At 37.5% G+C, this 60826-nt stretch overlaps 1 protein-coding gene across 1 annotated transcript; it reads right to left on the reverse strand.

Moving 5' to 3' along the window:
* Positions 1-14720: 14720 nt before the first annotated feature.
* On the reverse strand, positions 14721-22057 carry LOC101981101 (probable G-protein coupled receptor 83). Its single transcript, XM_005358643.2, has 5 exons — positions 21861-22057; positions 18283-18729; positions 17961-18086; positions 17520-17653; positions 14721-17114 (listed from the first exon to the last, which is right to left on the reverse strand). The coding sequence occupies exons 2-5, from the start codon at positions 18649-18651 to the stop codon at positions 16388-16390; spliced, it is 1356 nt and encodes a 451-aa protein (XP_005358700.1). The 5' UTR covers positions 18652-18729; positions 21861-22057; the 3' UTR covers positions 14721-16387.
* Between the last annotated feature and the right edge of the window lie 38769 nt (positions 22058-60826).

Consider the following 60826-nt stretch of genomic DNA (forward strand, 5'->3'; position numbering starts at 1 on the left):
ACACACACAATGAGACATGTTATTTAGGCTAAATCTATTCCCCATTTAAGTCTTTCAGTTTCTCTCCTACCTGTCCCCAACATTTCCCCCTCTATTTTTGTTTTTTTAAACCCACTGAATGTATTTAGTTCTGCCTTACCATGTATTGATGTAGGGTCATCTACAGAAGCATTGTAACCTCTCAAGAATTTTATCTCTAAAGAAAACAAATCCCTTTCCCCCCAGAAACCAATCAATTGCCAGTAGTCCCTCACCTAGAGATGAAACTTCATGAGCCCATCCTCCATCCATGCTGGGATTTTATTTTTTAAATTAAAATGTAATTATATTATTTTCCTTTTATCTCTCCTCTCTCTGAAAATATGCATGGACATCTCATTTTCCTTGATTTCTTTCTCAAATTCCAATTACTAATCCCTGGAATCAAATACCCTCACAAATAAACCTGGAGGAGTATTTTACTACTTTCTTTGGCATATCTTAAACCATTCAAATCAACAATCAAGATTAATGACTAAAGTCAGTACTGGGGCATTAATCATGGAAGCTTATTTGAGGATAAATTACATGGAGATAAAACAAATTAACTAAAATAAACTGAGAAAGAATTTACCAAGAAATAGAAAAATAGTAAGGAGCAAGTTATTTCTTGTGAGTTCAGGAAAATTAAAAGTAAAAGAATATGCTTAGCAATTAAATTTGTGAAAGGTCAAATTAGATGGAAAACTTTTCAAAACTCATTTGATTTAGCAATTACAAGAACAACATTGATAACCTTTAACAAGACGAAAATGGATAAAGATAAGGATATTGCAGTGGATTGAAGAAGGAATTTAAAATGTTAAGGATATAATGTGAATTTATACACGCTTAGGTTTTGAAAGAAGAGAAAGTGTGGGGGGGATTAAATACCACATTGGTTTTGCTATTAATTCATATGATGAGTATCAAAAATTAAGGTGTCAGTATTCTTAAATTTGTATTGGAAAATGGCTTATAGAACATGAAAAATTAAAACAAAGAAATGTAAAAATTGATAAGAATAGCACCTATATAATTAAATAGTATTCAGAAAACACAGAGGTGATGATCTTCTTTGCACCTGAGTAGTTACCATGTCATGTAACGGTTGAGGGAGGGAGATAAAATTGAAGGAACTGGTTTTCATCACTGCTCAACTGCTGGTCTCTGGATTCCTCAGCTCGGAAGACATTACTGTTTAATACAAGATTTTCTATGGTGATAGAGCTGTAGTCATCTTTATAATGAGGGGTCATTACACAAGAATGCTATTTACACTAATCACCTGAAAAGAGACCTAATTCTGTTATAATCTTCCTGCCTTTCTTAGATAATTAAACTGTTGCTTCATTTTGGATTTTAGGTATAATGAGGCAAAGGATTACATTAAAGTTCTCTAAAGTCTGTCGTGAAAGGAAATTGCATAATGTTTTGAATTTATTGAGAGCATCTCTGTGATATACAATTTCAGCTGGATTGAAATTATTTTCTTATTTTCTTCTGTCCTATTTGCCTGTGGGTGGGTATCCATGGTTTCAAGGCTGAGTACAAAGGTTATTTTCAATGTCAAATATAATTTAAAAGTTATGATTCATTTGTTGGGAATCTGCTATGCTTCTGTTTAGAATCAGATGTTAAGGCCTGTGTGGCATTACTGAAATCTTATATTTTTGTTTTTACAAGTAAAATCAAAAGACTCTCTCACATCTAAAAGCCAGTAAATATATGTGTGTGTGTGTCTAAAAGTTGTTTTATTTTCTTTTGTAATGTGACTAACGTGTCATTTGTACAAATAATATAACTGAGCACTTCAGTATGGATTAAAGGTTCTGAAAAAGTGTGTTATTCTGAGATTTGCTTTAATAGCCTCCTTCCAAAACAATCACAATAAGCACTGGACAGACATAGGTGGAACAAAATCTGAATAGTATTGGTAATTATTGAACCTGTTTAAATTGGATTATGGAACTTGATATCTATTACATTATTAAAGCATTATATATAATGATTCTGAAATATTTAAAATTATGAAAGGTAAAATAATCACAAACTATATGTAGATTTTACCTTCATTATATTTTGCTTTGCTTTGTGTAGATTTACACCAACAACCTTGAGCTGACTGAGCCTACTGACTGACAAGAAATGTTTTTCATTAAAAATATTCGTAACACTACCTCTGTGCTATGTGTTGGATCTTGTATGTTCCTCAAATTTCCATGTGTCCAAGACTTGTTCTTCACTTTGGAGAGTTGGTAAACTCCTTAAGAAGTGAGTCTTGGAGTTAGGTTTTCAAGTAAGTAGGAGGTATTCTATGGAAGTTGATTTTAAGACCCTGGTCTTTTCTGTTTTCTTTCAATTCCCTGTCACGACATAAACAGCTTTTTTAGCCCAACTGTTTCCCATCATAATGGGCTCCTTGCACATAGATTCAAAAGCAGCAGGGCTGTATTAGCTTCTTTTCTTGCTGCTGTGAGAAAACACTTAGTAAAACAGATTTAAGGGAAGATTTATTTTGACTCACAGTTTGAGACAAGATTTAATCTAGAATGGTGTGGACCGCATGGCAGCAGGAGTGTGATGTGCCTGGTCATATTCCATCCAGAGGTAGGAAGCAGAGGAAAATGAGTGCTGGTGCTCATCTCGCTTTCTCTAGGACTGAAAGGCCATGGAATTGTGCCACTCACATTCAGGGGAGGTTTGGCCTCTTCATTTACACCTCTTTAAAAACAGTCTTATATAACACGCATAAAGGTGTGTTTCCATGGTGATTCTTAATAATAACGTGTACAAGTGTAACCACCCTAAGATCCAACTGACTATAGATTGAAACATCTAAAACTGGTAACCCACTCTAATTTAACAAGCCATCATCACTGGATTACAGGTAATGGTGCCATTCTATCTCAAATTTTCTTTTAAAAAAAGAATGTATTTTACAAACCATTTTTAAAAGTCTGTTTTAGAAATTGGTATTCAAAGTATTGTTTCATTAAGGCATTTCAGATAGAATTTGTTTTTGTTGACTCTTTCCTCCATAATCCCTCATCCCTCTGCCCGCATTGTGCCTTTCTACCACCAGCACACCCATTTTTCCTTTTTATGTCAAATGTGTTCTACAACACTTCCCCCTTTCTCAACACTTTTATTTCCTTCTGCATGGTCTCCTTTTAGTTTCATGATACATGCTCAAACTCCATGCCCACATACATATACTATACAAATATGTTTCATATGTTTTAATGTGTATTAAAATCTAGACTCTTGCTGACAGAGCATATGTAGTATTTGTCTTCCTAAAATGAAGTTACTGTGATTAACACAGAAATATCCCGATATATCCATGAATATTTTTCCTGAAATTTTTATGATTATCATTTTTATTCATGACACAAGAACATGTCATTATGTATCACGTATTTTTATCTATCCATCTTTTGACAGACATCTAGTTTAATCATTGCTATTGTGAATAGAGAAGTAGCAAGCATCTATGTGGTTATCTCTGTAGTAAGATGTAGAGTTTGGGGGGGGGGTTGTGACAAGGAATGATACAACTGGGTCATACTGAAGCTCTAGCATTTATTGTTTTCAGATAATTCCACATCAGGTTTTCATAATGACTACAAATGTTTACAATACCACCAGCAGTGAATAAGGGTAAAAGTCACATTCTTTTTGTTGTTGTTTATTTTTTTCGTTTATTTTTTTTTTAGTTGTTGAAAAAAATTTCCGCCTCCTTTCCGTTTCCCATTTCCCTCCTCCTCCTCCCACACATCGCCCCCTCCCCCCTTCCCCTTCCCCTCTCCCCACTCCCCTCCCCGAACCCCCATTCCATTCCCCCTCCCTCTTGAGACTGAAGAGCAGTCCAGATTCCCTGCCCTGCAGGAAGTCCAAGGTCCTCCCACTTCTATCCAGGTCCAGGAAGGTGAGCATCCAAACAGGCTAGGCTCCCACAAAGCCAGTTAATGTATTAGGATTGAAACCTAGTGCCATTGTCCTTGGCTTCTCATCAGCCTTCATTGTGCACCATGTTCAGAGAGTCCGGTCTCATCCCATGCTTTTCAGTCACAGTCCAGCTGGCCTTGGTGAGCTCCCAATAGATCAGTTCCACTGTGCAGGTGTCCAGGGAGATGTCCCCAGATAGTACCTTGGGCAACTGAGGAGAGGGAAGCTGAAATGACCCTATCCTATAGCCAGACTGATGAATATCTTGCATATCACCATAGAACCTTCATCTGGCAATGGATCGATATAGAGACAGAGACCCAAATTGAAGCACCGGACTAAGCTCCTAAGGTCCAAATGAGGAGGCAGAAGAAGGGAGAACATGAGCAAGAAAGTCAGGACCACGAGGGGTGCACCCACCCACTGTGACAGTGGAACTAAACTTCACATTCTTAAAAGCATCTGTTACCATTCATTTACTTTCTAATAACCATTCTGTCTGTGAGGGAGATGAAATTGCAAAATACTTTTACTGTGTATTTTACTCATTGGCTAAAGATGTTGAATACCCTTAAAAATTATTTTTAACCATTGTGTTTTTTTTTCCTTTGAGAAAGGTCTGTTCTTTTCATTTGCCATTTATTAGCTGGCACTTTGGATTTGATATTTAATTTTAGCAGTTCTTTATATATTTTAAACATTAATCCCTTGACCAAAGTATTATTGATAAAGATTGTTCTCCTGTTCTATAATATGCTTATTTATTCTGCTTAACAGTTCCTTTTATTGTACAGAGCTTTTTAGATTTCACAAAATTCCATTTTTTAATCTTTAGAGAGCTTTACAGTTATTGGAATCCTTTTCCTGACCATGCATAAACCTTGAAATATTTTCTCTATGTTATCTTTGCCACTTTCTGCTTTTTAAGTTTTATTCCACTTTTAATTGATCTTTGTGAAGTACAAGAGATAATCTATCTTACAGTATTGTATGAGTTTATTTCAAAGTTCTCTAATATTTTCCATTAACCCATCTGTTTTTTTATTATTATTGATATTATTGAGCTCTACATATTTCTCTGTTCTGCTCCCTTTCTCTCCCCTCCCCTTCAACCTTCCCCCATGGCCCTCATGCTCCCAAGTTACTCTGGAGATCTCATCTTTTTCTATTTTCTATGTAGTTAGACCCATGTATGTCTCCTCTAGGGTCCTCATTGTTGTCTAGGTTCTCTGGGACTATGAATTGTAGGCTGGTTTTCTTTGCTTTATGTCTAAAAGCCACTTATGAGTGAGTAAATATGATATTTATCTTTCTGGGTCCTGGTTACTTTCTGGGTCCTGGTTACTTCACTCAATACGATGTTTTCTAGATCCATCCATTTGCCTGCAAATTTCAAAATGTCATTGTTTTTTTTTTCCTTCTGTGTAGTACTACTCCATTCTGTAAATGTACCACATTTTCCTTATTCATTCTTCAGTAGGCATTTAGGTTGTTTCCAGGTTATGGCTATGACAAAGAATGCTGCTATGAACATAGTTGAGCACATGTCCTTGTAGTATGATTGAGCATCCTTTGGGTATATATCCAAAAGTGGTATTGTTGGGTTTTGACGTAGGTTGTTTCTTAATTTTCTGAGAAATCTCCATACTGATATGCAAAGGGGCTGTACCAGTTTGCATTCCCACCAGCAATGCAGGAGTGTTCCCTTTACCCCACAAACTTTCCAGCATAAGTTATCAGTATTTTTGATCTTGCCCATTCTTACAAGTGTAAGATAGAATCTCAGAGTTGTTTTGATTTGCATTTCTCTGATATCTTAGGGTGTTGAACATTTCCTTAAGTGTCTTTCAGCCATTTTAGATTCATCTATTGAGAGTTCTCTGTTTAGGTCTGTGCCCCTTTTTTTTATTGGATTATTTGTTCTTTTGTTGACAAGATTCTTGAATTCTTTATTTATTTTGGAGATCAGTCCTCTGTCTGATGTGGGATTGGTTAAGATCTTTTCACATTCTGTAGGCTGCCGTTTCGTCCTGTTGAACATGTCCTTTGCGTTACAGAAGTTTTTCAGTTTCAGGAGGTCCCATTTATTAATTGATTCTCTCTGTGTCTGAGCTACTTGGGGTTTTATTTAGGATATGGTCTCATGTTCCAATGCATTCAAGTATACTTCGCACTTTCCTTTCTATGAGATTCAGTGTAGTTCACTTCATGTTGAGGTCTTTGATCCATTTGGACTTGAGTTTTGTGCATGTTGATAGATACAGATCTATTTTCATTCTTCTGCATGTTGATATCCAGTTATGCCAGCACAATTTGTTAAATATTTCTTTCCATTTTACATTTTTTGCTTCTTTGTCAAAAGTCGGGTGTTCATAGGTGTGTGAAACAGTATCTGGGTGTTGATTCGGTTCTATTGGTCCTCCTCTTTGTTTTTATGTCAATACCAGGCTGCTTTCAGTACTATAGCTCTGTAGTAGAGTTTGATGTCAGGGATTGTGATGCCTCCAGAAGTTCATTTTTTGTACTGGATTGTTTTGGTTATCCTGGGTTTTTTTTTTTGTTGTTGTTGCTGTTGTTGCCATATGAAGTTGAGTACTATTCTTTTGAGGTCTGTGAAGAATTTTGCTGGGATTTTGGTAGACATTGCATTGAATCTGTAGATTGCTTTTGGTAAGATTGTCATTTTTACTATGTTAATTCTACCTACCCAAGAGCATGGCAGATCTTTCCATTTTCTGGTGTCTTATTCCATTTCTTTCTACTAAGATTTAAAGTTCACCATGACTATGTAACATAATTTGGGGTCAGATTTTATGATAACTTCAACAGTGTTCTTTCTTGTTACAAGTGTAAGATGAAATCAACTCCAGAGGAGGTCTCTGCTAGAGCTTGCTCCCACAAAGGTCACTGGCTTTGGCCTCCTCCCATAGAGGTCATTGGCTCTCATGTCCACTCTCTCTTTTGTTACATATGGTGGTATACATATATATGGCAATTGATAATGGGATCTTCTATGGGTAGTATGATATGTACCTCAAGATCTGGAGATAGACTAAAAATGAGGGAAATCTTCTGGTGGCCATTTATATTCTATGCAGACCTCCTTTATGACCGAGGTCTGCCACATGAGTATGAGGATACCCTGAAAACAATTGAAGGTGTAGAGCACACATTGCAATCCTTAAGAATAGGAAAGTTGTGACAAAATTTTTGAACAATATCCTTTGTGATAGTTGCACAGTAGTGCCATGGGTAATATGACAAGCACTGAGACCAAGATGTCTGTCAAGCAGAAACTTTCTTGTGTATGGGTAAGATTACAATGAAAAAGAAGCATGATACTAATTTCTCCACATTAACTTCTGATTCTTCTGATACCTGACGAAAGAGAGGAAGGGATAAAGTTTAACTTGTCATTTCTTGCATCTGGTGGTCCAAAATAATAGTATATAAATTACATCTGTGCTAAAGAGAAACTACTGGAATCCAAAATTGTGAAACCCATGGAAAGAGTTAAAAATAGCAAAGGGCCTAAACAATGAAGAAATGTTAGCAGATTCCCCTCAGGTCCAACTACTAATACAGAGCAAAGGAAAACTCCTTGATTCAGTATACAGATGGTGATTTTAATAATGACATGGTGTAGAAAACCATTATACTCAGGGACTATTCTGTCTTGGAAGTTCTTGAATTGAGAAGCAAGAGGTGAAAGAAACTTTCATAGCCTGATCTGTGAGTCTATGAGACATGGATGCAGATGGAATGAGTCTGAGTACCGTAAAGCAGAGAAAGAGAATAGTGTAGCCATTGCTTCGTCCAGAGATGAAAGTTCCATAGCCTGAAGCAGTTTGAGGTAAATCTGTCCCTGATGTACTGATTCAGGGGCATGTGATAATCACAGTGTGGGGGTCTCAACCTATTTCAGGAACTAGAAGACAACAGATAAGCTACAGGAGCTACTGAGGTAATTTGGTACTCAGTTCACTGGACCCAATAAGACTGTGTTTGCCAGTCCATTAAAAAATCAAGTATTTCATTTGGGACATTGGGACTGGAATGAGACTATATTTGCCGAGACTCATATTGGCCATGGTCTTTATGCAGTGATGGAGATTTTATTTGGTCTAAATGACTTAGAATGACATGTAAATCAGGTCTGCTATGTGAATAAAAATTGCAAAGTGCTAAAGAAATCTAGAGATGAGAGACAGGCAAAACAGACAAATGGATCTGATCTGTCTGAGTCACTGAAAGGAATATGTAGCATGATTTATGTTGAGTTAGAATTCTTAAGGGAAAAAAAGTGATAGAAAGCCAAATGGGCTAGTGAGCTTTTGGAAAGTTTTAAAGCCAAAAGAGTTGATAGAAGGCAAAAAGGATAACGTGGTGAAATGAAAAAGACCACCCTTGTCCTAGGGTCAAGCAGTTAGCCACAGAATAAACTGGGTGCACTTCTCCCCTACAAAAAATATATGTTGGGGTTGATATTATTTGCCATACCTAGGGCCCTCTGAGCCCTGTGGTTTGTGGTGAAATAACAACAGAAACTACATCCATATTGTCACTGTAGAGCCTATCAGACCCACAGGTCCATGTTGAATATAAGTCACAATAGGTCTGAGCATGGCCTTACTCTTTCCTGGCCATGGCGTTATTAGAGCTGATTGAGCTCATTTGACCATAGAGAAATTAATGGAAGATCCATTGCAAATACCCAAGAATGAAGAGAAGTAGCACATGGCTAGTGATCATAGACTCAGCTATATAAATAAGGTAGTGTCTCCCATCCATGCCATGTCAGTCCTTCTGAGAAAAAAAAATGATATAAACAATGGAGTCATTTCATTCTGCATTAGACTTTGCTAACATTTTTCCTTTAGTACATTCTTAACTACTTATTCCTAAGATGAAATGATACTTTGAATAGTTGGTGACCAATTTTCAGAGATCTTGTTGATCTTCTGCAAATAAGTTTTACACAGACCATATAAGGCTAACCTCTGAAATTCTTAGAGATCGTCCAGGCTTATTTATGAATGACTTGAAACAAATTAGAGTTATCTGAGTAGACAGAACTACAGTTGAGAAAATTCCTTCATAAAATTGGCCTATAGGCAAGACTTTGGGGGCATTTTATTAATTAGTGATTTATTTGTGAGGCTCTAACTCATTGCTGGTGGTGGCACCCCAGGGTAGGTAGTCATGAGGTATGGAGAGCCAACCAGTAAACAGTACTTCCTCCATGACCTCTGCATAAATTGCTGCCTCTAGGATGCTTCCTTGATTTTCTGCCCTGATTTCTTTAGATGATGGACTGTGATTTGGAACTGTAAACTGAAATAACCCTTTCCTCATTGAGATGTTTGCAGTCATTTTTTTTTTTAAATCACAGGAGTGGAAAACCTAACATAGCTCTAGAAAACCTTCTGGAAAAAACAATAAAACAGTAGCTTTAAAATGTGGATGAAGGTGTCCGGTATGGGTGCCTTTTTAGCACTCACAGAAATTATCATGTTAAATGAAGAACATAATGTCAGGAATGGACAACCTTCTTATGGGTTGTTGGTCAGACAATCCACAGACACCCTCAGAATGGTAAAGGTTATTGCCATTGCTGCTTGTTGTATGCCAAAACTAGATAGTAAGACAATATTCCTGAAAATGCCACACCCTTCGGTTTCAGGACATAGAGAAATCAAGCTAGGAACAAGCTCTAAGCTGTCTAGCTACTGGCTGGCTATAATTTTAACAGAAGGGACATGGAGGTTGCTAGAAGAGGACTGTTGCCAACAATCCTACTCAGCTCTACATTCTGCATGCCATGCAACTGAAATGCATTATGCTCCATTGCAATGTGTGCTAGCTGGGGTAACAGTATCATGAAATGTTATGAGAACACCCAACAACTTTCTGTTTGAAAGTGAGGTCCATTCCAGAAGACAGAATGCATATTTAATACTATAAGCCAGGATAGAAACTCATAGCTGAGAAAGCCCCAGTAGGGAAGCAACTTCTATTTGTTGTTTTTATTTAATGGATTTTATATGCCTGACAAATTGCCTTTTAAGCACCCGTATTTATGCTGCAGTCTGCCTTGGTAGAGAACTTCTTATAGTGAGTGGTATTTGCTACTAGAAGGAATAATAACTAGTTAAATATTGAGAATAAGTAATTGTTGAGGGGCCATGGCTTCCCAATGCTCAAAAAAGGATCATGGACATGCCACACATTCTAAGGACCAGGGAACACAGTGGAAGAGGGGGTTAAAGGAACGTAAGAGCTTAAGGAAAGGGATGCATCATTAAAGTGTGGCCATATCCTTTCAGATATAATATGATCCCATCTTTGATAGACAATATTTTGGCCAGGTATTCATGGCAAGCAATTGAGAAAACAATAGTGATAGATAGGTTATGGTAACAGTAGTGGAGTTATTGACAATATTGAGTAGATGAAGATAGGGCATAGGATCCTCATGAAGGTCCAGCCCATGCTTCTGCTCTCTATTATTCCCTTAACTACTAGTAGCCTTAGGAGATGTTATGGTATATAGAAAGTTGCAAAGGATAACTGTAAGAGACTCTTCATGACTCAGTTCCTCTAACATTGAAATCAGTGGTGGACTGGGATGTTGGAGGAAGGGCTGTTAGTTAGTTCCCAGCCTCTTGGCCACAAAATAATCACACAGAAACCATATTATTTAAATCACTGCTTGGCCCATTAGCTCTAGCTTCTTCTTTTTCTTTCTTTATTAAAAATTTCTACCTCCTCCCCTCCTCCAATTTCCCTTCCCCTCCCCCTCCTCCTCCCTCTCCAGTCCTAAGAGAAGTCAGGGTATACTGCCCTGTGGGAATTCCAAGGCCCTTCCCCCTCCATCCAGGTCTAGGAAGGTGAGCATCCAAACAGACTAGGCTCCCAAAAAGCCAGTACATACAGTAGAATCAAATCCCAGTGCCATTATCATTGGCTTCTCAGTCAGCCCTCATAGTCAGCAACATTCAGAGAGTCCGGTTTGATCACATGCTTGTTCAGTCCCAGTCCAGCTAGCCTTGGTGAGCTCCCATTAGATCAGTCCCACCATCTCTGTGGGTGGACGCACCTCTCGCTGTCCTGACTTCCTTGCTCATCTTCTCCCTTCTTCTGCACTTCATCTGGACCTTGGGAGCTCAGCCCAGTGCTCCCATGTGGGTCTCTGTCTCTTATCTCCATCCATTGCTGGATGAATGTTCTATGGTGATATGCAAGATATCATATCACCATATGTGTGGCTATGGGACAAGGCCAGTTTAGGTACCCTCTCCTCTGCTGTCCAAGGACCTAGCTGGGGACATCCTCTTGGACACCTGGAAACCCCTCTAGAGCCAAGTCTCTTGCCAACCCTAAAATGGCTCCCTTAATTAAGATATCTTCTTCTTTTATATTAATTTAACCCATTACTATTAATCTATGTATCACCACATGGCAGTGCCTTACCGGCAAAGTTTCAGCATTTCTGACTGTGGCAGTGACTCCATGGCATCTCTATGATTCTGCCCTTCTTTCTCCCAGCATTCAGCCTAGCTTTCTCTGCCTACATAAGTTCTGCCTTGCTATAGGTCCAAGACAGTTTCTTTATTCATTAATGGTAATCACAGCACACAGAGGGGACTCCCACATCACTGGGACTCTGTGGTGATGTAGTTGCTTGGGGTCATACACACTCACGTAAGTACTGTAACCCCTTGGCTGTGTTCTCTAAACTAAGTTTATACATTGCATTGACAAACCCAAACTGGACTTTGATGGAACCATTATTTGGTACCTCACCTATGCTCTCTCTGTCCATGTTTTATGTACTTACATTTGCTTGATTGCAATATTCATGTATATTCTCCATGTTTGCTCTCAACAGCCTGATTACCCATTCCTCTGAGGTTCTTTCACTGGCAGAAACAATACTGATCAGTGGGGTGTCTGCAAATAGTGGCATCTGGGACAGTAGTGGTGGTCACCAGGGGTCTATTCATGGGAAAAGCTAATTGACAGTGCCTGTCCTTTGGGTAGTTCACTGGCCTAATCTACAGGGCAGCTATGGGTGATACAGTTCCAGCAGCTGCAGCACTGCAGCAGTGAGTACCCAAGGCTGTGTGTGGGAGTTCACTCTTGTGCAGAGCAAATATGGTCAGAGATCCAGGAGCTGGCCGCAGCAGCTTGGCTCATTGATGCTACAGCCCCAGTCCTCCTCCTTTCCCTAACTGCATTCAGTCACTTAGACACAGCTTCTATCCTGCCAATTTATCCAGACTTCTATTATCCCACCCCATTTTATAATAATGACCAATCAATTTACCTCACATTTCCCTTCCATGCGGCCACTTCTCAACAAGGACTAGCAGTGTCACATTTAGAAAGGTACATAAGTATAATCATTGTCTATAACTGCTGTGTGTGTCACTTGCCCCTGACCATTGCCTTTATGATATCTTTCATTCTCCTCCCCCACCTTTTGGGAGCTTACCCTTTACTGAATCCGATACTTGGAGAAACTAAAGCCCCTAGAGCACTTTTAATTCCACACATTTGTTTCTGCAGCAACGGTGTGACCATGCCAGGAAGAGGTTCTGTTTAATCAAGTTTAATTCCCAGGCTGTTGCGCCTAAAGTCAATATGCCCTTTTTAGGTGACTGGCTACTGAGTTGCTCTTTTAAAGCTTAAAATAGTACAGGGGCCTGCACTAAGGAAGAAACAGCTTTCATTAGCTTTTGCTTTATTTATTTATTTTTAATTGAGCACATACATAGTCACAAAGGATTTGTAAAGGTTTGTAGTTTCAAACACTTGAAAAATTATTCCCATCAAAATATACTTAAGTACAAAAACCAGCTGACACCCGATAATCAGAGTCAGCCAACTCTGAACCCTTAATTTGACAGCTCTCCTTTTGAACAGATCATCTGAGTAGAGCTTGGAGCTCCAAAACTTCATAATTCACTCCTGCTGGTTGTCAAACAGTACAGTTTTGAAAGCAGGTGCTGTATCGAGGCGAAGGGTTTCCCTCAGCTGTAACCTGTTTCAGATACATTCCAGGGTAGCACACTGTTCCAAAGTCCAACATCAATATTCAGTCTTGGGGAAGTTTCAGTGTTCCATATAAACGAGCACACATGAGTAAAATTCAGGATTTTTTCTTTTTTTTTTTCTTTTTTCTTCTTTTGCAGTTTGCGAACTATCTTGGCAGAGAAATGGTTAAATATAACACCATAAAACACTTTAAGCACACTTTAGAAGAGCACCGTAATGAGTACTATTACATGTAATATATTACTATGATATCTAAAACACGAACAAATATAAATATGTAATACAATTATTTAGAATTACATTGAATCATAAATAACGGGGGTTCTTAGAAAAGGGATGACAATTTAGAATAGAAACCCTGTGTCACTTCCGTACTTTGTAAACACTTTACCTCTTTCAAGTTTTATCCTTTGATTTCTTATCTGCTGCTCTCTTCAGAGCAGAAGTGCTAAAATTCTGAGAAACCTACTTGAGAGACTAAGTCAACAGTATTCATTCACCTATCTCTTGGCTTGTGCTTCTTTTGTTCAGTTATCTAGAATTGAGCTGGTGTCTCAGCTTTACTCTGGAAAACTCTTTCCTCTCAACAGTATTCTGTCCAACCAAGTTTCAAGTAATCTACACTGGCAGTAGACGCTTCTCTTTTGTCCCATGAGATCCATCAAGTAGTCTTTTCTTAAACATCTGCATAACCATCTTAGTTGTGTACAGGTCAGCACTTCAAAGGGAGCACAGCAAGAGCAATTTAACAATCACAGTAGTAACATTTACAATTATGGTAATAGTAACAGCAATAATCACAAGGTAGGTAACAAGAAAATGAACCTAGTAACAACAATAATACCTGTTATCACAGATAACTCTTACAATAGCCCTGTAAGGAAGTAGGTATTATTATCCACCTTTTATAGATGAGGAAACTGGGGAACACTAAGGCCACATGACTTTCCTAAGGTCACACAAATAGTTGATGCAAGGAAAAAAACATTGTTGTCCCATTATTCTGAGTCCCAGGCTTGTTTCCATTGTAGATACTTCTTGCCTTACATCAAAATCAAAGCACCAAGTGCTTTTACTTGTACAGATGCTGTATCGATCACACATATTGAATATGTGCTAGATTTCTTTCACGAACGGGTTTCTTGAAGCCATTCATTCTTTGCTAAAGTAAATCAATTAGATCACCAAAGTCTCATATCTAAGGTAAAGTTTGTGGCCATGAATAAACTTGTCTTCTACATAAAGTTAGTTAAATCAGTTCACAACAATATAGTTCTTAAATTTATAAGCAGATACTAATGCCTACATTAATAATCAGATACTAAATTTTAATTATTCACAAAGAAAATCTAAGCAAACAATTTAGAGGAATGCTGAGATCTCAAGGAAACTGTTAGACTTTTCTCAATATCCTTGCGCATGGTGCCCTCTGATGGATTTTCTAAACCAACTTAATACACAAAAGCAAGAATCTTCACTCATGTTCACTCTCTTTTTAGGTAGGAAGGGAAACTCTATGACAAAAAGCAAGAAACTGAACGAGGGAGATTTGTGTACAGGGAAAACCAGAAAAGGAATAATGAATTAGTATTAGACTTAGATCAACACCAAGGAGAGGAGGGAGGGAAGGAAGGAAGGGGAGAAGAAGGGGAAAGGAGAGGAAGAGAGAAAGAGAGAGACAGAAGGAAAGGAGAGAGAAAGAGAGGGAAGGTGGGAGAGAGGAAAAGCAAAGCAGGGGAAGCAAACAGAAAGAAGGACTAGAGTCTACAATGGAACAAAGCACCGGAAATGAGGAGGCTTCAGTTAGTGAAGAGATGATGAGCCTCAGCACAGGAAGTTCTGAACCTCTGGTTAAGGCAGCAACCAAAATCCAAGATTAAATATCCTAGGACAAACAAATCTGGAAAAGTGAGCACCTGGGTGGAATGTTGAAAGGAGAGAGAAGCAGTGTTGTAGACTATGAGGGTACTTCCGGAAGGGAGTGTATAACACCGTATGGGTGAGACTGAAATAATCAACAAAAGAGAATGTAGACTATCAACTAAAGTGAACTGGGTTGAAATGGGTATATGAGAAAGGGAAATAAAATGAACTTGATTCAGTTAGAGAAAAGCATAGAAAAAGCAAAGGAATGGAATTAGCACATGAGAACACAAATTTGATTTTGAATCTGTACAATTTTCACAGGGAGATAGACAACATCAAAAAAATCAAATCAAATCAAACAAAGTGAAGCACCAACTGTAAGGAAATGCTGTTAACAGAGGCAAAAAGTTGCCACAATCTCAGAGCCTCCAAGACTTCACTTTAAGGCATGAAATCTTGTCTAGGCTCAGTGAGCATGAAAATTACAGGTAGAAATAAGTGAGAGCACCAGGCAGGTGGATAGCATGAGAGGTAACAAGGAGCAATATATACATGCTTATACCTGTGTGAACATAAAAGTGTATGCATGTGTGTGCATGTATGCACTTGATTATGTCATGTTAAGGTATGACAAATTATAGTTGATAGGGAATAGTTTGGGGGTGGGGGTGCTGATCTGCTTGTTGTGAAAGTATTAGGAGAAAGGTATGACCACCAGTCAGTTAATAGTCAATTCAGATGGCCAGTTTTGATAGGAAAGTTCAACAAATTCATCAGAGACCACATATGCCTGTATACACTAGTTCAGTTAGCTCAAAGTCCAAGTAATTCCTCCAGATAAAGTCCATAGTAATCTACAAGATGAGATATCTGAAGCTGGGGAAATCAGTCTAACATCAAAGATCTGTAGACTGGGTATACAGAGTCACATTTACAAAGATGGGGTAATGAAAGTCCAGAGTCGCTCAGCAGTATTTCTTGTTCCTTGCCATGAGTATTTGCCTCAGACTAAGTTGATGCAGAAAGTCATTATATGACAGCACCAAGTCGGTGCACAAGTGCAGTGGAGAAAAGGGTGTTCCCAACGGTAGAGAGGGGCTGGCAAGTGGTCTTCCTAGTAATGCTTTACACAGACCTCTCTCAATCACAGTTCCTCCATCTCACTATCACTACTAGCAATAATCACAGGTCAAAGCTGGAGGCAAAGAAAGACTCTTATTCAGGATATCTAGTTCTTGTAAGTTCATCTTCAAAGGTACTTAAGGTAAGTAACAACGAATTCCTTCAGGGTCTGGCCAGTCAGTTCTCCACATTATGGCACAGTGGACTTATCAAGTAGAGTTCTGACGCCAGAACTAAGACTGTGAGGGTGCACATGATAGTAAAACACTGTACTCAACATCTAAGTTAAAGGTTATGCCATCGCTGACTGAATTGTCTGTGCGAAGGTACTCATTAAGCAAGGTTCTGATGGATCAGATGGGTGCCCAACTTAGTGACTGGTAGTCTGCACGTGAATGCAAAAGTAAGCATCCTGGGTGGAGGGCCCCGCCGCCACCTCTTCATCTAGGGAGGGATCTGGATCTGACGAATCCCCCTGAACAGAACCCTGGGAATTATCCCCTGTAGCCAAACTGGGATCCTCAACTACCGGGGCCTCTGGAACAGCCAGGGGAACTCGTAGCAGTGAAGATGCCTTGAGTTCCTGAAGCTCATGACTCTCAGGTGCATTTATTTTCTGAACCTGGGAGCTCTTGCATAAAAACAGTGCTTGCACTCTTAAAGATGTTACCGATCTTAGTTTGGCACGGAAGCTCCTGTTGAGCCAGCAGTAGATGAAAGGATTGTAGCAGGTGCTGCTCATTGCCAACCAGTGAAAGGCATAAAAAAGCACGCTATCATTCTCTACGCCTGCATTGGATATAAGAACCACATAGAAATTAAGTGGAAACCAACAAACTGCAAAGACCAACACAATAAGTATCAGCATCCGGATGCTCTTCTTCCGCTTCTGGTAGTGTGCCATCAGTTGACGGGCAGATGCATCGCCAATAGCATTCTGGAGCCACAGCCTCTTTCCTAGGTGAGAATAGGTTACAACAATCACCATAAGTGGCAGAACGTACAGCAAGATAAATGTACCAAGGTCCACATATTTCGAAACCAGCTGGCTGGGTCCAGGAAAGGAAGGGAGGCAGTAGCTCATGGCAACACCATCCCTGGAGGAAAACAGAAAAAAAAGTTAAGATAACTGAAAAGATCCCAGAAAGCTTCTAGGAGCTACTTTACACTGTATGTCCATAAGAAATCTCAGTCCCTTGATAGTTTCTGTCTTAATTTCTTCAATTTTGAAATTAAGGGGTTGCACTAAAGTGTTATCTCTGGTGGGCCTAGTGTGGGTATAGAACAATCTGAACACAGCTAGATTCTTCATTACTAGTGACCTTAACTTGATGGCCCATCCTCTTGGTTCCACTAACACATTGGAATTAGAAAATAACACCATATGTTTTATTCAGGAAAATGGGGGATGGATGAAAACAAAGTTAAGAACATTGCAAATGTCCACTTTCTGGGAGTCTCTAGAAAGAAAAAGGTGAAATTACACATTATGTCTGACTTACTCGTTCAAGAAGATGAATAGATTCTGGTAAATTGCATGTGGAAGAGCAAGGAATATAGCAATACTCCAGATCACGGCAACAACCATTAAGCTTTGGGAGTATGTTAGCCTTGGTTTCATTGGGTGCAGAATTACCTACAAAAGACCAAAAACACCCTTCGTGAATCAGCCAAGATCAGTGTGGTTTGCATAATCAGACACAGGTTAATGAGTTTCTGCTTGGATTAAAGAGAGATACAGAAAACGCAAGTACAGGGCTGAAACTCTGAAATTCACAATGGTATCTACCTATGACAGTGGGGAGAAGTATCAGAAGCAGTCCACAAACATATTCTAGTTTCAAATACAGCTCCGCCCTGTAGATTTCTGCAAGATGTTTAGTGTTCCTGACTCTTTCCCACCCCCTGCTCTTTTATTCAAAAGTGCCCTCAAGTGGTCTTACCCGGTGCCGGTCCATGGCAACAGCCATAAGTGTAAGAGTTGAAACATGGAGGGAGCAGTACTGAGCGAAACGACTGACATGACACAGGGACCTACCAAACACCCACTGGCCAGCCAGGAAACGAGTCTAAGGGACAAAAGCAAGGAAAAGGTGTAGGTTATTTATTCAAATGTTATCCTCAAGCACTGCGGAGAAGCTAGAGTCTAGATGGAGGCCCCAAATATGTATATTCCCTTTTGCTTTTGTAGTCCCATCACCCACCCTTCAAATGGAACAGCATCTTTTTTTATGTACTGAAACCAACTCTCTATACATCACTTACCATAGCAAATGGACAGTTGAGGAGGATTATCGTAATGTCAGATACTGCCAGATTGAAGATGAGAAGGCCCGTTGATTTTTTGATTTCATTGTGCTTGAGAAAAACCTGGCATACCAGGCAGTTGCCAAAGAGAGATACAATTGTGGTGATAACATATGCAATACTCAGCACAACCTTAGCAATGATGTGGGCATTGTTCCCTAACCATTTTCTCATTGATTCTGTTGGATATTCCCATTCTGCAGTTGAGTTGGTTCTATTCACACTTGTGTGACTGTAATTTTGATCCTCGATCAGTGGAACCCAACTGATATTTGGTCGGAACCAATCAATTATAGTTTCCATTTGTGACAGCAAAGAAATGTTCATTTTTGTTTAGGGAGAAGAAAGGATATAGATGATGAAGTCCTTTTCCAAATCTTCACAAACAGAAACTCCTGGTTCCACCTAAAATGGAAATGATCAAAGACTTTAGCATTTTATAGAATAGTGAGCCCAAAGAAGCCAGGATCTAAGGTGTTAACCTTTTTATAATAAGAGGAGAGAAGCCAGCACGCTTGCTAATCAACTCACTTTCATTAAAATGATGGAATCCTATCAAGCCAATTAGATCACCCATATAGAATGCTACATATACTACCTTGTTTTATTACCATGATAGTGTATAAATCTTGCCTAAAACAGTCACTGCCTTCTAATATATTCGATTAATCAATTGCTTAGTAATAAATGCATAATCAGAGTTGTGTTATTGAGGTCTAGCAAAATAGGTAACTCTAGATTATTGCCATAATTTGTAGGGTTATGGGAGTCTGAACTTTCTACCTTGCCTTGTGAAAGCAAAGATAGGTCTTTGACTGCTCTGACTTGTACTGAGAATTTTATATAAATAAAACGATCAAGCCAGAAAAAAATGGGCTTCCAAAGACGTGACTAGTCTCCAACTGCAGGAGCTTGAAACTATTTAAGAATGTGCACTTTTACATACATGTAAAAGGCTAGGATGTCAGAGACTGTAAACTTAAAGGTAAGATTTTTGTTTACATTTCTATACTACCCACTCCTGTCACTAACTTGCAGTATGACTGTGCAAATAACTATGCTTAACAAAAATTAGTTACATATTTCTAAATTTTATAGAAAGACCTGGAATGTTTCAACATAAAGAAATGAAAAATTTGTGAGACAAAATGGGTGCTAATTACATAGTCCAGTAATTTTACATTGTATACATTTGTCAAAATGTAGTAATATACTCATAAATATGCCTAGTCATCGTGTCAATCAAAAATAAAACTACATACTTAAAAGCATTTTTTGCCTTGGTTTCTCCAACTACCTAGCGGCAATTATATATACTTCAAAAGCCAGTGGAATAGATTAAATTAGCATCTATAAAAGAAAATGTCTACAATTCAAACACCTTCTTCAAGATGGAAAAATCTCTGGGTTTTCTGAAACTGGAAAGCTACTTTTTGTTATTATTCTTAAACAAATAAGGTTTGGCCATAAGGGAGAAAATGGTGCAGTGTGTGTGTGTGTGTGTGTGTGTGTGTGTGTGTGTGTGTGTGTGTGAAGTGTTTTGTTGTTAGTGCATGTCCATGGAGGTTATGCATGGGCATTTGTGTGTATGTGTTTTGAGTTACTGATTTGTTTTGTTTTAAAAAGTTATGTTGTTGCTTATGTGAATTCACATGTAACATGACTATATTTCCACAACTGCAGACTTGTAAACTGTGCATTTTCTAAACACCACCTTGTGTGCTTGTGTGGTATGTTTGCATGCTATATGTTTATGGGATGAGTTTCTCTGCTATGCATGCTCTTGTTTTGTATGTTTTGTTGAATGCATCTGGTATATGTTTGTGTAGAACAAATAATGCATTGCTGTCTATGATATTGATGATATGGGGCAGGAGACACAGACCTTCCTTCTTTTTTCCTTTCTACTTCCCATCTCTTTCTGTCTCCTTCTCTACCCCACAAAATTTACTATGGAAAATTGGTGATGCAGCTGAATGCCACTTAGCATGCCTGCAGAAAATGGATTCCATACTCCACCCTCCACAATTAAATAAATCCCAAATAATATTTTAGCAGGCAGAGTACTCCCTGTTTTTTTGGGGGGGTTGTTTTTTGTCCCCCCCCCCAGTACAGGTGACACTAAGGCGGAAGGATTACAAGTTTGAAGACAGGCTGGGCTATTAACAATCAGTTCCCCCTGGAGATGCTTAGTGGGAGCCTGTCTTTAAAAAAAAATGTGGTATGGGGGTAAACAAGAACCTTATGCTAAGGTTAAGGGTCCCTTTTAACCACATATATTTCCTAAATGTCCCTTCTGACTGGGGGCAGTCAAGCTATGGTGGGTGACTCCTCTAAACAAATCTGTTCCAACATAGCATCTAAATGAGTCAGGCATTGTGCCTTAAAGGTTTGAGTCTCTGCCCCTCCCTTCATTTCAGGGGAGTATGGGGGGAGCTCCAAGCAGGTTCTGCCATTTTCTAGACCATCAAGTGGGTAAGGGATTTAAAAAATAGGTAAGAACTACTTCTTCCCAGCAAGACGTCTCTTTAGCCAAATGGTCAGTAGGGGGCAGTGGAGAGGAATATATAATTTCATTCCAAGCCCCTTCCTCAAATTTCAGGAGGGTGGGGCTGTAAGGAATTGCGTCATCATGAGACCTCTTAGCCTCCTAAGGGTGGTTGCTATTGGTGACCACCCCTCAACCTCCAGCAACACCCTGGAGACTGAGATTCTATAGTTCTAATTACAGGAATTTGCTCTCTCTCTCTCTCTCTCTCTCTCTCTCTCTCTCTCTCTCTCTCTCTCTCTTTGTACTGCGGGTAGAAAGGATGGTGAACACTGATTCATCTCTACCCTATGCTGGGGCCCCTCCCCAGTTATGGATCAAATGATTCCAACAGGTGAAGGGCTCCCGTGGGAGAAGACTTAGTCTCTACAGCAGTCTTTTATAGCCCACCTTTTCCCTGGAGAGCGAGGTGGCAAGAAGGGTGAGAGATCTGGGGAGGGGGAATAAGACCCTTGCATCTCTGAAACTGGCAGTAGCGAGCTCAAGCTTACAGTTTAAGTGTACTTTGACGCGCAAGAAACAACAACAACAACAACAACATTTCATTGTGAAAGCGTGACCGTGTGGGGGGCTAAAACACCCAGATTTCCGAGAATGGGATGGGATGTGGTAAATAGAAAGGAGGGCTTTCCAGGTGGTTTTGGAGCAGAAATCCTCACTTTTTCAGGAGTTCCAGGATCCCTGCTGATAGAAACAGACAAAAACAGGAGGGAAATTCTAAGAAATCACCCAGAGCTCTTAAGAATTCAGTATTTTGCGCTTGCGGATAACCTGTGGAAGAAATGCATTCTGAAAAAAAACAGCAAACAAACAAGCAAACAGGTTGAGGACTCGGGGCTGTGGGCGCGTAGACTTGGGGATACCACGTCCCCAAATCTTTCCATTATATGGGCAGTCTGCCCATTCTCCCGTTTACCTGGTGTCAGTCTCAGGGACAGCAGCTCACCCCCAGATATCTCCAGTCTTTCCTGGAAAGGTTGAGACTTACCTTAGAACGTTCTATGCGGAGAAGGACTGGAAAGCTAGGAGCCTACCAGCCTCAGTGTGCTGGTTAGGCAGAGGAGAGATGAAAACGGACTGGCGGACGAGCCGCCAGTCCATCCAGGTCCCAGCGCACTTCAGAGCCTGAGGTGTCTCTGGCTCTGCGCTCACAGCCTACTGCTGCAGGCAAGGAGTCGTGCGCACTCCCCCGCGTCAGTGGGACTGGATAGTGACCCTCAGCAATAGGAGGCGGGGCCCCGCGAGGGCTGGCAGAGCTTTGCGCGAGACTTTGCCTGTACCACGAGATGCTGTCTGGGTCCGCAACACACGGGGAGGGTAACGGGGGGGGGGGTAGGGTGTCACATGGAGGGGGCCGTGGGGGGGGCACAGGTGGCCTCTGCTGCTAGATCAGAGCTAGTTCCTTTTTTACTTCCACTGTGTAACTGCGGCTCTAGTCTTCCCTACCAAGCACTCTGGGGGCTAAATCAGACAGAACGTCTGAATTTGGGGAGTGGTTGCTGATGATGGGGTAAATTCCTCTTTTAAAAAAACAAAAATACTCCTCGCTCATCTAAATATGCCCATTTCAGTTTCTCAACCGGAACGTAATTAACACACACCTCTCTACTGACGTTCTTCCATATCTAACCTGCTGCTTCCCACCTCCCCAAGGTAACTTGGTTTTCAGATTTTCTTTTTTTCTTTTTTCTTTTCTTTTCTCTTTTTTCTTTTTCTTTTTCTTTTTCTTTTTCTTTTTTTGACCTGCTTGAAGCCATAGCCAAGCAAACACTATGGAGCCTTCAGAAGCGCAGAATCTTTGAATTTGGAGATGGAAGGTGGCAGGTGAATGGGAAAAATAGAGAAATGACTTCTTTAGAAGCTGCCTCTGAGTGTTCCTTAAATGTTCACAAACATTTGTGATATAAGAACTAACCAGGAGCATTTGCAAATCCAGCATGGTGAATATTTTCCGCGGTCCATTTTTTTTTCTTCTAAAAGAGGAAAGCAGAGGGGGGAACACACGGAAGATGAGAAGAGAGACGCAGGAGGTTCCTGGCATAAAATTCCCGCTTAAACGTAACGTTATTTGAATCGCTTGAGGTTTAGCTATTTTATTTCTAGAAAACTCCTTTCTGCCCTTTTGTGTATGTATATTCAGCTAGATAAAATAGCCTCGGAATACAGTTGTAATTCGTGGACTGGATTCCTCGTTCCTCCATGATCCCTCTTCCGAATTTTCTCGAAGGGATATGTAAACAACCAAGGCTCTTACGTGCAGTGACTCACTGAGTCCCTCTTGGTAGAACAGAGATGCCCTTATCTTTGCACATATGATTTTTCACTCCATGATATGCAACCTCTCCAGGTTTCTGTAAAGCTCAGTTTTTCTTTCAGGTAGTGTGAAAATCCCATTCCCCCCGCTCTTTTCAGCATATTTCCCACCAAAGAGTTCAGGAGTAATTCCACCTATCAAATTCAGCAAAAATCTTCCCCTAGAAAGAAAGATTTTCTTGAATCTTTCCTACACACCCTGGATTTCCTTTGGAGACTGCAGGAGACTCCCCGCGTGCCATCTTTGCATGAGCTTGTGTCGGAGACCTCCCACACCAGGGACCTCTGGCTTTCAATACAATGAATTTTTTTTCAGAATGGGAACACCTCATAATTTTCCCTCACCCCAACTTTTACCGGCAGATATTAAAAACCTTTCCATTGGACATAAATGTTTACAGAAAATTTGTGTTTACCCCAAACAGAGTAGAAGCAAGCTCATCATTACAGCATCCTTAGGTTCCTTGTACGGTCTGCTGCATATGCTCAATTCACTACAGACTGGACAAGGAGACATTCAGTCTTTCCTGGACCTGAAAATTTATCAAAATTGCCTAAGTATCTTCTTGAATCTCTCCTACACCTAAATTTAGTCCTAGGCAATACTGAAGAATTCCCTTTCTTCCTACACTTTCCCCACAGATCATCCACCATTCAGAAGCCAGCATCTTCACCTCACTCAACATTTCTTCTTTAGAAGGGTCACACTGGGAAAGGCCTTTTCCAGACCGGAAGAGAGGCCACGTACTCTAAAAACAACCCTCCATTTCGCTAAATTTCCATATCATAAGTCTACCTCTGACAGACACGGATCAAACCCCTACAGGTCCACAATTCTTTCAGGCTCCAAAAGCCCTTCGACTAACAGTGGCATATCCACGAAAGAGCACAACCAAAATGATCACTTCTGAGGAGTGTCTGAGGGCAACCAATGAATTCCAGACCTACAAGGCAGACATTTCGATAAGAAAATCTAGCTTCCTTTAATTCAACAATGGCCTTGAGGTTACTTCCACTCATTCCCCTGCTGCCTGAAGACCACACAACTCCATTTAGCTTAGCTGTGTCCTTTCCCTTCTGGCTCTTTGTCCCTCTCCTAGGTAGGCAGGCAATACTATCGCCAACTTTGCAAAAATCTTTTTTTCTTTACCCTGCCAGGCTTTGATACAGTGAAAAACACAGCTCCCCATCCCATTAAGAGTGCAGGATTTGAGTTGGATCTTCAGATCGCTTCTAAAGCTAGGGTTTCCGCACTACTTGGTATCCTTGCGAAATCTTCCATCTAAGTAACGCAGCGGCTGCACGTGTGGCTCACGGAGAGTTAGCTCAGGCCAGCCAATCAAGGGCTGAGGCAGGAGAGCACCAGCTCTGGAGCTGTCAGGCTCTTCCCACAGATCAAAGCTCTCCTGGTAACAGATTTATAGGCTTGCACAGGGAAGGACGGAGTGGGCGGCGCTCCAGACCATTGGTTCCCAGAAGGGGCGCAGAGGGGGGAGGAAGAAGAGGCTCAGGGCTCTGTGGCTTCTTTTGCTGCACACGGACTGCCAGTTTTGAATGCTCTAACTTGGCAGGCAGTTTTCCAAGACACTATTTCCCAGAATTCAGGTTCAAATGCAGACAAAATGTCTGTATTTATCTTCCACTCCACCACAATCTGAACATCTTTCTAAGGCATATATCTGGTGCAACAAAAGAGAGAGGTAAAAGAGGGTTTTTGTTTATTTGTTTGTTTTGTTTTTGTCGAACATAGGAGCACACCTGGCACCTAGTCTTATACATTGGTCTTGATTTAAAAGTTTTAGATCAATACCAGAGTGGATTTACGCTTCACATAAGCAAATACTTTTCTTTAGAAGAAAAAACATAAAAAAGACAAATAATATTTAGGTGGAAATATTAGGGGAAAAGCAAAGCTGCCCCCAGCCCCATATGATTTTAGGCATTTCCATGATACCCCAAGATAAATTCTCAAGAATGACAGCATAGCATTAAGTACTCCAGTTTCTCTTTTATTGATTTGTTTTGATTGCATACATTGTGCACCTGGGGTACTGATATATTGGGTTTATCTGAGATAATTTTGTAATTTGTGTACTTTTTGTTGGTAAGTAAGTGTAGCTTGCTGCAGAGATAAAGTCAAGCAAACATCTTCCATTTTTAGTTGCACAGTAACTTGAGGATGTTTTTATCCCATTAAATTGCCTAACCCTGTTGATACTTCCTTACACAGCTCTGTTAATTGTTAAATTGACATACTCAAATTTAAAAGCAAAACTTTTCTTGGCTGAAGAAATGGCTCAGTGATTAAGAGCACTTACCTCTCTTCCAGAGGACCTGGGTTTGGTTCCAAGGACCACATGGTGGCTTGCAATCTGTAACTTCAGTTCCAGGGTATCCAATGTTGTCTTCAGGTCTGTGAGGGCCAAAGGGATAAACAGCATGCCTTTCTCTGTATTTATCTTCCACCTTACAAAATTATATTTACGAGCCTACAAACTGATCCTTCTGACTTCCCTCCTCCCTGCACTCGTAGTTAGAAGCAGTAATGGTTCATTGAAGTAAGAGTGACATAAATACAACTTTTCTTATGTCAATTTCACTGCATATGAATCTTAAATGACTTCCTGTTTCTAAAGTTCTGTGTCTCTAGAGATCTTCTAAAATTTGCCTTCCTTTGGATCCAAACCTACTCCTCAGGCCCTACCCATGACATGTCTCAGTTTTCAGTTTCCACCTTCAATTCTAGTTCTCAGTAATGTCCCCCTTGGCTTTTATCTAATGGTATCTTAAAATATAGTTCACATAATATAAGGCTAACCTACCTACACGTAACAATTAAATGGCTGGGTAATATTAACAGAATTGGGCAACCATCACTGCAATACATTCTAGAACCTTTTCATGATCATAAAAGAACATTTGCTGCCCCTTCCTTCCTATTAACGCATTTCTAACCCTTGAAAACTAACTACTGTACTTTCTGCATATATGAATTTTATATTCTAATTATTTCATGAATAGACTTGTTCAATGTATGATATTATATGACCAGCTTCTTTTATATAGTATAGTGGTTTCCTTTATAAAAATATTACTTTATTTCATATGTATATGTCTTGTGTCTGCATATATGTATGTGCACCATATGCATACATGGTACTCTCGGAGGCCTGAAGAAAACATTGGATACACTGGAATTGGAGTTATAGATTATAGGCTACAATGTAGGTTTAAATGTGTCTGGTAGTTAAAGGCCTTGAACATTTTTCATTTCGATTTTGGCCATTTGTTCTCCTTTGTTTGAAGATGGATGTTCATTTCATTTGCTCGTTCGCTAATGAAGATATTTGCTCATTGGTATTTGTTCATTTTTTAATGTTCTGATATTAAATTCTTTCTCAATCTTAGGTATTTACTTTTCTTTTTGAGGTGTTGAGAATAGGATTCTTTCTAATTTCTTTAACAGTGAGTTAATTTCCCTTTTATTTGCATTTCTTTCTATAAATATATATTATCTAACTTACTGCTATCATAGTGTATATGATTTTATCTCATTGTGTTTTTTATTTGCAGAAGTGTAGCCAGAGGTGTTATTCAGGATCTCTTTATGTGACAAGTAACAATTTTCATATCTTCATTGTAAAAGTTTCTATTTGAATTATTGTAATTTTTGATTTTTAAATTATTGAATCTTATGTCTTGCTTATGTATTGTGAGTCTAAATCTTTCATTTTGTTTATGATTTGTCAAATGTTTCTCTTCTGACTTTTCCTCCCTTCTTTTTTTATAATTTGAAACACCAGATACTTTACTTTTGATTATATTCTGTATATTTATTTTCCTTTTGCTACTAAGGGCTTGGGTGCCACATGTAAGAAACAATCATTTTTATTTATTTATTTTACATCCTTACTGCAGTTTCCTCTTTCTCCTCTCCTCCCAATTCCCCACCACCACCACCATCTCCTTTCAACCCCTCCCCCAACCCACTCTTCCTCTGTTTCTGTTCAGAAAGGGGCAGGCCTCCCATGGGTATCAACAAAGCATGGCATATCAGGTTGCAGGTTGCCATAAGACTAAACACCTCCCTTTGTATTTAGGCTGGGCAAGGCAATCCAGTATGAGAAATAGGTTCCCAAGAACCAGCCAGTGCATTAGGGACAGCTCCTGCTCACATTGTTAGGAGTCCCATAAATAGACCAAGCTACACAACTGCCACATGTCTATAAAGGGCTTAGGTTGGTCCCTTGCAGTCCCCTTGGCTGTTGGGTTCCTATGGGTCATGTTAGTTGTTTCTGTGGGTTTTCTTGTAATGTCCTTGATGACTCTGGCTTCTATGATTCTTTCTCCTTGTCTTCAGCAGGATTTCTCAAGCTCAGCCAAATGTTTGGCTGCAAGTCTCTGTATCTGTTTCTCAGATGGAAATTCTCAGATGATGATTGAAGGAATCACCAATCTGATGACAGGAGATGGCAAGCTCAGGCTACCTCTCACTATTCCTAGGTGTCTTAGCTAGGGCCATTCTTGTAGATTTCTGAGAGTTTCCCTTGCGTCAGGTGTCTAGCTGACCCTGAAAAGTTCTCCCTTTGCAGTCATCTCTTTCAGCACTCTTCCCTTCCACCCACCCTCCAACCCTTTACCTCAAGTTCCTGTCCCAATCAGCCTACTTGTCAGGATGGCCAAACATTCAGAAACCATCTTTTAATACAAGGTCATGAAGATTTATTACTATTTTTAATCTATCTTTTTTATTTTTATGTTTTTCTTTTCTTTTTTATTGTTTTCATTGAGTTATGGAATTTTCTCCACTTTCCTCCCTTCTCTCCCCTCGCCTTCTACACTCTCTTGTGGTCCCCATGCTCCCAAGTTACTCAGGAGATCTTGTCTTTTTCTACTTCCAATGTACATTAGATCCATGTATGTCTTTCTTAGGGTCCTCATTGTCTAGGTCCTTGGGGACTGTGAATTTTAGGCTATTTTTCTTTGCTTTATGTCTAAAAAGCACTTATGAGTGAGTAATATGATATTTGTCTTTCTGAGTCTGGGTTACCTTACTAAATATGATGTTTTCTAGATCCATCCATTTGCCCACAAATTTCAAGATGTCATTATTTTTTTCTGCTGTGTAGTACTCCATTGTATAAATGTACCACATTTTCCTTATCCATTCTTCGGTCTAGGGGCATTTAGATTGTTTCTAGGTTCTGGCTATGGCAAGTAATACTGCTATGAACATAGTTGAGTACACGTCCTTGTGGTACAATTGGGCATTCTTTGGGTATATACCCAAAACTGGTATTGCTGGGTGTCGAGGAAGGTTGTCTCCTAATTTTCTGAGAAATCGCCACATTCACATCTAAAGGGGCTGTACCAGCTTGCATTCCCACCAGCAATTCAGGAGTGTTCCCTTTACCCCACAACTTCTCCAGCATAAGTTGTCATCAGTGTTTTTGATCTTGGCCATTCTTATAAGTGTAAGATAGAATCTCGGAGTTGTTTTGATGTCTAAGGATGCTGAACATTTCTTTAAGTGTCTCTCAGACATTTTAGATTCCTCTGTTGAGAGTTTTCTGTTTAGGTCTGTACCCCATTTTTTATGTATTGTTTGTTCTGTTGATGCCCAACTTCTTGAGTTCTTTGTATATTTTGGAGATCAGCCCTCTGTCCAATGTGGGGTTGGTAAAGATCATTTCCCATTCTGTAAGCTGCTGTTTTGTCTTGTTGACCATGTCCTTTGCTTTACAGGAGCTTCGCAGTTTCAGGAGGTCCCATTTATTAACTGTTTCTCTTAGTCATCTCTTTCAGTACTCTTTCCTTCCACCCACCCTCCAACCCATTCCCTCAACTTCCTGTCCCTAACAGCCTAATTGTCAGGATGGCCAAACAGTCTAAGGTGCTGCATTTAGAAACCATCATTTAATACAGGGTAATGAAGATTTATTCCTACCTTTTAAAAATCTATCTTCTTTTAAATAAAAATTTCAGATTTAGGCATTTGAGATTTTGTTCCTTTATATGTAAATTGCTGAATATCATATGAAATATTGGTCCTATTTCATTTATCTGCAAGTGATTACCCAGTCTGTCCAATTTCATTTTTTGAAAGTGTTATTTTTCCTCCAATATATTCTCTTGGAATATTTTTGAAAATCCATCTATTGTAAGCATAAAAAATAATTTTTGAAGTTTCAATTTTGTTCTCCTGATAGCTCTAGACAATTATCTCACCATCATGATTGTTATAGCTTTGTAGTAAAATTTGAAACAGGCATCTGTGCATCAGATGTTTTCCCTGCAAAATAATGAGTTTAATCTTATGGATTCTTTGATATTCATGCAAAATCTGGCAACACCTGATCAGTTGGTTTAAATTGCTAACCTGAAGTCTGATAAGGATTCCATTGATACATAACTGTTGTGAAGAACATTGCTATCTTAATATTTTACTTTCTAATCTGTGAATGTGGGATAAACAAGGTATCTTTCACTTTATTTACATTTTCTTTAATTTTTCAACAGTTATTAATAGTCTTCAAAATAAAACATTTGTATTTCTTTTGTTAAATTTATTCTTTTATTACTTCTTTTCTTAGAGACCTTCTAAGCAATCAATTGTTACACTATGTCTTCATACAGACTATGAATGCTTAGCAGATATTTCTGTATTTCTAAATTATATTTACCTTCATTTAAAATATTGTTTAGGTCTGTATAAGATTATTAGTTAACAAGTCATATGACTTTGAGTACACACTCTCTCTCTACCTTCTGAGCTCAGAGTCTGATTTTCATCTTGCAGAAGGTTCTTTTGTATTGGAAAGCTACCTTTGTAATGAAGCTTTGAATATGCAAACAGAGAGAGAAAGAAAGAGAGGAGAGAGACTCTCTTTTCTCCCTTTTCTTTCAGTATTTAAACTATAATATATTTAGTTATGGATCTCTAAGTTTATTTTGAATTTGATAATTATTCTGTTCATTTAGCAATATTATTTTTTCTTTCTGATAGAAATTACATTGTCTCTATTGACCTAGCTTCAATTTTTTAGTTCTACAGTACAAATTTGTTGGGTCACTCTAGTGAATTTTTATGGTTCACTTTACTTTTTCTGTAGAACTTATACTTGGTAATTTCTATTTTATTGGTATATTGTTCTTTGAAACATTGTAATGAAACTTCTTTCATTTAATTAAGCATATTATTTTCTTTAATTAAAATTGCTAAATGTTAAATTCAAATTCAAACATATTACTTCTAAAAGGAAGTTTCCATTGCCTCTATTTTCTTCTGTGGATATCTGTTTGCTTCCCATTTTGGGTATCTTGTTTTTAAAATTGACTGTTTTATATAATCCATTGTGTAAACTTTGTACCTAAAACTAGAAATTGTTATTTGCTTATTTATTTGTTTTTGAATGGATGGTGCAGTTTCAATGAAGTAAATTTCCACTACAGCAAGCAGCCTCTGATGTTGCTGTTCAGTGAGTTCAGGCTTGGATACTGCACAGTCATTCTGGGATGACAGTGGTTTTAACAAGAATATTTTTGTCTCCTTTCCTGATCTCTTTCTTTCATCTGTCTTCTCTGATGGTATCATACCCAGGTATTAACTTTCAGTGATTGCCAGATGATTGCAATATTGTTTTCAACAATGCTCTGGAAAATAAATTGCTCTACCGTGATGCAATTAAATGTGGACTTTATTCTTGCAGAGTTAGTGTTTTAGGCCAGACACTGAGACCCTCTCTAAAAACTGGGTTGAAGATTGTTTTTAGCCATCTAATTTCCTGGCTCTTCTTTTTAATATAACTGTTCTGAGGCTTAGGTTATTTTTCTTATTGGGCTACCAGATTTATTCCATGGTTTATTACCTAACTCTCTAGAATTCAGTAAGTCTCCAGATTGACTTTCCTTATTTTCAAAGAAAGTTTTATTTGAGAATGCTATTTAACTATTATTCTTGTGTACCATTGCCTTTTACACTTTATAAAAAACTCTGTATCACTGTTCCAGATCCAAAGGAAGGAAGTGTCTTTATTCTGGAGAGACACTTGTTTTATAAGCAGAATGCTAAGCAGGGTGATAACCATTAATCAAGTATGCCTACCTTTTCTGTCTTGGACTCTCTTCCTTACAAACTCACTTGTAATGAAGATCAGGACTTAGTGTGTGTGTGTGTTGTCATTGACTGGAATATACCTTATATTATTCATGTGTTTGAGGGGTTCTAAAACTTGTAGCTCTTATCTGTGCTGGACTTTCTGAAACACACATGTTAAATAAGTAAAAATAATAGTGCATTCCTTTGCCATCTCAGAAGATTTTATGCTTGTATATTGTGAAAGAGACTTATATTTATGATCCTGCTGCCCATTCTAAAGCTTCGACCGTACAAAGCTGAGGACAGGAGAAAGGAACAAGCTGTAGTACAAATCCAAAAGCTTTCATTATGTCAAAAAAATTACTGAATTTTCTTAAATGAAAATCTTATAATTTTCTGCTTACCTTACAATATTGAATGAAGGCAGACTAAACAAAGCAGACAAAGCTTTTCTGGATGAGATAAGATTCAAACATGACTTTGAAAGTGCTTAGAATTCATGCAGTCTTAAATGAAGGATATAAAAGCATAAAAAGAGCAATGGCGTGTTAATGTAGTCTGAAGTGAAAGGGAGAGAAATGGTGATAGCTGTATTAAGAGGGGCTGATGAAATAAAAGATCAAGTTATGTATATGCTGTATCTGGACCAGAATATATATTGGCTTGGGGTTAGAATGCCACAGTAATAGAGAACACAGACTTAGCTACTTGTGAACATGGTTTAGGGTATTGCGTTAAGGTTTTTCACTGAAACCATTCAACAAATAATGTATATATACTGTGCCCTGGGCGTTGTATTCAATGTGAATAAGATGACCTGTAAATGAAGAAATTGGATGGAAAGATAATTGAGGGCACCACTGACAGATGATGATGAGCAGAAAGGAGAGAATGAAAAGGTATGACTTGTCATGAGGACCATTCAAATTTAAACTTCCAGTCCTCCTACAGCTTATTTTCTACTTGAATACAGACTGGTGACTTAAATCTGAGGAAATCTTGTCCCAGAAATTCCTCAATGAAACGAGGGCACATGAAGCCACTTCAAACCTCTTCTCTCTATGGTCCAGTTAAAAGACTTCGGAAATCTGGAAAGACTTGTGGCAAGGGAAAGCAATGCTATGGTAAAGACCTGGAGAGTGGCAATATCTATTTTCAATTACTGGTTATATTAAAAAATATTCTGTATTGGAAGAATTCATTGTCAGTAATTGTCACCAAATCACCAAGGAATAGATGAGTTGTGTATACACTAAGGGCTATGGAAATTCATAGCAAAGAGAGAGATGTATCATATTTTCTATATAAATATGCTAATAATTTAGATTAATACAGGACTTTATAAGACCGTTGAAATAGACAAGGTTTAGAGATTGGTAGAGATAAATATGAAATAGGGCAGGCTGAGCAAAATACTAGCTTTAGCATAACGAGTTGAGGAAATAAATTTGAATTATTATGGTAGTGTGGTGAAATTATGTCAGATATCAGTACAAATGATGCAAGCAAGAAGAAAAAAAATGATTTAATTCAAAGAGAGGGAGGAGCAATAACATGAACAAAGGGATCCAGACCATGATGGGGATACCCTCAGAAACAGTTGAACAGAGATCACTGACTCCAGAATGACAGTGGGGGAACTTGCATGGGACCAAATTAGGCCCTCTGAATGTGGGTGAGGATTGTATGGCTGTGTCAGTCTGTGGAGTCACTGGCCCTGGGATCAGGATTTATCCCTACTGCTTGAACTGGCTTTTTGGAATCCATTCTCTTTGGAGGGATACCTTGCTCAGCCTAGATGTACGTGTGTGTGTGGGGGGGTGCTTCGTCCTGCCTCAAAGCTATATGCTAGACTTTGTTGACTCACCATGGGAAGTCTACTGTCTCTGAGGATTAGATGGGGGTGGGGTGGATGGAAGGTGGGGGAAGTGTGAGGAGGGGAGGGAGAGGGAACTGGGATTGATATGTAAAATGAGCAAAGATTGTTTTTATAAAATCTTAAAAAAAAAACAAAAATAAAGTGTAGACTGAAAAACAATACATAGACTGGCCTGGTTTGCATGGTCTGAGATTCCTGAAAGTTGAGACTGTTCTACGTTATTTAATTGCATATCTTTATCTTTTTTTCATCTATCTTTAGTAAGAACTGCTTCGTCACACTGCTTCTCTTTTTGTTCCCATTATTCCTTTCTCCTATTGTGCCTCTCATCTTCTTCCCATTAGAAAATAGTAATCATTCATTTTTACTTTGCAGCCGGGCGATGGTGGCGCACACCTTATTAATCCCAGCACTCGGGAGGCAGAGGCAGGCGGATCTCTGTGAGTTCGAGACCAGCCTGGTCTACAGAGCTAGTTCCAGGACAGGCTCCAAAGCCACAGAAAAACCCCGTCTCGAAAAAAAAAAAAGAAATCATTTTTACGTTGCTTTCATTTTCTACTGATATCAAAATTAACTAATATATTAGTACTCACAAGTATCCTTTACTTCATAAATTTATCAGTGCTTAAGTAATGATTGTTTTTAATTACTTTATTTCCATAGTGAGTCTACACTTTGTTAGTGACTGTTGTTGCAAACAATATTATAGATTCAAGGTAGTATTGGAATGCAAGTATTTTTTTTTTTATTTTTCGAGACAGGGTTTCTCCGTAGTTTTTGGTTCCTGTCCTGGAACTAACTCTTGTAGACCAGGCTGGCCTCGAACTCACAGAGATCCGCCTGCCCCTGCCTCCTGAGTGCTGGGATTAAAGGCATGTGCCACCACCGCCCGGCTCAAGGTAGTATTGGGTATTAATCCTAAACAGCAGCCCAACAGAGGAAAATAATGCTTCAACTTTACTTCAACCACCTTTACTTGAATATTACAAGCACAACCACTGTAATGATAAAGATGGCATGAATTAAAAAATTATTTGACTCCATATATGAGTCTTAATGCAAAAATATAACAAAGAAACACAACAAACCAGGACTACATGTCTCCTACAAACAGGACCAAACACACAACAATTAAATAAATGAGAATGACTTAGAAGAAATTCCAAATAAGGAGTTAAAAAGAATGACTATAAACATGTTAAAGGAAATTAAAGAGGATAGAAAAAATCCTTCATGAAAGGTCAAAGAAAACACACACTAACAAACACTTACCCTACTCACACATATGCTCATGCCAAATGAATGAAATAAGAAGTCAATGCAAGATCTGTAACTATAATTCAATCAAACATATTGAAGAAAAGTCAAACTAATGTCCTGGAAATAAAATTTTTAATCATTCAAATAAACAGCTAATTGAAAAGTTTCCCCAAAACAATGGATCACAGGGAGGACAGAATATTAGGTCAGGAGAGAAGGTAGAGAAATTGGAACACTCAGACAAGAACAAAGAAAATTAATAAAAAATGCATGGTTGGAACATAAGTGGTCATTAAGACATGAGTTAAAATCTACAATAATGGCATTATAAGAAAGAGAAAAAAATCCATGCAAAAGGCAGAGAAAAAAATTCTGATGAAATCAAAGCAAAAAAAATTCCCAAACTTTGGGTAAAAGATGCTGTATTAATCAGGGTTCGCTAGAAAACAGATATGTATGCTACCACATACATGTACACACACACACACACACACACACAATGGATTTATCACAGTGTGTTACATGTTATGGATCTAACTCTTCCAACAATGGCACTCTCCCAATGTAAAGTTTAAGAACCCAGTAGTTGTTTGAAACACAAGTCTGGACATTTCAACTGATCTTCAGAATACCCCAGAATCCTGAAGATGTAGGCTATAATTACAGTGAAGAAATGAGCTTGCCAGTAAGACTAGGAAGAAGCAGGCAGAGAGCAAGCTTCCTTCTTCCATGTTATTCATATATGTATGAATATATAGCAAGTATAATCCATATTAAAGGTGAATCTTCTAATCTCCAAAGACCTGGATTTAGAGTGAATCTTTCCATTTCAAATAATTCAATCAAGAAAAAAAAACTCTTACCATTGTATACAGTCAGACACTTGGGTTTTAGTTAATTCAGAAGTAGTTTAAGTTGATAACAAAGAATAGTCATCACAGATGCCTACCCATGTAAAACACTGGCATATAGAACACTGAGTAGAAAAGATAAGACTAAAACTTCCCCACATCATACTGCAGTTGAAAAATACATAACAATGTGTATTTACTAAAAGTTGTAGGAGAGAAACACCAAGTCACATATAAATGCCCATTACTATAGATACTGTTATTTCAAGAGTAAATGTGCTTGAAATGTTTGTATTTAAACTTATGAAAGACCATAGCTATCAAGTGAGAATAATGCTACACCCCTCACAAAATGCTGCTTATAGTAATTTAAAGGCAAGAAAAATGTTTCTAAGTTCAAATGATGATAAAAGAATTTATGACTATTAAGCCATTCCTGCAAATAATACCAAAATGAATTAATCAGAAGAGAAAGATAAAAACACGCCAGAGACTACAGAAAATAATAAATCAAACTAGAACAGTAGTTAAGCAAATGATAAATAGGAAAACACCAAAAACAATACTAACCAAATGGAAGGAACTGATACACATTTTTCAGTAATAATCCAGATTATCATGGTCTCAATACACAAGAATAAACAAAGTTAAAGATTTTTAATTTGTTGGAATTGAATAAAATATAAAAGCACAGCACACAAAATCCTATATGATATCAAAAAGGGAAGTTTATAGGTATGGTGCATACCTTGGAAATTTGATATCTCAAAAACAGAAACAAAGGAACAAAAAGAAAAATAAAATCTTAACATTGAACCTTGAAATCTTGGAAAAAGAGAATCAGTCAAACAGGAAATCAGCAGATAGAAATAAGGAAAATAAGGAAGGAAGGAAGGAAGGAAGGAAGGAAGGAAGGAAGGAAGGAAGGAAGGAAGAAGGGAGGGAAGGACGGAGGGAGAGAAGGAAGGAGGGAGGGAGGGAGGAAGGAAGGAAGGAAGGAAGGAAGGAAGGAAGGGAGGAAAGAAAGAAAGAAAGAAAGAAAGAAAGAAAGAAAGAAAGAAAGAAAGAAGATAAAAACAAAAACTAATGAAATAGAAAAAGCAACAAAAGCAATATAAGGCATCAACAAAGTGAGTTGGTTCTTTGAAAACAAATAAACAGGATCAATAAACTCTTAGTTTAACTAACCAAAATCAAGCAAAGATACAAATTAATACAATTATAGGTGAAGAAGAAGCCATTCAACAGATGCTAGTAAAATTTAGAATCAAAGAGACAAACCTTTAAAACTCTTATTTCAATGTCTGGGGAAATTGCTTAGTAGTTAAGAGCATGTACCAGGTTCAGTTCCCAGCACCCACATGGTAGATCACAATCATCTGTAATTCCAGTTTAAGATTGTCTGACACCATTTTCTAAATTCTACAGGGTCTTTCTCACACAAAATGCATAGAAACATACAGGCTCAGTCCCAAACACAATATACATGCACACACATGAGTGCATGCACACACACAAAAACATAAATAAATATATCTTTAAAAACCTATGTTCTACTAACTTGGAAAAAAATGAAATGGATGGTTTTCCAGATGCATATGACCTATGAAGTTAAATCAAGTTGAGATAAACAAGTTACATAGTTAAATATATCTAAAATTATAATAAAATATTTCAAAAAGAAAAAATGGATTCATGGTTGAATTCCACCTTTACTTTATGGAAGAATTAATACTATTGCTTTTCTAATACTTCTATAAAACAGGTAATACTACTTTCAAAATAGGTAGCCAGTATTATCCTGATACCAAAACCATACAAAGACAAAACAGAAAGTTGTAGATCAATATACCCAATGAGCACAGCTACAAAAACTCTCAAAATAAGTACTTGCAGACTCAAAAACACATCAGAAAGTTTATTCACTATGACTGAGTAGTTTTTATTATAAATACATAAGGATGGCTCTATGTATCAAATCAATAAATGTGATATATTATATAAATGTACTAAAGACCCCAAATCACATGACTACCATAATAGATATGTAAAAGATACTTGACAAAATCCAAAATCTTTTCATGATTAAAATCATGATCAGAGTAGGAATGGGAGAAATGGATTTCAACAATTTAAAGACTGCATTATGACAACTATAATGCAGTAATGTACTAAATTGGAAAACATCAAAGCACTTCTATTAAAAGCAGGAACATGAAAAGTTCCCTACTTTCTCAATCTCTATTCGATATTGTTATTGAAGTCATAGTCACAACAATAAGGCAAATGGGAAAATAACTGAACTCAAGTAAAAAAAAGAAAATTTTAAAAAATTATAAAGTATTCTTATTCTCAAATAATATGATTCCACACTGAAGCAACCCTAAAGACTCCATCAAAAACTCTTAAGAGTTAGTAAACCTTTTCAGCCAAGTGTCAGTTAGCATATCAAAATCTATAGTCCTCTCATATACTAACAAAACTTATGCTCTGAAAGAAATGAAGGGGGAAATCTCATTCACATTGCCTTTAATGTAATTGAATATGTTTAATCAACCTAATCAAGGAATCTAAGGACCTATACAATGTTCACATTAAAATATAGAAGAAAGAAATTAAAGAAGACATTAGTATATGGAAAGATAGCCGATGCTTGTGGATTGGAGAAATTAACATGGGAAGATAGTTATGCTATTAAAAGTCATGCAAAAGCACAAAGGTCCTAGACAGCCAAAGCAGTAACAAGCTGGATCAAAAAAAAAAAAAACCATCCCCTCACCATTTAATAATCAAAACACAAAATATACAGATTAAAGAAAGAATATTAAGAGCTGCAAAGGAAAAAGGGCAAGTAACTTATAAAGGTAAACCGATAAGACTTACACCTGCCTTCTCTATGGAAACCATGAAAGCCAGTAGGTCCTGGATAGAGGTACTTCAGAAACTAAGAGACCATGGATGCAAACCCAAACTACTATACCCAGCCAAGCTATCGTTCACTATCAATGGAGAAAACAAGACATTCCAGGATAAGAACATCTGCTTGATTCTTAAAAAAGATGTCTCTAGATTATTGGGGGGCGGGAAGTAAGCTCCTAAACAAATGTTGTTGGAAGACCTGGCTATCCATATGTAAAATAATGGAAGCAGGTTTCTATGTAAAATAATGAAAGCAGGTTCATACGTTCCATTTTCTAAAATATCAGTTTCAAATGAATTGATGACATCTAAAAGACCCCAAACTCTAAAACTGTTAGAAGAAAGAGAAGGGAAACCATTTCAAGATGGAGGCATAAGCAAGGTATTTCTCATGAGTATTCCGGACATTCAGGAAATAAATTAAAAAGTCAACAATGAGATTTAAATAGCTTCTAAATAGAAAAAGAAACAGTCATCAACTGAAGAGACAACCTACAAAAGAAAAAAAAAAACATCTGGAAACTATACAATTTAACAGTGAACATCTAAAATACATAAGGGTTCAAAAGAGAACAAAGATCAAGAAATCAAATAACATAGTCAACTAATAGGATAGCAATTCTCAAAAGATGAAATATAAATGATCAATAAGCATCACAGAAATATAAATTAAACCTGCATTATAAATGCATCTTACCCTATTCTTCTGAATACAATTGCAAACAACAATGTTGATGAATAAAACACAGATAATGTTGAGAGAAGGGTAGCAGACATGTAAAAACAGAACACATTTAGTTTTGTTCAAATGTACATGTATAGAGTACTCAGCAAGCTATACATGCATCCACATACATGCAAGAGTAATAATTAAAAAAGAGATTTTGGGTTTGAGGACAGAGGTGGGAGATATAAAGGGAGTTAGAGCAGGGAAGGAGGAACTTGTCCATGCTGTAGTAAGTCAAGACATTGTCTCTGTTGATGGTGGGTAACCTGAAAACAATCTATGGGCAGACCAGCATTTTACTATATTCACTTGGTAGTAACTCTTTCACAATTTAAAAAAAAAAATGTTTGTGAGCTGAAAAGATAGTTCAGTGTGTAAAGGCACTTGTCAAGCCAGATGACCCTAATATGATCTCAGAACTCTTTAACTTCTTTCTGTGGCACAGGGTGGAAGGAGAGACTCGACACTGTCAGTTTTCCTCTGACTTACATTTATTAGTGAACACACACATGCACAAATGAAATCCGATTAAAATAAAAAATAATGTAAAAGTAACACAAAAATCAAATGCAGGTACATATTTGGACAAACAGTAACTCTTATATTTGCCTGGAGAGCTGTATACTAGTCTGGCTAATGTGAAAATTAGAGTAGGGCTTTCTCAAAATCTAACATGATTGTCCATATGTTCCAGCTACATCAGCTACGGTAATTCCTTTAATTTTATCCAAAAAAGTCCCGTAAACATCCACAAAGTCAATTTCTCATCGTTGTTAATTGCAACACTATTAACAATAAATAATTTATGAGATCGACTTAGATGTCTAATGATAGATAGATGAGTGGACAAAGAAAATGTGTGTATACATGCAATAAAATGTTTGTTAGCTTATAAAGAACATTTGTTCTTTATAGGAAACTGGATACAACTGTATCTATTATATAAAGTTAATTACACCAATCTCAGATAAATGAATGCCACTTTTCCTCTAATTTTTGGTTCCTAGACATTATAAACAGACAAAATTATATATATATATATATATATATATATAACATAAAATAGATATATACATAATATATATGACATAAAATAGAAGTAAGTCTGGGGGATATTAATGGGATGGGAGAGGGACAAAGGGTTAAAGAAACATGAAGATGAATATTCTCAAAATACAATATATACATATATAAAGAAGCATAAAAATAAGCAATAAATCAAAGCGATAAATCTAAACATCTCAAGATACCATGCTTCAAAAGAAATGAACAGAATACCATGTGAGAAAGCAGTAGTTTAGGCATATTAACAAAATTAATTTAATAACATTTGGTCTTTGTTGAGCATCTGTGTGTAAACAAAGTGGAGCCTATTTGGTTTGTCCTTTCAAATCCAATGATTTGCAGATGAGAGAAGTAATTTTCATCATTTTTCTGGCTTGAAGAACCCTGACTCATTCACACTAATAAAAGCAATTTGATTATCAAGAGCTTGCATGAGTTTGAATATCTAGGCTGGCAGAAAGGCCAGAGAATAGATGAAACCAGAGCATAATCATTTGCGGGTATGAGGGGAAAGAATTATATAACTTCGGTGAATGACAAATGAAATATATAATTTCGGTGAGGAGGTTTTGGATTTGGAAGATAGACGAAGTGCAGAGAGAATAACTCGGATCTAGTTGCACACCAGCTCGATCTCAGGATCGTTGTGAACAGAACTTGGTTATTTCATGGGCTAGAATTCTTAAAGAAATCTTTCTTTAGTCGAGATGAGGTCAAGTAGAACCAATAGAAATGGAGCTTTGAGGGAAGTTCATAAGAAAATCACTATGTGGAAGTACTTGAATCAAGGCTTGTGGAATGTTGGTTCTGAAGCTTTGTAGTAGATAGGAAAAGTCTTGTTTCTCCCTGTTCTCCATAGTGCCATGGACAAATAACCAAATAAACAACCTACTAAAAGCAATATGGATATACTATCTAAATTTCTTTATTTTAATGAGAGTTCTAAAATCTCAGTCTGATAAGAACCCCCACTTTCCTAAAATTAGCCAGTAAGTAAATTCTATTATTTTAATAGCCCTATTCTACTCCAATATGTAAATAGATTATATAAATATGTTGATTAGTGTGTTATCCTAGTCACAAGGGGGGGGTTGACAATAGATTTTCTCTGAAAAATGAAACAAATCAAAACAATTTATCTCTTGATAAATCTATTTAGATCAATATACTGAAGATTGAAAGTATTGCCTCTGGTTGCCAGAGACTTTGGGTAGGATAGCTTTTTTGTATGAATGTAAAAACCTTAGAACTGTCTGTCCAAATGTTTCTCTGTCCCCCACTGTTAAAACATAACAACTACTTCTGAAATCAGAAAACTACAAGTTCTACGAAACTTGGGCTTAAATGCAAATCTAAATATATAAATAAAAGAATTGTGTAAAACAAACGTTATAGAAAACCAGGACTTGTTCTTTCTTACTCCATAGGTAGCTACAGGATTCTAGGTGAAAAAGACTGAGCTACCTGGGGACGAGTAGTTCAGCCAAGTCTAAATGCTGCAGGGTTTAACATGCCAAAGCTTAATTTCTTGGAAAACCAAGCTGAAAATAGATGACACAGGGATGCCTTCTAGGGTGGGTGTACTTGCCGTAAGTATTCTTTCTCTGCCTTCACAACAGAAGTGGATGATGAGATAATGATCCACTAAAGAACCTCAAAGCACTCGATAAAGGGATAGGAGCTGTTTACAGACACTGAGAGAATCTTCCAGACATTGAAGTATGCATGGTCAGGTAAGGGTACACTGACTGATCCTTAAGCAGAATTTCCCCTTGAGAAGAGAAAACATGTATCCTTGTTATGTTAAGTGTGTTTGGAATTCATTCAACTTCATGAAGAAGCACTCACTAAATACTCATTTTAGCTAAGAGATTGTTATGTACAGGACACTGACTTGGAAAAATGCAAGTTGCAGAATGTTGATAAAAGTGTTGATTATTTGTACTCAGTATCTAAAAGATGGTATAATTATATTTTCTTGGGGGAATCTTCCTAAATGAGTGTTTAAGAACGAATTGCAATTAGTATGCAGAGTGTAGCAGTTTTCCTAACATGCTGGAAAATAATTCTCTTTAGTCCTTTAATTATCTCTTTGCAATTGGGTTTACACTGTCATTTTTTAAATGATCACTTTAACATGAGTTGGAGAAAAATAATAGCATAGACTCCACACAAAATATCACTCAGGCTGTGTGAATGTGATACGAATTAATGACCTTTGCCATGAAATAGCAGTCAAGTGGAGACTGCCCCATTTAGTGGAGAAAGGAATGACCTTGGATAACAATAAATCATTTTAGTTGCTTTAAGAATACATTTTATGACTTAAAGGAGATGAAACTTTACTTTAAAATTCTATTTGCTTGTCTAACTCAAATTGGTAACAACATGTAGCCTATGCCCTGAAATGTAGAGTTAGGAGGATGAGAACCCCCTACTTAACAAAGTAGGGCAACTGACAAAGCAAATGACACATGTGGGTAAATGGATGTGTTTACAATACCAATGGCTCTGAAATACTGAGTTCCATACTGTAATACTGAATTCTGAGCTTTCCAAATCAAGGTTCAAGAGTTCTCATTCCTGCTAATTGCATATACATCCTCTCCTCTGCTCCTTTCTGGAATAATAAATAGCACAATCTATTGGTTAGATCAAGAAGGATTCAAGTACTCACTATTCTTCTTAAAATTCACCTGAAGAATTAATTAATCTTAGATATTCCATTTCTTCAATTAGATTATAGGACTGGCATTTTATCACAGACCTACTGAGAGTGTCAAAAGAGGTAATATACAAATGAATTAGTAGAAAATTGCATCATGCATTGTATATGTCAAATCTACATCGCAATTTCTCTTACTATTATTGTAAAGGGCTCTGATATTTGGAACTGACTTATATTTATAGTAATTTCTTTCTTTAGTTAAAAAGCGAAAATTAGCTCCTCAGTAATACAAAAAGGCTACCTGTGCCATAATTCCCCTCTCCTAATATGTGTATTTTTGTGAATGTCCTTGCAGAGATTATGTTGCCATCCTGACTAATGATTTTCTGGGTCTATTTAGGACACCAAATCTCTCAAATATTTTCTAACATTCATAACTAGTTCCATAAATTGTACTATGCCAAAGACATTAACCTAGCTTACAAGAAAGACTTCCACCAGGGCAATATAGGTTACATTTGAGTCATGCATTTTATGTTGATTGTTGAATAAATGGCTAATAAACTCAGATCTTGGCAGCATATTTTCCTTTTGCTCCTAGTATAGAATGAGTTCCAGGCAAGTAGCCCACTCCTCTTATACCAATTCTCTTTACAACCAGTACCTTATTCACAGGACCCCAGTCATAGGAGGCCACTGTGAGCTTAACAATATCTCACTCCTTCTTGCATTTTTGCTCCTCCATGTAGTGTTGGCTGAATTTATTTTTGAGTTCAAAGTTACTATTATTAGACCTGAGTGAATCATGCAGGCTCCTTCAGGTTTTCTCTAAATTACTTAAATGAAGGTAGTCATAATAGAAGCTATATTAAGTGGTGGTTGTGGGGATTACCAAGGAAATATACAAAAAAAGAGAATGGAAAATTGTAAGAATGGAATTAACAAAATTGTTAATGCCAAGAAATACCTGCATCTACTAGGGTTCTCTAGAGAAACAGAATAAATAGATTATATACAAATATTAAAGAGGAGACTTATCTCCTGAGTAAATTGGGAGCATGGGGACTTTGGGAGAGGGTTGAAAAGGAGGGGAGAGGCGGTGGGCAGCAGAGAAAAATGTAGAACTCAAGAAAAAAAATAATAATAAAAAACATGGACAGGAAGTGAGTTCTGGGTGAAGTTCCTCGTGGATGCTGAAATTTCTCTAAAACCAGTCACCACTACTCCAGGAGCGCTCAGCTTACCATCCCTACTCTTTCAGGTCAGCAGCCCTGGCCTCTGCCCATCACTTTGATCAACTTCAGAGGTGAGGGAACAGACTCCCTGGGGCATGACTGCAGAATGGGTGGAGGTCCCGCTCCAGGATCTGTGACCTGTTTTACTTATAAACAGCTTGTGCTGGTTAGCTTTTTGTCAACTTGACACAAGCTAGAGTTATCTGAGAGGAGGGAGCCTGAGGTGAGAAAAATGCCCCCATCAGAACGGCTGGAAGCAAGGCTGTGGGGCATTTTCTTGATTGATGATTGTTGCAGAAGGAGTCAGCCCACTGTAGACAGTGCCACATCTAGGAAGATGATCCTTCAGTGTAGCAACAAACAAGCTGAACAAGTCATTGAGAGCAAGCAAGTAAGCAGTCTTTCTCTGTGGTCCCTACTTCAGTTTCTGTTCCAGATTCCTGCCTTGAGTTCCTGCTCTGACTTTCCTCAGGGATGGATGTGATGTGAAAATGCATAAGACAAATAAACGCTTCCCTCTCAAAAAAAAAAAAAAAGAGAGGAGATTTATTATAGGAATTGGCATGTGTGATTGTGGATGCTGAGAAGTCTTTTAATACATCATCTCCAAGCTGGAGAACAAGGGAAGTGAGTAATGTGAATCAGCCTAAACCTGACATCCTGAGGGAGGCATGATGATCTTAGTCCCAGAGGCTGAAGACTCAAGAACTATGGTTTCAGTGTATAAAGTCAGGAAATGTATCTGTAACTCTGAAATAGAAAATACATTTGTTTTCTCCAGCACTTTTATCCTCTTGGGGGCTCTGAGGAGATTAATAACACCTACTCACTTTGGATAAGGCAGATCTTATTTACTCAGTCTCCTATATCAAATATTATTGTCGTCTGTGGTCTCTACTATTACACGAACATACCTAGCAGTAACGAGTGTTTATTTATTGTTGCAGGGGACTAGATCTCATATAACCTAGGAGACTAGGTCTCATATAAGCTAGGCAAACACTCTACTACCAAGATCTATCTCCAGCTTCTATGAGTAACGTTTTTTTTTTGACAGATATCCAAGATTCTTAACCCAGTCACAGGCACAAAAAAAATAGCTATTAACTATCCTTTCTGAATGGGTGGAACTAGAAAAAATCATCCTGAGTGTAATAACTGAGACTCAGAAAGAAAAATATGGATTATATTCACTTCTATGTGGATGTTAGCTGTTAAGTCAATGATAAACAAGCTGCAATCCACAGAACCATGGAGATTGGCTATAGAGGAAGGGACTAGGAGGGACAGATAGCACTTCCTAGGAAAGGAAAATAGAACAGATAACTATGGATGAAGGTGGAGGGGGGACTGGAATGGGAGGATCAAGTAGACAGAGAAGAAAAGCGGGACAAGGGGAAGGAAATACAAGGAGAGACAGGGAAGATAAAGGCCATTTGAAGAGTAATATGGAAATCTAATAAAATATAAGCTCCCTAAATATATTCATATCTGTAAACAATTGAAATGAAATCACCAAATAGAAGACAGAGCTCCAACTGTTCATTTCTTGTTACCAAGTGAATCTTCCAGTATAGGAATTGGGGTATATCAAATTGAGTTGTTAGTCAAAGGGCCTTCATGGGAACCCCCAAACTACCTAGGATGTTGCCAAGAATATAGGTTGTCTCCCACAAACTGCAAGCAAAGTTTCATTGTCAAACACAACACCTACACATTGAACATGGAGCACTCAAGCTGGTGCCTACACAGAGCATTCACCCCTACTTGCTGCTGTCTTTAGTATAGGAAGGTGCTCTGTAGAAATGTGAACACCAAGCCATCTACAAACTCTTGGATCTACAATGGTGTCCTGCCTGCAAGATAAGCTAGTGCAAAGTTGGCAGAAATTATGTGCGAGTAGCCAACCAGTATCTGATTTGACTAAGGGCCCACTCTGTAAGATAAACCCCATATCCAACACTGTTTGAATAGCCAAGAACCTGAGACTAAATAGCTCAAAGTCATTGGGTAATACCAAATACAACTGTGCCAAAATATGTAGCACTAAAATGACTTGTAATGACATTGTGACTCACAGGTCAGGGCTCAGTCATCATCACCGCAGCTTTCTCCTGCAGCATATGAGAACCCACCGCCGTACATGATGCAGGGAGGTGGAGACCTGGGGACACTCAGGCCTGAATGAATAGCTCCCTCAAATCCCTCCCCTCAGGGGTCAGGAAACCCCGAAGAAGAGGAGGTGGAAAGAATATAAGAGTGAGAGGGGATGGAGAATAGCAAGGAAGCAAACCCCACTAAATTAACATGGCCAAAGCACATATGAACTGAGGCAGCATGCACAAGGCCTGCACGGTCTGCACCAACTGTGTTCTTAGAGCTGAAAGGAGACACGGACACATTCCTCAAACTCGAACCCAGAAGCAATCTCCAATGGATAACTAATTGCAGTGGAAAATCTAGCTTCTTCCAAGGGGACCCACTGGGGGAAAAACTACTCTTAAGGCTAGGCGGCATGCTCAGCAGTAGATGACAGCAGAAAATGAACTGGACATCTTTAGGGGTTCCTTATCTCATAATGTCATATCAGGGCTCTTCTTTTTAATTTTTAAAATTTTATCTTATTTTTATTATATACATTTTTTTCTTCTTGCTTTTTACCCTTTATAATGTGTGTGTGCATGTGTGTTTAGTGATATGTTAGGGGATTTATGAGTGTGAGAAGAAGTGAGTCTGTTTCTTGTGCTTTCTCTTAGGATCTCTCCCTTCTTTTACTTGTTTTGTCCAATTCCAATGTGCTAGTTTTTTATTTCATCTTACTATTTTCATTTTATTCTATTTTTACTGAGTTATCAAAAATATCCTTACAGGACAGAAATATGGAAAAAACATTACACATATTTTTTTTTATTTTATTGAAAAAATTTGCACCTCCTCCTCCTCCTCCCGCCACTCCTTTTCCCCTCCCTCTCCAGTCCAGAGAGCAGTCAGGGTTCCCTGCCCTGTGGTAAGTCCAAGGTCCTCCCCCCTCCATCCAGGTCTAGGAAGGTGAGCATCCAAACAGGCGAGGCTCCCACAAAGCCAGTTCATGCAGTAGGATCAAAACCCAGTGCCATTGTCGTTGGCTTCTCATCAGTCCTCATTGTTCGCCATGTTCAGAGAGACCAGTTTTATCCCATGCTTTTTCAGTCCCAGTCCAGCTGGCCTTGGTGAGCTCCCAATAGATCAGCACCACTGTCTCAGTGGGTGGGTGCACCCCTCGCTGTCCTTGCATGTAAATGGATGGAAATAGAAAACACTATCCTGAGTGAGGTAAGCCAGACCCAAAAAGATGAACATGGGAAGAACTCACTCATAATTGATTTCTAGCCATAAATATAGGACATTGAGCCTATAATTTGTGATCCTAGAAAAGCTAAATAAGAAGGTGAACCCAAAGAAAAACATATAGTCATTCTCCTGGATATTGGAAGTGGACAAGATTGCCGGGCAAAAATTGGGAACTTGGGGGTGGGGTGGGATGGGGGTAAGGGGAAATGGGGAGAGAAAAGTGAGAAGGGGAGGATGGGGGGACCTTGGGGGAATGGGATGATTGGGATAAAGTAAGGATGGATATGGGAGCAAGGAAGGATACATCTTAATTAAGGGAGCCATCTTAGGATTGGCAAGAGACTTGACTCTCAAGGGGCTCCCAGGTGTCCAGGGAGATGTCCCCAGTTAGTTCCTTGGGAAGCTGAGGAGAGGGAACCTGAAATGGCCCTATCCTATAGCCATACTGATGAATATCTTGTATATCACCATAGAAACTTCATCTGGCAATGGATGGAGATAGAGACAGAGACCCACACTGGAGCACCGGACTGAGCTCCCAAGGTCCAAATGAGGAGCAGAAGAAGGGAGAACATGAGCAAGGAAGTCAGGACCACATAAATAATTTTCAAACATAATGCATAATATTCATAAGAGCTGTTACATCCGGAGAAATACCTGAGTGTTTTCTTTGCCTGAATCATTAATTAATTAAATTATGCAAATGTCAGGTTATGGGTAGACAAAAACGCTGCTTCTTAACCTTAATGACTATCGTCTCTAGTTAGACTCACAAAGTAAACACATTTTTAAAGGTTGTTATTAATGAACAAAGTATAAATTTGTCAAATGTTTTTTAGAAACTTTTATAGATAAATAAGTAGCTAATGGATAGACACGATAAATTAGCTAAGCACAGTCATTTTATATAAAAAGTCATACTTTCTTGAACCTCTGAAAAATGTCAAAATAGAGTTGAACAGAAATTTTAAAGAAGTGCAAGTCCCTTGACAAAAGTCAGCATCTCCTCACTAATTGTCAGGTATCAACACCAACATGACATAAAACTGATTTTTGACTAACATTGAAGTGTCGTTTTTCTGAACAGTCAATTTAATCTTGCCTGAGCTTGTAAGAGCCTGAGAGCATCTCTCCAACCCCTACAATGTTTTTTTTCTGGGTGTTAATACTCTTGCAGTGTTCTGGTACAGGCTGTTACTTCTTTGAGAGTGAAATTCTCTGATTGCCCCAATGTTTTTTCCCACTCCATCAGTGGTATATAGCACTTTTACTACATAACTGTTCATTTTTCTTTTTTTCCCCATTTTTCTTTGTGTCTTAAGGAAAGCAAAATCTGCTTCTGTCTCATTTTTCACAACTTTACAAAATTCAGAAGTCTTTACCACATCTGTTATGAGAATGAATACATAAAATGTGTTTTTACTAATAATTAACTAATTCAGTCACTTATAGTTAGTTCTTTTACATATTTGGACCATATTTGCTATAATATATTTTTTAATTGTTGATTGAATATCTAATATGTATTATCCACTCTGGTCATCAGGAATGTAGAGACTTTCCCCTTCCCCTTTTACTCTCCTCTTCCCCTTCCACCCTCTCTTCTCCTGCACCCCCATGCTCCCACTTTTGTTAGGCAATCTTATCTATTTCCCTCTTCCATGGGGATCTTTATATGTTTCTCTTAGGGTTCACCTTGTTACTTAGCTTCTCTAAGGTTGTGGACTATAGGCTCATTATCCTTTACAACTAGTAACCACTTAAGAGTGAGCACATACCATGTTCATCTTTACCTCACCCAGAATTTTTTTCTAGTTCCATCCTTTTGCATGCAAATTTGCAGATGTCATTGTTTTTCCAGCTGAGTAGTACTTCATTGTGTAAATGTGCCACATTTTCTTTATCCATGCTTTGGTTGAGGGGCTTTTAGGTTGTTTCCAGGTTCTGGCTAATACAAATAATGCTGCTTTGAACAAATGTCCTTGAAGTATGATTGAGCATCTTTTGGGTATATGCTTAAGAGTAGTATTGCTGGGTCCTGAGGTAAGTTGATTCCCAATTTTCTGATAATCTGCCGTACTGATTTCCATAGGGACTCATTTGTTTTAAGGATATGGATATTGGATAAGTCAACATTAAAAAAGAAAACATTTTACAACTCATGTAAGGAATTTTCTCATTGGCAAATGGGGGAGTAAGAAAAAAAGATAGGGAGAAATGCATTTGGATCTCCTAAGGACTTGAATGCTAGATTCGGTGCTTAAGTATGTAAAATGCTAAGTGCCTCTAGAGTTGGATAGCATGACAGGCTACCTGGATCTTTTTGTCTCTGCCACTAATTTCCTGTGCAACGTTGTGCATATGACTTTGATTCACATTACGCTTCAGTTTTCTCATCTGTAAACTGAAAACACCTGGAGAGTCAAAGACTCTCCACACGTAGTCTGACTTACCAACACACCAGCTCTATCTTCATTTTATAACTGGACAAGCAGAGACCAAGTATTTTGCTTGAGCAAGGTCATCTCCCTAGGAAAAGGTGGAGCCAAGATTTGTTAAAATCTATGCCCCTAAGCAGGAAAATCCTGTCTTTCACAAATGTTGATAATAATACTAACCCAATAATAAGAATCTTCAGTGGATTATTTCATTAAAAATACTCAGAAGAGTGACTGCCATTGGAGTAGATGTTTCAGGCATGGTGTCCTATACCCTTCCTTTCATTTACCATTCTGTATCTGTTTTATTTATCATTGGCAAACTAGATCTCCACAAATCTTTCTTCCATCTTTCTTTATATACACATCCTCTGCAATATTGCTTCAAAGTTCTATGAAGAACAGATAAAAATCTCACAAAAAAGGAGACAAAATCTTCCCAGATCACCTATGGGGACCCATCCAGATCAAACACCTTTCTTTCCTCAACTTCTCCCTTTCTATATCAAATGTTTCCTTGCTAGAATATCGGTACGTTCTCCAAGTGGTTAGGCATTTGAGTTTGCTTACGTGGGTATGGCTGGGCTAAAATGGAGAGAATGGAGTGGGATGTACTAAAAGCATCCTCAGTCTCCATAGCCTGTCTTGAACTGACAAATACAATTTCAGCCTGTCAAGAAGCTGACACCCGTACTCAGCCAGCTTCAAGAGACTGTGTGAGGTATTTGTCACCAAATTGAGGTTTTTAATAATGTCATAGCCCTGAGGCTAGAAGCAGCTGAGCAGCTTTGGAATCAATAATGCTTTGTCCCCCCACTGGAGCAATAGCTTGTCCTCACATTCTCTAATCCTACCCATCCCCACTCGCATCACTGTTTCTCCTGATCCTCCACTTGTCATTGTTTAGACAAGCCCCACATTTTGCAGATTCTACAATAAGTCCAAGCTGACTAGCAACCATCCAACCAATGTATTGATTAATAATTAATAATAAAACTACTCAATCAGTAAAAATGCATTTCAAACTTAACAGGATAAACTATACATTTTAGATAGGATAATATGAAGCACCCTTTTTCCAAGCACAGAGGAATAATAATAATAATAATAATAATAATAATAATAATAATAATAATAAACCTTTGGGACCAATAAACCCACTTTACTAAATTTTCTTGACTAGATTCTTGGATTTATAATTCTAAATATTTTTCTTTGTGTGTGTTAAATATGAATCAAGACATTTTATATCTACCTATCTTATATAGGTTTTCATGTTGATTAATGGGTTAGTAAAAGTGACTCTAAATCCTAAGTTAAATGATTATGAATGTTTTAAGGGTATTAATTAGAGTTGTGCTGTGTACTGATGGCTAAGCAGAGGCTCTCCCAGCAGTGATAGAGTGACTTACTCTAAAAAAAGCATTTTGAGAATACTTTTCTATTTGGCACACATATCACAATTTTCTTTTAACATATACATTTTGGTATTGAGTGTAGAACTCAGAGGCTCTCACACATATCAATAGGCCCTTTACCACTGAGCTACAATCCAATCCACATATCTCTATTTTCTGAAAGTTCAGCATGGAAAGAGAAAAATAAATTTTCTTCACATCTAGCTAGCCATATAAAAAAGAGGGCAAAAATATACTGCCAGTTCTCTAGACTGAGATGTCTGCATTTAGGTCTGTTTAACAGCCCATCCACTTTTTTCATCTGTCCAAGAGAATAGGATGTATGAACATAGAATATCAATTATAAGAACATAAAGCTTATAACATGACCATATAATGATGTATATTACTGTTTCAAAAATAATGTGTGTTTGAGTGAGAGAGAGTGTGTATATTTATGTGTCTGTGTCTGTGTGTTCAAACAAAAATATCAAGGTTTATGCTGATCTCCAGAACTTGTTTCTTGTGTTTTATGTTTGGTAAGTAGCTAGAAGTCTTGAAATGCTATTTAAATTTTGACTTCTATGGTTGTTCCATTGGCATAGCAACTAGTCTTCTAAGAACCTGGTATGCATTAGCTTTAGAGGAAAATTGCAAAATAAAGAAAAAACTCTGAGAATTCAAGTCACACAGGAACCTTATCTTACCCATAGACTTTCACAATATTTATTGCTTGCAAATACATATGATTACAGATGTGTCCAAAGGTACTCAGTGCATGTATATGTGTATTTGTACTGCGTGACAAGAAGAAAATGGGCTTTAGAAAGAGATAGTACTGTTTAAATGCTCACTTCTGCCACCGGCTTCAATTGTGATCATAAATGGGCAAGCCAATTAATCACTTCAATCATTAATTTCTTTGCATGTGAAATAGGAATAATTCATGCCTCAGCGGCTCTTCAACATTAAATAAGAAAAAAATATTTCATTGTTAAACTTAATTGTATGTCAGTTCTCCTCTTCCCTTCTCCCAGAGGGAGTTTGGCATTTTACTGTAGCAGAGAGAATGATCTAGGTCCTGTCAGTTAGTATGGCTCTGACCCAAGTTTAATTCACAAATTTGTTGAAACCCTTGGGCTAAAAATTATCTCTGAATTAGATCTACTCTGTGTCTTAGAAAATCCCTTTACTTCTTTGGACACCAGTCCTTTCAACCACAAAATAGATAAATTGAACCAGTAGCCCTGGAGGATTACTTTTGCATGCACAGTCTGTGATTCTTTGTGTTTCTCTGCTGTATCAAGAAATAAAGCCTGCTTTTGTTTCTTTTGATAACATATTGTTCTAGTTTGGTTTAATAACTTTTGCTTTCAATTAATAGGCACTTCTTCTATTACTTCTGGGATGTAACCAAGGGAATAGCAATGGCCTGTAATATTTTGGTAATCTCTTGGGCAACAATGACCAGCAACACAGAAGAAGCCTATGATGCCTGGTGTTGAGTTTTTTCTTAGATGTTCTTTGGCTCTTGAGGGAACATTGTCAGCAAAAATGGGAAAAATTCATTTAAACTACACATGTATATTTTCATGGTGACTTATGTTTAGAAAATTATTAAGATAGGTCTAGAATTGTGCACACATAGGCATTTAGTAATAGCTGTGGACTACATTGAAATTTATATTCCTATTGCCTCAAGTTTTTCAAGGTAAGGTAAATGGCAAAAATGTTGTCCATGAGATATATGGAGGACAAAAATGACTTTTGGATGCATGGCTTTCCATTTTCTAAAAGGGAAAACATAAAACTAAAGAAACGATGTTGAGAATGTGGACATAGGCCCAGTGCGCTTTAGAGATGGAAGAAGTCCTGACATATCCTTTTCAATGTTCATAAGCTATATGAAGATGTTCACATCTCAAACTCTTCAGTGTAAGATCTTAACAGAAAGAGAAGGTATCCTTATGCCATGCTTTGTACATGCATTGTACATCCTTACAACACATCGTATATTGATTAAATAGGAAATAAACTTTTCAGAAGGTGGAAAATGTTCAGGATATGTTCAACGGTAAGGGGTTATTTACTCTGGCTGAAGGAAGGCACAACCAAAATTAAGGAGGTTGGGTACAGTTACACACAACTGAAATATGATTTGATCATTAATACTAAGCACAAGGTTGAATCCCACCAACCTCTTTTTCTTCCAAGAAGGAAAGGGAACAAGCACAAGGGAAAAGATGAAGACAAGGAAGGGCAATGGGAGCTAACATGAGCACCATGTATGATATAGATATATATAAAGAGAGAGAGGTTGCTATATGGAAATGAGTATATTAAATATCATGTTAAAACCCAGTACTTAGTATGCCAACTAAAAGAAACTAATTGAACTTTTACAGAAAAGATGTAAATTAATTTTGAGGTGAAGGCATAGTTTTAAAAGAACCTGTTGGCTTTATTTCTAAAGAGCCTTAACATCTCTCAAAGTTTAACTTAGGTGTGGGATAGGTAAAGTATGAGTGTAAATTAGGAATTAACAGTGAAGTTTCTTAAATGTATTCAGTTGTTTTCTAATAAATACTTGATAGTAGTGATGACATAACCTATGATTATACTATAGTGAACGTACAAATATGAATCAGGCATGTGGGCACCTAGCTTATATAGAAACACACACATATACATATATGTTGTCAAGAGATTAAACCCATGACTAGATAATATTAAATCCCAGGCATTTTACTCATTTCCTTATTGTATAAACCATAATTTTTCTTCCCAGTTCTTTCAGAATCATGTAAAACAAAATCTAGTTCCTCCATTCTTGTTTTCTAGTGAGTGGAAACATTGTCAGGAAGGACCTATAACAGCAATTTTTACATATGTTTGTTACTATGAAAAAAGGGAATGACTTCAGTATTTTACATGTTTCCTAGACTACTCACTGTATTGAATAAAATGCATTATTGTCGTTAAACCATTTCTTGGATCGGAGAATTCTAAATGGTGACAGTATTTTTCTCTGAAGGAAATAGCATGGTATAAGTGAGCAGATAGGGAAAACAGGAAAAGTGGGGGAGCTCTAATTAAGGAGGGGTGAAGGAGATAAATGTAAAAGGATGGAAAAAGGTAAAATAAGGATAAGGGTGTCTGAAAAGTTACAAGGAATTATACTATGAATGATCTACCTTAATAATATACTAAACATAAGCCACGATGTAAATATATATGTATAGTTTAAATGAATTTTTTCCCATCTTTGCTGACAATGTTCCCTCAAGAGCCAAAGAACACCTAAGAAAAAACTCAACACTAGGCATCATAGACTTCTTCTGTGTTGTTGGTCATTGTTACCCAAGAGATTACCAAAATATTACAGGCCATTCTATTCCCTTGGTTACATCCCAGAAGTAAGAGAAGTAGGAGTGCCTATTACTGAAAACACTGCAATTCAGACACCGGGTCCAGGGGTTTCCTTGACTGCAACTGACCTGAAAGCCTCCTTCCTGAGGACTAGCTTTCATGGTACCAAAAAATGCCATGTGTGTTTCCAAAGGTGGAAAGCAACTAAAAGCACTATCCAGATAGGGTGCCTATGAATCACAGCACTGGGCAGTACAACATGACAAGCCTATGATATGTGGAAAGTAGTGGTATGCATACTAGGGTGGTAACCAACAGCTCTGTAATTGGACTTAAGAGCCACTCAACAAGAGGGAAAGCATACTTGTATTGAAAAGCTAGCCAGTTATCCAGGGCTAGTGAATTCATAGAGGAATACCTTGGGAGGAGTACCTACAACCACCACTTTACTATCCCAGCATAATCCCTAGCTATATTCCAAATATTTGTCTTTAAGCACAAAGATAAGTGTAGACCTTGCCCCTCATCAAGGAAACTTCTCTTTTCAACAGAGAAGATCATAGAAAACCACATCCAATCAAAATACAGAGTAGTGGAACCTAATTCCAATGGATACATATAAAATTTATGCACCTAAACCTCAAAAAAGAGATTATTTCAGAAAAGGATGGGTCAAAGATTTTAAGAGCCAGGAGGTCAACAAGTTTGCTCTAGGATTGTGTCTCCTAGGAATATCAGAAGCTATTTCTATTTGGTGAGTTTAGAAATCTCAACAACCCCACCCCCCCAAAAAAATGTCTCACCAATATATCTGCTTAAATATGAACTGAACAAGGGCAGCAACAATAGAAATGCCAATTTGGACAGGGGAAACACAGGATAAAGCCTCAACCTTACACAAAGAACTACAAACAACTAAGGAATGCTGTGAACAGGAGAAATAGTCTTCCCAGGGAAAAACACATCACTTAGTTAGCCCACACCAAATGGTCGGCACTGAAAACACACATGCAATTAACATGATAGAGACTAAGCTATACTCTGATATTAAGTATAACAGTAATTTTGTAACTGGTTATGTAAATGTCACAGTAACCATGAACTCTACTATGCTATTTAAAAAATGACAAAGCTAAGAGGTGAAGTGACTTGCCCTGAGACACATCTAATAGGTTTTTTTAAATGTCACATTTGAAGACCATCTTTTAAAAATCTCAAAATCCATTTGTAGTTAATTTATTTTGCATTAAAGTGTTTTTAATTAGTGTGCAAGATGTTATTTCAATTAAAGTGCATTTCAGAAGATTCTCCTTCTCCCTCATATACACCACTTTCCCCACCTCCCACTCAGTCAATCCCCCTTGGAATCTCTCCCCTGGGTCTTCTTTTTCTCTTTTCTGTCACATGTGTTGCTAGATCACTTTGTTGGTATGACAATGCCTAATAGAGTATATATTCTCTATTGCAGAAATGCAGAATATTCATATATAATGCATAATTGTAGATATGAAAAAATTCTCTACTAACAATAATTATAATGCCCAAATCACCACACAGTAATTTGTTGCAAAATGGTGTTCTTTAAATTGGGTTTACTTGATTTGTAATGATTTGACTGTTCTAGCTCAACATTTGAAAATTTATTTATATTTAATATCTTTATGATACATATAAGAGGTACACATTCAGCTATTTTTGCAACTGTATTAAATTAATATTCTTATTCTCTTATCTTCTTTATCTTAGAGAATATTCCACATTATAGATAATGCACATTTAACTGTCTGATTTGAAATATAGTGCCAGCACTAATGACGCCATTCAGACTAGAAGTCCTTAGAGAATAGGTGATGTGAAAAGAAAATGAAAGCATGTGAAAATAAGTATGATTGAACAACTGGTAAGAAAACACCCATTTTTAGGGGGTTTGTTGATTAGGAGATTCCCTGTCCTTAATTCAGAGATCAGAGACTATGCAAAAGCCACTTTTAGAGCATGCCAAGATAGGTAAACTCAGCATAGAAGAAGAAAATGTAGTGTTAGACCTGTGATTCTTGTGGCAGAGGATTATGAACTAAATTTTATAATAGAGTAGAGATAGAATTAAAACAATAATCTTCTATATCTAAATATTTTGGAGAAATGGGACAAAAAAATGACCTGAAGGTAGGTAGACCAGTGATGCCTGCTAAGGGTGGGAACGGGACAAAGATTCAGGGGAAAATAGTGGCTGTTATGTGAACATGTATTAATGTATTCCTGACTGGTCTGTGTACTGATGCCTGTTATTTCTAAAAGGCTGGGTAGCACCTGAAGTAGCTTCCTTTAGGTATCGGAACACATTGTCCTACCTATTCTTCACATAAAAAAGTCTCTGGTTTTCATTCCATTTCCAAGCCTTTTTTTGTGTGACAGCTGTCTGATTCGGTGAGCTAACACTTCATAATGTGGTAATGTATCCTTTGAGTGACAAGAAGGTAGATATTGCAGATGTCATTAGCAGCCTGTAAGACATGATATCTGAAGGAACAAGGAGGTCTCCAAGTGCACTTCAAATCATTCCACATAAATGACTCTCTGGCCTGTCCCTGCTAAATGCGTCAGTAAAAATTTTAACCATCACTGATGGTGACTCACTCTGTGATTGCATAGATCCAAAAATAGGAACCAGCAAGCACGACTGTTTGTGTGGTCCTTTTGCTCTTTTCTTTCAGCATCCAACCTGCTGAAAAGCTTTGGGCAGTGTGCGTGTATTTGTGCGAAGATGCTTACGTGCATATATGTGATGTTCAGCGTTTCTATTTTAAAACTACCTTGTTTATTAACCACCGAGGCTTATCTTGCTGGAGACAGAATCATTGACAAGTGTCTCCGTATAGTTTCTTAGTGTTAAGATTACTTCTATTAACACTCAAATAGGCATTCTTCATGGATACATCTCACAGACTAGCTTCCTTTCGGAAGATGACAGCAAAATTCACTTGAAAACGCTGGAGGCTTTTCAATAGAAAAAGTATCTGCTGTTGGTTATTAGCTTTGCAAATGATAAGAGCTCTCTAAATGTAACAAATAAATTCTATTCTGAGAACTTATGAAAACAAAAGATTGTTTTAGAATATTAGTATGTGTATATAATAATACTCTCCAATACATTTTCTTCTTTTTACTTCAAAAATCATAGAAATTGAGTATCAATAACTATATGAAGATGAGAAGATCTGGGATTAAATATACTCAGCTTTTCATATCAATAAGCTACATGTCTAACATTCAACCTATGGTTGAAAATAGTTGGTAAAATTCTATCTGACATAAACACAAAGAGAGACACATTTCCTATTATTACTGCAACAATACAGCAAAAATTATTTATGCTGCATTTAGATAGTTAATATTGTAAGAAATCTAGCGATGATTTAAAGTACATAAGAGACTCTATATAAATATTATGTTGGTTTATGTAAAGAATGAGAGCCCCTACAAGTTTTGGTATGCAAGCGGCATCTGAAAACCATTCTCTGGAGAATACCCAGCAGCAGTGATACTATGAAGTTGGACAAGGATTTCTGAAAGATGAAGTTATCATAGAGATTTTTTTCTTCTTAGTGATCCTTTTACCATTTCAATTTTCTCAAGTCAGCTAAAATTTTTACACACTCCAAAATCTACTATTCTATGACAGTGATACTAGCCCCAGATCCTCTTTGATGCACCTACATTTTAAAGATTCATCTCATTTAAAAAAAAAACCTCCGGTGACTAATTATAACACATCTCGCTTATTTAACGTATAAACATATTTTAGCATGCAGTTCATGTCCAGTCTAGTACTAAATTGGAGATGCTGAGAGATTAAACAGAACAATGATCACCAATTAGTGTAGTTTTTGAGATGCTGGAGACCCTGACATGCTGCACCACCAGTAATGGACAAACACTAGTTGGGTGCTGTGCAAGCACTGAGAAGTCAGATGGGGAAAGGAGGTCACAAAAGTAATTCACTGGGATATGATACTTGATTCTCTGTTTTATATTCAAGATATAATTTTCCAGGTGCGATTTGTATAATATGGGTTGGGCAAAGACAACGAGGCATGAGAGAACAGAGAGCAATGAAGTAATGAAAAGCAATTTTAAAAAGTATGGTTATTAAACACAAAGAAAATGCCAAAGAAAATGAGACATCAGCCTAGACACTGCTGTGACATCTGAAAGAGTGTGGATGCACTCCTATGTAACAAAGCTCCTCTGTGTGTTTTCATTCTAAACAGATTGCTCTGATTACAACAAGGAACATGCATTGAATAGGGACAAGACTGTTGGCAGGGAAGCAAATTAAGGGTTATTTTAGTAATATATACAAGAAGATGATGACAATCTGAACCAGGACATTCTAAACAGAAGCAGAGAGATAAAAGGAAACTGACAAAGTATAATTATTCCTAACACATTATTGATATTTTGTACATGTGAATTCATTATTTAATTACATAAAAAAATTAAAATACCTCTTTGAAATAGTGGCTTGCATTATTCCCATTTCATAGAAGGGAAACAAAAGCACTGAGGGGTTAAATAAGTTAAAGTAAGGAGGAATAAAACCCACACAGTCTTGCTTAAAAGCTGTCTGATTCCAATTAGGTATTGAATATCAAAACTATAGGATATGTTAATGTACTTGTCAGGAAAAGTGGATGCAGGGTGGTGAGAAACTAGAAGCAAAAGATGCTTCTCAGGCCTCTAACTTGGACTCTCCTTAGTTAAGTAATATAATAGAAAAAGATGTGAGGGTATGGAGAAAAGCTCATACTTAGACCCATTAAGTCTGGGAACTATCTAAGTAGAGATCTGTCCTGGATGCAGACATGTATAAATGAAGGAGCTATTTCTAGTAGCTAGAACCATGGTTAAAGATACAAAGAAGGATATACATAAAAATCACCGAAGTCAAGTACATACCCTGGAATCACCAAGTTAAAAATCATTAGATTAAGAGGGTTTCATAAATATTGATGAGGAAAATCTATTCATATTGAACAAAATTCTGAGGAAATAAGTTGCCATGTAAGTCAAGATGACATTTTACAAAGCAAGTTCATGGAATGACAGGATAAGAAGCCAGATTGAAATGGACTAGAGAATGAGGATAAAATGAAGAAATTGGGAATGTAGATGACAGGATGATGTAGAGCTCAATAAAAATCAATAAAAAAAGAAAAGAAAATACTATCTTACAAAGTATGAAGTAAAATAGAGAAACAATGATAAGAAAATGGAAGGGGTTGAAACATGAGTGTTGGTGATGGCAGATATTTAGCCAAGTCTGGCAGTGCAGTTTAAGATTTTACTTTCAGAGAGCAAAAGAGGATGATAAGTTCAAAAGCAACCTTGAATATGAAACAAGTTCCAAACCAGCCTGTGCTACATAACCAGATCTTGTTTTACTAAGTAAATATTTGGTGATTGGTGTATGGATGGATAGAGATAGATAGGTAGATAGATAGATAGATAGATAGATAGATAGATAGATAGATAGATAGATAGATAGATAGATAGATAAAGCAGAACCAGGAAATATAATTAAGCTGTAAAACACAGTGAGGTTACGCAAAACATAATGTTGAAAGAATGAATGGAATGAACAAAGAATGGATTATTTGTTCTTTTGATGGCCAATTTCTTGAGTTCTTTGTATATTTTGGAGATTGGCTCTCCATCTGATGTGGAGTTGGTGAAGATCTTTTCCCATTCTGTAGTTTTGTCTTGATGACCATGTCTTTTGCTTTACAGAAGCCTTTCAGTTTCAGGAGGTCCCATTTATTAATTGTTTCTCTCAGTGACTGTGCTACTGGGGTTATATTTAGGAAGTGGTCTCCTGTGTCAATTCGTTCAAGTGTACTTCCCGTTTTCTCTTCTATGAGGTTCAGTGAGCTCTCTAATTGGACGTAAGACTCAAGCAACAAGAGGAAATCATACCTGGTTCTTGAAACCTAGCCAACTATTTGATTTCATAAAATGTGATAAAAGATTTAAAGAAACAGATTAGCAGAAACCCACTTCAATATTCTGCTTTCTACAAAACATCTGAACAAACAAATGAATGAAAACTATCAGAATAAATTATCACCATACATCAAATGCATTTAACAGTTATCCACATAATAGTCCACCAAAGCACCAAAGAATACACATTCCATTCAATAGCCTCTGAAATCATCTCTAAAACAGGACAAATATTTGGACACAAAACAAAAATTGACATATTAAAAGATACTGAATAACTTTATGTACTCTATCTGAATACAATGTAATAAACCTGAAATTTTTTTTTACTGGTTAAAATAAAATTGATTTATTTGAATGAATACGCACCTAATTTTCTTTTTTTTAAATTTATTTATTAAA

This window comes from Microtus ochrogaster, chromosome X (genome assembly GCF_000317375.1).
Source record: "Microtus ochrogaster isolate Prairie Vole_2 chromosome X, MicOch1.0, whole genome shotgun sequence".
NCBI lineage: Eukaryota > Metazoa > Chordata > Mammalia > Rodentia > Cricetidae > Microtus > Microtus ochrogaster.

Coding starts and splice junctions, on each gene's coding strand:
- LOC101981101 (XM_005358643.2), bottom strand. CDS start 18,651: ATGAACATTTCTTTGCTGTCACAAATGGAAACTATAATTGATTGGTTC. Junction 18,087..18,282: donor TCAACTGTCCATTTGCTATG/GTAAGTGATGTA, acceptor TTTGTCCCTTAG/ACTCGTTTCCTGGCTGGCCA. Junction 17,115..17,519: donor CTATTCATCTTCTTGAACGA/GTAAGTCAGACA, acceptor GTTTTCCTCCAG/GGATGGTGTTGCCATGAGCT.